The sequence below is a fragment of the Oncorhynchus gorbuscha genome, linkage group LG18 (assembly GCF_021184085.1).
Source record: "Oncorhynchus gorbuscha isolate QuinsamMale2020 ecotype Even-year linkage group LG18, OgorEven_v1.0, whole genome shotgun sequence".
NCBI classification, from domain to species: domain Eukaryota; kingdom Metazoa; phylum Chordata; class Actinopteri; order Salmoniformes; family Salmonidae; genus Oncorhynchus; species Oncorhynchus gorbuscha.
In genome coordinates, this window is record NC_060190.1 from 33,997,659 (window position 1) to 34,058,606 (window position 60,948).

The window sequence follows — 60,948 nt, forward strand, 5'->3', positions numbered from 1 at the left end:
GATATTGTTTTTGAACGTCTTTGAGCAATGTTATATTGATTCCCGGGGTCATTTAATGTTTTCATATGTATCTGAGCTACTCGCCGTTCAAGCAGGCAGAAATACCGTTGGTATGACGAGTTTTGCATCATATGTAATTTCTTTATTAATGATATGATGAATAGAAATGGTGAAAATATGTCACACATGCAGCTATCAAAATTATATGGGCATGTTTGCTCTATCCAAAGTTTGCAGAATTACCACAGAAATGGAAGAGGCAAGTGGAAAGAGGAGAAGGTATCAAGTTTCAGGAGAAGACCCAGATGCAGACAGTGTTGAAGTAACAAAAGTTTATTACTAGAACAGGGCAAAACGACAGGTCAAGGACAGGCAGAGGTCAGTTATCCAGATCAGAGTCCATGAACAGGAGACAAAGGGCTGTGAGACAAGGGTTTGATCCTAGACATATGAAAAGTGGGATGTATACGGAGGGTACGGGGAAACAGAAGACGAACAGCAGAGGGGCAAATGACCTTAGAGATGGGGAAGGGCCTATAAACCGGGGGGAAGGTTTGCGGGACTCCACCTGGAGGGGTAGATTTCGGTTGGACAGCCATACCCTCTGCCCGAGATGATACCAGGGAGCAGGGGTCCGGTGGCAGTCCGCTTGCCGTCGATACCTGGAGGTGGTCTTGAGAAGAGCCGACCGGGCTCTCTTCCAGGTACGGCGACAGTGGTGGACAAACATCTGGGCCGAGGGTACAGTGGTTCCTCCTTTAACAGTTGTGAGCTTACGCCGCGGAACTTAAGAGGTACCCAGCGTCACGGCTTCATTGCTCCAGACCACCACAAGGGGGAGTTAGAGCACTCATTGTGCATTTGGGTCCCAAGGTGTTTATATGACCAATCATATCGAGTGGTTCCAATGACAAAGTTGACGCGAGACCCCCGTCCTGGTGACTTTCTTCAGCAAAGATGGCTGACAAAACATTACGGGGAAGCAAATGTAAGTAGTTATAATGTCATAACATGTCAAGCAAAAAAAATACAATTGAGAGGAATATGACAAATGATTGTGCAAATTTTTTTGTCATAAAGTTCATTTACGAAAATCGTTACTAAGCAAGTTGTTTTCTGTCATATCCAATACTAGGTGTATGAAACTTCATTCTGTGAATGATGCGGTGTCTGCATGTATGTATTACAATTATACACTTCAACAGTGTTTACCACTCCTGCTCCAATGATTATACATTGTAACTATGCAATAGACTAGAAACATGATTGAAGTAAAGGCTGCTTTGTAATTCATATATACAGAATAAAAAAATAGTACATCCTGCCAGCAGGTCCACAAACTGATGCGTGGAAGACAGCGAGGAACCAGATGGGAGTAACAATCCAGGCTATTTGCTCTGAGACAGGCATAATAACGTAATGAAACAAGCAGGTAGCAGGTTTCGAACCCTCTACATTCTAGCCCAACGTCCAGCACGCTATCAACTGTGCCCAAATGTATTAATTGGGGTTGGGGCCGATTGTGGCTAAAAACACATCAATTGGAATCTTTAACGTGTGGAATGGGGGAAAGTATTATTATTAGTTCTTCACAAGCATAGCAGGATGGGCTATTAGCTGAACAATAGATTATTCAACCTTGACAAAATAATAGTTTAATAGAGCTAGGTGTGAACCTCCCTCCCCAACTTGCAACAAATCATTTGTATCTATCTTTCCACGTCTACCTACACACGTATCTACCTACACACGGTTAATGTTCTGAGAAAACAAATATATACAGTATATATCTAAGAAAGGATACCTTTTAATGTTTCACTATTTTTATGAAATTCACTCTGAGGAGCCTCCACTAAATGTCAGACATTTTGAGTGTACTCATGCTTAGGTTTAAGATGGGAAGGTTAAGACAATGGAGTCACAATAATGCAGAGGGTCTAACACTCTGAATCCATGGGACCAGCTCAAGCAAGTGTAGCTATGTTGTTTAGGCAGAACGCAAGCAGTCTGATGCGGATCATAAGGTTGGTGAAATAAAATGGCAATTTACGGGCACCCCAGACCGGACCGTTATGCTGTTCTGCTATTCCAAGGATATGTAACTGAAGAGAGATTACATAGCCATCCCGCAGTGGACCGCACTGCTCTGAAACAAGCATGGAGAAACTAAAATGTTCAAATATTCCATGATATTCTTAAGATCTGTGTTGACTGAATATCAGCAAGTGATGTCTGCTAAATAAACAAGTTAGGTTTCTCCAGAAATAAATAATTCTGAACAACAAACCTGCTCTATTTACACATGAGTGAGAATGTCTCACCCCATGTTCAGGAATTGCAGTTTTCTCGCTAATTCTAGCTTAAATGAAAACGAAAAAAGATTGTTACTTTTAAACAAAGCTATTATAATTAATTAATTGAGAATTATATAAAAGCCCCTTAGATATTCTCAGATATTCTCACAGATCCCAACGGAAAATGGCCCACTTAGATATTAATTTAGAGTCCTCCAATCCTCTAAATGTAATTATTGGTGGAGTCACGTCATTGAAATGTTTTTTTCTTAGATATTCTTCGGCCTACCATAGCCAAAATAAGTCTCACTATTGTTGAGTACGGAATTAGGCACTTTCCCATGTTTACTACAGTATGTATTGTAGACTGCACAGTAGCCTAATAAACAAACACATTTCGTTAATAAAATAATGATAAAAAAATACTCTTTCAAAATGCAGATGTTGATTTAGTTATGGATCCATAATGAATTACTTATGGGAGTAAATATCACTGACTTACTGAAATATTGAAACAAAGTTGTCGTATGAAGGCTGGGAACGCTGTGCCTCCTGAACCTGCTTCCCTATTCCCCAGTTGAGTGCCGTCGCCAGGCACAATGTGGGAAGGATGGTCCCTGGTTCCGGGGGTGTAGCCACGGGGCTATAGCAGCATGACAACGCATCCGGCTTGACATTCTTGGATCCCGGTTGGTATGAGAGGGAGAAGTTGAACCGGGTGAAAAGCAGGGCCGACCTAGCTTGCCTGGAATTGAGATGCTTGGCGGTGTGGAGATATTCCAGGTTCTTGTAGTCTGTCCACACAATGAACGGATTCCCCCTCCAGCAAGTGCCTCTAATCCGCCAACGCCATTTTCACCGCGAGAAGCTCACAAATTCCCACATCGTAGTTCCTCTCTGTGGGGTTGAGGTGACGGGAGAAGAAGGCATATGTATGCACTTGGCTCAGTCATAACCTCACATGGTCTCTCCTATCATTGCTATGCAGACGACACACAATTAATCTTCTCCTTTCCCCCTTCTGATGACCAGGTGGCGAATCGCATCTCTGCATGTCTGGCAGACATATCAGTGTGGATGACGGATCACCACCTCAAGCTGAACTTCGGCAAGACGGAGCTGCTCTTCCTCCCGGGGAAGGACTGCCCGTTCCATGATCTCGCCATCACGGTTGACAACTCCATTGTGTCCTCCTCCCAGAGCGCTAAGAACCTTGGCGTGATCCTGGACAACACCCTGTCGTTCTCAACTAACATCAAGGCGGTGGCCCGTTCCTGTAGGTTCATGCTCTACAACATCCGCAGAGTACGACCCTGCCTCACACAGGAAGTGGTGCAGGTCCTAATCCAGGCACTTGTCATCTCCCGTCTGGATTACTGCAACTCGCTGTTGGCTGGGCTCCCTGCCTGTGCCATTAAACCCCTACAACTCATCCAGAACGCCGCAGCCCGTCTAGTGTTCAACCTTCCCAAGTTCTCTCACGTCACCCCGCTCCTCCGCTCTCTCCACTGGCTTCCAGTTGAAGCTCGCATCCGCTACAAGACCATGGTGTTTGCCTACGGAGCTGTGAGGGGAACGGCACCTCAGTACCTCCAGGCTCTGATCAGGCCCTACACCCAAATAAGGGCACTGCGTTCATCCACCTCTGGCCTGCTCGCCTCCCTACCACTGAGGAAGTACAGTTCCCGCTCAGCCCAGTCAAAACTGTTCGCTGCTCTGGCTCCCCAATGGTGGAACAAACTCCCTCACGACGCCAGGACAGCGGAGTCAATCACCACCTTCCGGAGACACCTGAAACCCCACCTCTTTAAGGAATACTTAGGATAGGATAAAGTAATCCTTCTCACCCCCCTTAAAATATTTAGATGCACTATTGTAAAGTGGCTGTTCCACTGGATGTCATAAGGTGAATGCACCAATTAGTAAGTCGCTCTGGCTAAGAGCGTCTGCTAAATGACTTAAATGTAAATGTAATGTAAATGTGATGTAACTTGATGTCCGAGGCAGAACGCTGGGACAGGACAGCCCCCACTCCGACATCCGAAGCATCGGCCTCCACCACGAACTGGCAGGACGGGTCAGGATGAACCAAAATGGGAGCTGGGGTGAAACTGTGTTTGAGATCCCGGAACGCCCGGTCAGCAGCTGGAGACCACGTGAACAGAACCTTGGGAGAGGTGAGTGCAGACAGGAGGGAAGCCAGGGTGCTGTAACCCCGGATAAAGCAGCGATAAAAGTTGGCAAATCTCAGGAAACATTGCAGTTGCAATCTGGACGTAGGCTGGGGCCAATCCATCACCGCTCTCAACTTCCTGGGATCCATCTGTACACTCCCTGCAGTGATGATGTAACCCAGGAAGGGGATAGTGGAGCGATGGAATTCACACTTTTAAGCTTTCACAAAAAGCTGGTTCTCCAGGAGCCGTTAGAGAACCTGTCGGACGTGGAGCACGTGTTCTTGGGCGGAGCGGGAGAAAACGAGGATGAGGTTGAGGTAGACAAATACGAACCGGTTCAACATGTCACCGAAAACATTATTCACCAGAGCATGGAACACAGCAGGGGCGTTGGTAAGGTGAAATGGCTTCCACTTGTCCCCTTCCCGTATCCGCACCATGTGGTAGGCAAACCATAGATACAGCTTGGAGAACACAGTGGCCCCCTGGAGCATCCCGAAGGCCGATTAGAAGAGTGGTAGCGGGTAGCGGTTCTTCACCGTGATGTCGTTGAGGCCCCGGTAGTCGATGCACAGGTGCAGGGTTTTGTCCTTTTCTCCACAAATAAGTACCCTATACCGGCGGTGGATGCAGAAGGACGGATGAACCCTGTAGCTACGGAGTCCTCAATATAGGTCTCCATTTCCTTGGTCTCCTTACTTAACACCTCCCGGAGGTCCTGGTACTCCGCGGGAATGGCAGAGAGGTCCGGGGCAATTTCTGAGCCCCCAGGAAGATATCCTGGGGCAGGCAGTGCTGACTTCCGGCAATGACCATGGCAGAACAGGGGATAGAAAAAGTTATCCATATGGCCAACCAAAGTACTCGCTCCTACTGGTGAGCCTGGTCTTTTATTGGACAGCTTGGCACAAAATGACAAGTAGTCCCACAATTACAGGCAACCTTTTGTGTGAAGCCTATATAGCCATTTGGCTGGGGACAGCCTAGCTCTGCCTAGTTGTATCTGCTCGGGAGGAGGTGAATTGGCAAACTTCTGAGACACTCGGGGGAACTCGGGTAGACTCGGGTTCTCTCGGCAATGGAGCCGTCTGGGACTTCCGGGACGTCTCGGAGGCGAGGTGAAAGCCTTGGGTGGGCGAGTGATATCGGATCTCCTCTCCTTCCTTCGCTCCCGTAGTTGCCCATGAATCCGAATAAAAAAATATGCAAAGCTTACTTGAATAATGAGTAATGATACGCCAGGTCAGCTAGTTAACTTTTTTATTTTACCTTTATTTAACCAGGCAAGTCAGTTAAGAACATATTCTTATTTTCAATGATGGCCTGGGAACAGTGGGTTAACTGCCTGTTCAGGGGCAGAACGACAGATTTGTCCATGCCACCTTCCGGTTACTAGTCCAACGCTCTAAACACTAGTCTACCATGCCGCCCACATTAGCATACTACATCTAGCTGCGTGTTGAACTTCCATCCTCTCAGGCCAGGGGCACTTTGTATGAATTTATTGTTGAATCAGAATCACCATTATAATCATTGGCCAGTGCAGAGAATTAAGTAAAAGTCCAAATCCCTATATCCACCGATGGTTAATTTAGGAAAGGGACTATTTAAGCTAGCTAGCTAGCCCCCAGAGGACAGCAACACAACAAGATACACCAATTCAAGTGTTTTCTGTCAATAATGACATTTGGCTTCTGTTGCGATTGGCTATTATTTTTAATTTTTTAAATTAAGGAAACCAAATGCTCTCTGGCTTCTCCTGCAACCAATGCATATTGGTGGCAACAATGTCATACTCTTTCTGACCAGACAGCATCAGATAGATATGCTACACATACAGTACTGAGGCAGAGGGGTGCTGTTTCGTTCACTTGGATGCTTTCTCCGGTGAGATACATTCAGTCTCTTGCAAATTCAATACATTTTATGAAACATAGAAAGAAAAGATATAAATATTTTTTGACTGTCATTTTTTGGGGACAATTTTGTTGGAATCCTGGCTTCCCTTGGCACTCATGAATACACGCCACTTCACAGTCGTGGCGCTGAGAAGTAGATTTTCCATGGCACATGGTTTATGAACTAAGACACAAAACAATACTTGATTCAACACTTTTTACATTTAAATTATTTATACAAAATTCTTGCCACCAACATAATTGTGTATATATGGGGCATACAACCATCTTAGCTCTGCAGATTTTGCTGCGGAGAGACAGAATCATTATATAATTTATTCAGGTTTTGCCCCCATGTTGCTGGTCACAGGTTCAGGAGTGGATGGAAAATCACAACATTCACTTAAAATAAACTTACAAATAGCACTGTTGGGCGATTTAGAAACCCATAGTCAATAAATTAACAATAAAATAATACTTTTAGCAAAAATATGTATCTTTAGTTTTCAATCTATGAGATTAGAACGTTTCAGAATTTATGTAAGACATCACACACAGCACAGTGGAAAAGAAACATGGCACATGGAAATCAATAGAGATAGCTGGGATGGGCTGAGAGTAGGTGAGAGGTACATATCATGTATACCGGATATGTCTGAGTACCATTTAATGTGTAATATGTATACGAAACTGTATTTCTGACATGTAATACTGTGTATAAAAGAAAATAATGTATGAGTAACAAAATAGCTGTAAAAAAACAGAAATGTAAAACAAAGTTACTTTTGTCCTCCAAAGAGGGTGGATGGGAAAATCATTTTTTCGAACATATATTTTATGGAAATGCTGAATGTTTCTGAACTATGCATCATTCTGCCTTGTTGACAACACGACCAAGCGGCACAGAGGGAAGGGAATGTGACCATAATCTCTGTCATTCCTGTTGTGGCCAGACCATAGAGATAGTTAGAGGACTCAACTTGGATATAACCTGTTTTTATATGGACATTGCCATTGAGGGCCTCCACCATTTTAAATTAGCCAACTGGGTGGAGATTCCTATATATTGGGAGTGATCAGCCAATGCATTGTCTTCTTCTTTCTCAAATTGGGTGCTATGGTTTGTATGCTTTACGCTATATCACCGCCTTCTACTGGCCAAAATAATTGAATGACACAGATGATTTGGTTTAGGACTCCAGCACTGCAGGTGATAGTAAATCACCAATATTAAGTTTTTACAAAAAAAGAAGAAGAAAATGGACGACTATCAAGTTTGACCATTCTCTGTCCTTTGATGTCCATGTCAAAATATCTGCAAAACATCATTTTTCCATCCAAGAAACTTTGCTTGGCTCAAACCATCGCTCTCCCATCCAGATGCAGAGAAACTCTTCCATGCCTTCATCTTCTCCCGGATCGACTACGGCAACGCTCTGTTTGGGGTCCTTCCAGCCAAACCACTTCAGAGGCTACAATTTCTCCAGAATAGTGCTGCCAGAGGCCTCCAGTGATGATCTATGGCAAGAGGCCTCCAGTGATGTCCAACATGTCCAAATCATCTTAAAATATCTTAATTGAGCTACACAATGCATTTAACACTTTAGGATTGGTTTAGTGAGACACTTCGCAGGCCCTAGGTGTGCACTGAGAGACAAGTGAACTGGAACTGGACCATTATATTAAAATTTGATATTTAATATATAAACCAGTCACAATGGCATGCAGCAAGACATAAATAGTAAATTGGGAACTAGACAGTCAGACAGAGAGGAGGACAATCCTCAACAGTCACCATAGAAATAGAATTCATAGAAAGGGCCTCCCCATTCAAGTCCATGGATTCTATTGCTGTGTGCCTCATTTAGGCCTTGAGTAGCCAAAGATACCACAACAAGGTTATGTTTGGCCAGCCTCCAATGGGATTAAACTGAGCCTGTGACGCTTCTATTACAGTAATAACAAAAACTGCACAATAAATCTGTTTTCATTTATTTACATAGGTGATCCACAAGGAACAGCTGTTAATTTTAGCCGTCTTTCTGTCAGAGCACTTTGCGCTTATGTGAAAACCTCTCTTGCCACGCACTCTATCTCCCTCCCTTCCTCCCCTCCCTCCCTCGCTCTCTCTCTCCTTCTTTCTCTGCAGCTCTTTTTTAAACCTCTTTCTTTAGGGTCCTGTTTCAATTTAATCCCATCCACGTGTGTGTGTGTGTGTGTGTGTGTGTGTGTGTGTGTGTGTGTGTGTGTGTGTGTGTGTGTGTGTGTGTGTGTGTGTGTGTGTGTGTGTGTGTGTGTGTGTGTGTGTGTGTGTGTGTGTGTGTGTGTGTGTGTGTGTGTGTGTGTGTGTGTGTGTGTGTGTGTGCGTGTTTAATTGTACTCTACATTGGTTTATGTGTATACTGTAGATTGATTACACTGTATACCTTTCTATGCTTGTTTGTGTATCTATTATGGCATGGTAATATTCTGTGTGTATGCAATTAGCATAAAGTGACTATATGTATTCATATATGAGGGGTTTGTGTTTTGTACATGGATATTACAGCCCGGTTGCTGTATTACTTGTTATTACAGTATGTCTATGTGCACTGAAGTGATGATCAGTGTTTTGCATGTTTGTGAGTCCATGCATGAATGTGTTGTTTGTGTGTGTGTGTGTGTGTGTGTGTGTGTGTGTGTGTGTGTGTGTGTGTGTGTGTGTGTGTGTGTGTGTGTGTGTGTGTGTGTGTGTGTGTGTGTGTGTGTGTGTGTGTGTGTGTGTGTGTGTGTGTGTGTGTGTGTTGGCAGAGGGAGGGAGCTGCTTGAAGGAGAGCAGTAGTGATGGAGCCTGAAAGCCCTGCAGCGCAGCTGTTCTCCCAGTGCATCGTCAACTACACCACTGAACCTGCAACACTCCGCTCTCCTCTGCCAGCTCTTACCCCCACTCCTCTCCTCGCTCTCTCGCTGTTTCTATCTTTCTCTCTTCATTGTTATCTCACTCGTTCTCCTCTCTGCTCGCCCTCCCTATCAGGTTTGGGATCAATTCCATTTCAATTCGTCAATTCAGAAAGTAAACCAAATTCCAATTCCCAATACACATTTTACTCAGCATTGAAGAGAATTGGAATTGGAGTTTCAGTGTGCCTCCTGAATTGACTAGAATTGAAATGGAATTGACCGTAACCCTGATGGCTATGTCATCTTTTTTTCTAGATGCTAGTGTGGGTCTATCCTTTCTCGCTCTACAAAATAGTTTAATTGTCCCCCTCTTTCTTGTTTGTTATATTGTATCATTACCATTCCCTGCCTCTCTTGTAGTGCTTATTTTTCTCTATTTTCTCCCTTCATCTAACCCCTCGCTATTTTTTCCTCTCTTCTCCGACTCTGATAGAGTTAACCTGTCATCATTAAGGGGGTTTACTGGTTTATTCAGATCCCCATTAGCTTTTGCCAAAGCAGCAGCTATTCTTCCTGGGTTGGGGGATGATGAGAGAATAAGAGAGGGGGGGCAAAGAGGAGGGACATTGCGATGGAAAAAGAGAAGTCTCGAAATCCCAGCAAAAATCATCTTTTCATATATCTGACTTTCGTTTATCTAGATCCAGCCCTTATATTAAGCTTCACAATTAAGCGTTTTACAATTTTATTTTAAGGACAACCAGGGCTACAAGTAGAACTCAAAACAATTTGACATAAACAGCTTCACTCATGAGATTTATTGACAAATGTCAATGAAAACATGTCATTCAAAGCAAAAACCTGTTATATTCTGTGAGTACAGAAATGGTTTGCTTACTGGGAAATCTAACCGGTCAGTGCCAACTGTGGATTCTGCGATATAAACTTTGTGAGCTTATTACAGTACTATAGACACTATGTCCTGGGATTTCCTATGATCTTCTATGTAGAACACCCCCTTTATCTTCCAACAACTCTTGTGTAGAAGGTAAGGGCAAAGCTTGTGCATGTTCGGGAGATCTGCAGCTTTTCATAGATAGCTTTTAGTAGTATGTCACTCAAACCATTCGGACTACAAATGTTTTTGTATAAAACACCACTCTAGCTCAGCCCCCATTCAATCAAATCCAATCCAATCAAACTTTATTTTCCACATGCGCCGAATACATCAAGTGTAGACTTTACCGTGAAATGCTTACTTACAAGCCCTTAACCAACAGTGCAGTTCAAGAAGAAGAATATATTTACCAAGTAGGCTAAAATAAAAATTCATAATAAAAAGTAACACAATAAAAATGAGGCTAAATACAGGGGGCACCGGTACCGTCAGTGTGCAGGGGTACAGGCTAGTTGAGGTCATCTGTAAAATGTAGGTGGGGGCGAAGTGACTATGTGTGTGTAACTAACAAACAAACAGCGAGTAGCAGCAGTATACAAGAGGGGGGGTCAATGTAAATTGCCCGGTGGCGATTTTTACGAATTATTCAGCAGTCTTGCCGTGCGGTAGCAGAGAAAAGTCTATAACTTGGGTGACTGGAGTCTCTGAAATTTTATGGGCTTTCCTCTGACACTGCCTATTATATAGGTCCTGGATGGCAGGAAGCTTGGCCCCAGTGATGTACTGGGCCGTTCACACTACCCTCTGGAGCGCCTTATGGTCAGATGCCGAGCAGTTACCATACCAGGCGGTGATGCAACTGGTCAGGATGCTCTCGATGGTGCAGCTGTAGAACCTTTTGAGGATCTGGGGGCGCATGCAAAATCTTTTCAGTCTCCTGAGGGCGAAAAGGTTTTGTCATGCCCTCTTCACGACCGTCTTGGTATGTTTGGACCACGATAGTTTGTTGGTGTTGTGGACATCAAGGAACTTCTTGACCCGTTCCTCTACAACCCCGTCGATGTTGATGGGGGCCTGTTCGGCCCTCCTTTAATCTGTAGTCCACGATCAGCTCCTTTGTCTTGCTCACATTAAGAGAGAGGTAGTTGTCCTGGCACCACACTGCCTTTTCTCTGACCATTAAGCACACTGACTAATGGTTGGTACCTACGGCTGCAGAAAAAAATATACAAATCCGATAGTACAACCATTAAAGGACTTTGTAGCTCAAACACAAGGTTTAAAAGGGAAGTCCAAAACGCGCCAGAATTACAGTTGGACTCATTGGGTTAATATAGTTGTGTCTGTCTGTCTGTCTGTCTGTCTGTCGATTACTTAATCAGCATTCGACACACATACACACACACACACACTCACACACACAGAAACACACACACACAGAAACACATAGATATAGAGAAGTATACGTGTGTTGGCCGTCAGAAACAGGTCAGGTGTACTTCTACAGTTTGTCCATAAGGAAAAGGTATAATCCACCACATAAATCACCTGTCACCATTTCAATCTCACCTCTTTGTCTGTGCTAAATTCACACTTGTGTCGGCAGCCGCCCTTACCAACAACAAAACTGCAATATTACTGCACGTATGGGAAACTGGGATTCAAAACTCAGTCAATAGCTTCATGTAATTGTAATCAAATGCTCATATGCAACTAGAGATTTTAAATGACATAAAATGTAGAAATAGTGGAGATGTTACACTTAGAAAAGCAGTAGTCGGGATAACTTTTTGTTAGATTTGTTTTTCTTCTTGTCCATTTACAGTAAACTAAATTGCACACCAGTTGTATATACTTGTTTTAAATACGTTTGGAAAGCTATTGACACACAGTGTTTGAAAGGGGTTCGAAGTCCAAAAACGCTCCAGCGTCATGGTGGGACTCATTGGGCTAATAGAGTTGTGAGCCCTGTGAGTGAGTGACTGCCTGTCTGCCAGACTGAGTGACTGCTCTGTTGATTACTCAATCAACAGTCCTCTGGTCTTGTCATATTCTGTCAGGGGGCGGGGCCAGTGAATGACGGACAGCCGTCGGAGAGGCGTTGTAAGTAATGTGTCGCTGTGGTGACCGCACAACGATTTAGGGAAATTGAGTGATAACATCAGAGTGGAAGAGGCTTAGGCCTGGAGGAGGAGCTGGCACTAAAGCAATGTGTCTAAGAGAAGGTTTGTGAATATGTCTGTGTATATAGGAATAAGAGAATAAAAATACAGATGTAGGATCTTAATTTGATCCAGTTTGCAACAGCAGGAAAATATTCCTTCAGCAACAGGAAATTTGAATTATTATGTGTATTATAATGAATGGACATTTTGTAGGGGTCTGAAATTTCAAAGTTGAAATTACAAAATTTAGAAGCCATTTAAAAACTCAAATACACTAAAAGTTAGCCTCTCCTGCTTTGCATTAGAATTCTCAGCAGTAAAAGAGTTAGGATCAAATTAGGATCCTACATCTGTAGGTTAACTAATGTATCTGAGAAAGTGTGTTTCTGTGTGTGTTTTTGTGTTGTCTACATAGTGTGTGTTTTCCACATAGTGTGTGTGTGCCTGCGTGTGAATATTATTCATACTTCTTTCGTGCTGATCTACAGCCCATTAATCAGAAGGGCCCAGCCGTGCACTTGTTCAGTGCAATTCTTTCTCCACTGTGTTATATTATGGTATTGCTTTCAAAGTGGTTCTCCAGCTCCTTTTTTTCTGTCAGAGTGAGTAAAAATAGAAACATTCATGCTCTCTCAATGTACATTCCCACCAGAATGTGTGCATCTGTGGGCGTCTTTGAATGGCTGCTCAATATCATCTGGTTCCCACATTCTCAGGCTCCCTTTGGCTGGCACCTGTGGGTCTCTTTGAAGGAAAGCGTTTCTGACAGGACTCAGGAGCCAAGAGGAGTTGCTATGGAATTGGGAGAGGAGGACAGTGTCAGTGTATGTGAGGTAGCCTAGTGGTGAAGAGCGTTGGGCCAGTAACCGAAAGGTTGCTGGTTCCTAATCCGTGAGCTGACTAGCTGAAAAATCTGTTGATGTGCCATTGAGCAAGGCACTTAACCGTAATTGCTCCTTTAAGTCGCCCTGGATAAGAGCGTCTGCTAAATGTAGTTTTTGGAAGGACGGATCTGATGTCATTTCCGATCACAACTTGTAGACTTGTTTACATGCTGCTGCAGGCAGGTTTGTTGTTAACCTTACTTTGCTACCTGCCAACTTTACGGTTTTTACTTTTTAATTATATTTCATATTTATATGCTTATTTTTTCCTTCGCTCAACTTTTTTCATTATACCTTATACAGGAGAACGATTACCTTATGGCGAGGATAGCTGTGCTGCAAGCCCAGCTACAGACGCAATCATTAGGCAAGGGTAATTTAAGTGTAGGAAAGGATGAAACAGTGTCTGTGCCACCAATAAGTACAGATAGTAGTATAAATCCCCTCGCACAGTCTCCACAGCCGGACAATTTTCTCATGGCATCTGGAGGAAATGCTGTAAGAATGCTCAACCGGTGTCGCTCATTCAGCCGACAGAAACTTTCAACCAGTTCTCTCCATTACGCAAAGGGTCAGAGTCAGAGGCCAAGCCTTCTCTGGTCTCTCCTCCTCCCGTTACGGGTTCTGAGACGCCAAAGCCTCCAACCATTAGCTCTGACAAATTGAAAACCCTTACCTGCAGTATTAGACTTAAAACGAATCATCCAGCGATCATACACTGTTTACCAGGGAGCAGGGCTGAGGCTAGAACTGGCGAGTGTAGAGAGTATAGTGATATTGTTATCCATGTCAGTACCAACGATGTTAGGATGAAACAGTCAGAGGTCACCAAGCGCAACATAGCTTCAGCGTGTAAATTTACATTTACATTTAAGTCATTTAGCAGACGCTCTTATCCAGAGCGACTTACAAATTGGTGCATTCACCTTATGACATCCAGTGGAACAGTCACTTTACAATAGTGCATCTAAATCTTAAAGGGGGGGTGAGAAGGATTACTTAACCTATCCTAGGTATTCCTTAAAAAGGTGGGGTTTCAGGTGTCTCCGGAAGGTGGTGATTGACTCCGCTGTTCTGGCGTCGTGAGGGAGATTGTTCCACCATTGGGGGGCCAGAGCAGTGAACAGTTTTGACTGGGCTGAGCGGGAACTGTACTTCCTCAGTGGTAGGGAGGCGAGCAGGCCAGAGGTGGATGAACGCAGTGCCCTTGTTTGGGTGTAGGGCCTGATCAGAGCCTGGAGGTACTGAGGTGCCGTTCCCCTCACAGCTCCGTAGGCAAGCACCATGGTCTTGTAGCGGATGCGAGCTTCAACTGGAAGCCAGTGGAGAGAGCGGAGGAGCGGGGTGACGTGAGAGAACTTGGGAAGGTTGAACACCAGACGGGCTGCGGCGTTCTGGATGAGTTGTAGGGGTTTAATGGCACAGGCAGGGAGCCCAGCCAACAGCGAGTTGCAGTAATCCAGACGGGAGATGACAAGTGCCTGGATTAGGACCTGCGCCGCTTCCTGTGTGAGGCAGGGTCGTACTCTGCGGATGTTGTAGAGCATGAACCTACAGGAACGGGCCACCACCTTGATGTTAGTTGAGAACGACAGGGTGTTGTCCAGGATCACGCCAAGGTTCTTAGCGCTCTGGGAGGAGGACACAATGGAGTTGTCAACCGTGATGGCGAGATCATGGAACGGGCAGTCCTTCCCCGGGAGGAAGAGCAGCTCCGTCTTGCCGAGGTTCAGCTTGAGGTGGTGATCCGTCATCCACACTGATATGTCTGCCAGACATGCAGAGATGTGATTCGCCACCTGGTCATCAGAAGTGGGAAAGGAGAAGATTAATTGTGTGTCGTCTGCATAGCAATGATAGGAGAGACCATGTGAGGTTATGACAGAGCCAAGTGACTTGGTGTATAGCGAGAATAGGAGAGGGCCTAGAACAGAGCCCTGGGGGACACCAGTGGTGAGAGCGCGTGGTGAGGAGACAGATTCTCGCCACGCCACCTGGTAGGAGCGACCTGTCAGGTAGGACGCAATCCAAGCGTGGGCCGCGCCGGAGATGCCCAACTAGGAGAGGGTGGAGAGGAGGATCTGATGGTTCACAGTATCGAAGGCAGCCGATAGGTCTAGAAGGATGAGAGCAGAGGAGAGAGAGTTAGCTTTATCGGTGCGGAGCGCCTCCGTGATACATAGAAGCGCAGTCTCAGTTGAATGACTAGTCTTGAAACCTGACTGATTTGGATCAAGAAGGTCATTCTGAGTGAGATTAGCGGGAGAGCTGGCCAAGGACGGCACGTTCAAGAGTTAGAAAGATGCTAGAAAGATGTGTCGGCATCGAGTAATTGTCTCTGGCCCCTCCCAGTTAGCGGGGAGTGATGAGCTCGACAGCAGAGTCTCACAACTCAATCGCTGGTTGAAAACTGTTTTCTGCCCCTCCTAAAAAATGTGTAGATAATTGGCCCTATGGAATAATTGATAACATTCACGACAGCATATTTAAATGTATTTTAATAAAAGGACTGCGTTTTCGTCTTTTGAGCTTCTAGTCATGAAATCTATGCAACCTACTGATGGGGTCAAATTGTAGTCATGATAGGGGCTGCACCAAATGTTTGATGTATTATAATAATTGATTATGCTTATGTTGTATTAATAGAAGGGGCGGGGCTATGGGACCCCTCCTCCTTTACATTTATAGGGTCCTAGACTGCAGATTAACAATATATATTCATTATAAGGTTTTTAAATTGTTCCACACTCTTATCTAAGTCTCTGCCTCTTATAAATTTGTAAGTCGCTCTGGATAAGAGCGTCTGCTAAACGACTTAAATGTAATGTAAATGTAAATAAAGAAATGGTCTGAGAAATGTGTGAATTATTGCATGGGGTCTGTGAGAAAGCACTTCAAAGATAAACATAGAGCCCTGCAGGGTAGTAGAAGAGAAGAGGATAGTCAGGCATACCTCTATAAATCAACTTGGGGGAGTGGACATTTACTGCTGAGGCCTTAGAAAATACTGGAATTATTGTATCTCTTGCAAGTTTGTATAGCTGTGTATGCATGGGCTTGGTCTGAGGAGTAGCAGGTAATGACATATGCAGTGACATCACAGGGGGTTGACGACAAGCATGATAAAAGCAACTTGGACTTTTCCTATTTTGCAGAACTTATGAGAGACATCAGTTGTATATGTGATGTTTGATCTTTGACTTCTGTCTACAGCTGTATTTTGATTAAAATTGTTATGAGTTATAAGTGCACATTTTGTGTGTTACTTATTCATTAAGTAAATAAAACGGAGCACAGAAAAACGGAACCACCACTACTCAATCAATTTTTATAGCTACTGTTTACAGGCCTCCTGGGCCATATACAGCGTTCCTCACTGAGTTCCCTGAATTCCTAGCGGACCTTGTAGTCATTGCAGATAATATTCCAATTTTCGGTGACTTTAATATTCACATGGAAAAGTCCACAGACCCACTCCAAAAGGCTTTCGGAGCCATTATCGACTCAGTGGGTTTTGTTCAACATGTCTCTGGACCTACTCACTGCCACAGTGATACTCTGGACCTAGTTTTGTCCTGTGGAATAAATGTTGTGGATCTTAATAGCTTTCCTCATAATCCTGGACTATCGGACCATCTTTTTATTACGTTTGCAATCGCAACAATTAATCTGCTCAGACCCCAACCAAGGATCATCAAAAGCCTACTGAAAGAGCTGTTTCCTGTGCTTGGCCCTCCTATGTTGAACATAATAAACGTCTCTCTATCCACCGGATGTACCAAACTCACTAAAAGTGGCAGTAATAAAGCCTCTCTTGAAAAAGCCAAACCTTGACCCAGAAAATATTTAAAACTATCGGCCTATATCGAATCTCCCAGTCCTCTTTTTAAAAAATGAAAGAAATGTTGCGCAGAACGTCACTGCCTTCCTGAGGACAGACAATGTATACGAAATGCTTCAGTCTGGTTTTAGACCCCACCATAGCACTGAGACGGCACTTGTGAGGTTGATAAATGACCTTTTAATGGCGTCAGACCAAGGCTCTGCATCTGTCCGCGTGCTCTTAGACCTTAGTGCTGCTTTTGATAACATCGATCTCCACATTCTTTTGGAGAGATTGTAAACCCAAATTGGTCTAAACAGACAAGTTCTGTCCTGGTTTAGATCTTATCTGTCGAAAAGATATCAGTTTGTCTCTGAAGATGTTATGTCCTCTGACAAATCAACTGTAAATGTTGGTGTTCCTCAAGGCTCCATTTTAGGACCACTATTGTATTCACTATATATTTTCCCTCCTGGTGATATCATTCGGAAACATAACGCTAACATTCACTGCTATGCGGACGACACACAGCTGTACATTTCGATGAAACATGGTGAAGCCCCAAAATTGCCCTCCCTGGAAGCCTGTGTTTCAGACGTAAGGAAGTGGATGGCGGCAAATGTTCTACTTTTAAACAGAGGTGCTAGTTCCAGGTACCAAGAAACAAAGAGATTTTCTGTTGAATCTGACAATTAATCTTGATGGTGGTACAGTCGTCTTAAATAAAACTGTGAAGGACCTCAGCATTACTCTGGACCCTGATCTCTCTTTTGACGAACACAGCTTTACTGTTACAAGGACAGCTTTTTTCCATCTACGTAACATTGCAAAAAATCTGAAACTTTCTGTCCAAAAATGATGCATAAAATGTATCCATGTTTTTGTCACTTCTAGGATAGACTACTGCAATGCTCTATTTTTCGGCTACCCGGATCAAGCACTAAATAAACTTTAGTTAGTGCTAAACACGGCTGCTAGAATCTTGACTAGAACCCCAAAATTTGATCATATTACTCCAGTGCTAGTCTCTCTACATTGGCTTCCTCTTAAGGCTAGGGCTGATTTCAAGGTTTTACTGCTAATCTACAAAGCATTACATGAGCTTGCTCCTACCTATCTTTACGATTTGGTCCTGCTGTACATACCTACACGTACGCTACGGTCACAAGACGCAGGCCTCCTTACTGTCACTAGAAATTCTAAGCAAACAGCTGGAGGCGGGGCTTTCTCCTATAGAGCTCCATTTTAATGGAATGGTCTGCCTACCCATGTGAGAGACGCAGACTAGGTCTCGACCTTTATGTCTTTATTGAAGATTCGTCTCTTCAGTAGGTCCTATGATTGAGTGTGGTCTGGCCCAGGAGTGTGAAGATGAATGGAAAGGCACTGGAGCAACGAACCGCCCTTGCTGTCTCTGCCTGGCCCGTTCCCCTCTCTCCACTGGGATTCTTTGCCTCAAACCTTATTACAGGGGCTGAGTCACTGGCTTACTGGTGCTCTTCCATACCATCCCTAAGAGGGGTGCACCACTTGAGTGGGTTGAGTCACTGACGTGATCTTCCTGTCCAGGTTGGCGCCCCCCCTTGGGTTCGTACCATGGGGGAGATCTTCGTGGGCTAAACTCGGCCTTGTCTCAGGATAGTAATTGGTGGTTGAAAATATCCCTCTAGTGGTGTAGGGGCTGTGCTTTGGCAAAGTGGGGGGGGGGTTATATCCTGCCTGTTTGGCCCTGTCCGGGGGTATCGTCGGCTACAGTGTCTCCCGACCCCTTCTGTCTCAGCCTCCAGTATTTATGCTGCAATAGTCTGTGTTGGGGGGCTAGGGTCAGTCTGTTATATCTAGAGTATTTCTCCTGTCTTATCCGGTGTCCTGTGTGAATTTAAGTATGCTCTCTCTAATTCTCTCTCTTTTTTCTCCCTCTTTCTCTCTCTCTCTCTTTCTCTCTTTTTCTCTTTTTCTCTCTTGGAGGACCTGAGCCCTAGAACCATGCCTCAGGACTACCTGGCCTGATGACTCCTTGCTGTCCTCAGTCCACCTGGTCATGCTGCTGCTACAGTTTCAACTGTTCTGCCTGCGGCTGTGGAACCCTGACCTGTTCACCGGACGTGCTACTTGTCCCAGACAACTCTCTAGAGACAGCAGGAGCGGTAGAGATACTCTGAATGATCGGCTATGAAAAGCCAACTGACATTTTCTCCTGAGGTGCTGACCTGTTGCACCCTCTACAACCACTGTGATTATTATTATTTGACCCTGCCGGTCATCTATGAACAGTTGAACATCTTGGCCATGTTCTGTTATAATCTCCAACCGGCACAGCCAGAAGCGGACTGGCCACCCCTCATAGTCTAGTTCCTCTCTAGGTTTCTTCCTAGGTTCTGGTCTTTCTAGGGAGTTTTTCCTAGCCACCGTGCTTCTACACCTGCATTGCTTGCTGTTTGGGGTTTTAGGCTGGGTTTCTGTACAGCACTTTGTGACATCAGCTGATGTAAGAAGGGTGTTATAAATACATTTGATTGATAGAGGTGGAGGTAGGGGGGCTGGAGCAGGGTGATGTGATGGTATGAGTGGAGGGAGAGAGAATCACTGTGGCTTTGAGCGGGCAGAGGTGTAGGGTGATGACGTTGCTGCCGTGTGCAGTAGATGCGATGAAGGGTGATGACACTGAACAGAGAGAGACAGGCACCAGCGACCCTACTGACAATAGAGGAAGCACAGGTACATGACGGGAGGAAAGCCGCTATATTCTGCTCAGTACTCACTCTCAGTCCATTTCCTTTCCCGATAGAAGATTAGCCTTAAGTCTTGTGCTAACGCAAAACAATTGTATTCAGTGCTCAAATTACACACTGACTCGTGGGTTGTGTATGGGGGTTGGAAGTGCCCAGCACCTCTCAGAAACCTTTGTGATTCGAGCCTTGTGAAATGTAAACTCAGCATATTGACACACAGAGTACATCAACCTATTACTATCTATGGGCAACCACGCACCAACTTTCATGTGGAGTTAGTTTTCACAGCAAAGCACATGTTTTGTTTTATGCATACAATATTACACTACACATTTGAGCTATCTTTTAGTCCATGGTAGGTTCACATTCAGGGGTTGGGTCCCCAGGAAGATTAAGCCTTGTCCTGGGCTAAAAGGCTAAATCGATGGAAATTCTCATTGAGAATTATTTTTAGTCCAGGACTAGGCCCCTAGTTGTTTCTGTATCATATAATCAGTCCTGGTCATCTCTACTCTGGAATGGAGTGTGTTGCAATGTAGAGGAATATTTTATGGGGAGACAGTGACCTCTAATGTGTCACATTACATACTGCTGCACACAGGCAAGGCACTCAGGCAACTAACATGTTGTTACAGCTTTTTTCTGAACGCTTATCCGCTAACAGTGATTCTTGAAGCAATATCTCCGAAACCATGAACACTGCAATGCATTTTCCAAGTGTGCCAAACTGAATGCACATTTTCTGCTTTACACTTTACACTTGTAATTTTATAACACACTTCTTGCAAAACTGTAAACATTGGTCTCTACATTGCTACACTATTTCGCTAATTGCCTTTCCACGTTGACACATGTGAAAACACTTTTAGATAATGAGTTCACTTACAAATCAGCGCTTGAGCAATATAAATAGGCCACAGGTAAACATTTGATTTGGACAACAATGGAGGCCAATATTGGACAGAGAGTCAGAGGGGTGAGAACTAGAGGAGGAAAAGGAGGAGGAGGACAAGGACGAGGAGGTGAAAAAGTAAAAGAAGGAGGAGGAGGAGAAGGAATAGGTGAAGTAGGACGGGGAGAAGGAGAGGAAGGGGAAGAGGAAGAGGAGTCAGGATCACAATAACTGATTAAATCAGACCGACTGTGGTTTACCATGTTGTCAACCATGGGATGAGCATGAGGGAGGCTGGGCAACGGGTTCAACCAAATCTGAGCCGTTATACTGTTGCAGGTATCATCCAGATATTTCGAAATGAGAACCGGTAAGTAACTGTAAGTGCTGTAGTCTTACTGGTACAGTAATATGTACTGTACTTTCATAATGAGAAGGATCTATCACTAAAACCATGTTTATAGAACTGCCAGAGCAGGAGACCCACATTGTAAATATGGTCATTGCAAATAACTGCATCAGACTCAGAGAACTGCAGGACCAGATAATGGCAGATAACACCATATTCCAAAACGTCAACAGAGTGAGTCTCTCAGCACTGTCTCATCTACTGAAACACAATAGAGTTAGGATGAGGCAGCTGTACAGAGTCCCTTTCGAAAGAATCTCAGACCGTGTAAAACAACTGAGATATGAATATGTGCAGGTAAGCTATACTATCCTATCATTGGTACTGGATCTGGAAGTGTATGGTGCTCCATCATATTGACGGATCCCTGTCTTTTCATACTGTGCTACATTGTTTTGTCTTGTCTCTTTCAGAGAGTCATGGAGCTAGAAGCAGATGCAGTGCATCATGAGCTAATATATATGGACGAGGCAGGTTTCAACCTTGCAAAAACAAGGGGCCGCGGCAGAAATATCATCAGACACTGTGCCATCATCAACATCCCGGGTCAAAGTGTTGGCAACAGAACAATGTGTGAGGCTATTAGTCAAAACGGCATCCTTCACCATCATGCAATCCTAGGCCCATGCAACACTGCACACATTATCACATTTCTGAACACCCTCCACAACAGACTAATCCCTCATGATCAGGGGCCAGAGCAGCCCAGGTACGTTATCATCTGGGAAAATGTTTGTTTCCACCTGGCTGTTGTGGTCCGCAATTGGTTCACAGGTCACCCATTTTTCATCGCACTCAACCCCCCCCCCCATGCTCTCCGTTCTTGAATCCTATTGAATAAATCTTCTCTGCTTGGCGTTGGAAGGTGTATGATCGCCAGCCTCACCATGGAGACATGGATCAGGGGTGATGCCAGGCCTGGATACGGCCCTCCAGGCCATACTTTCCACGCTGCCTAACTCAAGACAACATCGCATGTGATGTGGATAAAGTCTTACTCTTCTGCTGCACTTTTGTTGTTTGAAGAGTGTTAGAACATTTTGAGAGAGGAAAAAAAATCTCTTTTTTCCCTTATTTGTATTGATAGTGTGTTATGTTCGGGATACACATCCATACTTTACACATTTGGATACGTGTGTATGTGTGTTCAATAAATGTATGACAACTTTATTGCAAAATGCTGTGCCCTGCACACAGAAAAAGAAAAAGCCACAAGTGTTTTTTTATTTATACTATCAGTGTGTATTTGGTGCTTCGTGTGCTTATTCAAATGATGGTTTGTTTGTGCTGTACTGACGCAAAAACATTATTTTTTTAAAGAGTTTGAAGAGTTTTGCAAGAATTGTTTTGCTTTTGCAAGAGATGCATAATGTTTTGCTAGTTCGGTGTAAGGTGTTGTGGTTAGTGTGTAGAGTTTAGCAAAAAATAGCCTGAAGTTTCAAAGATAGTGCCTAAGCAATCAGAAAAAAACGTTATTACTAAATGTAGTGTGTGTGTTTATTTATGTAAACGGACTGTTTATACATTTATACAATTATGCTTGTGTGTAAACTGATGCTTTATGTTATCTCTGGATTGATATAATATTCTCTGAAAAAATTAATATTCTACATTTTTTATACCCCTCTTCCCTCTAGCTTCCTCAAGCTCAGTGGTCTATTCTGGGCTGTAGCATGAAGCTGTGACGTCTGCTTCCAACTCACACTCTCAAACATGTAGATCCCCTGAACGCAGCTCACTCTCCAGATCCCAATTACCTGAATTCTGATCACATGTTCACCCCCCTGTATGTCATTTACACACACTATTTTGTTAAAGTCTTTGCACCCCATCATTGTGAGGTATTGTTTGTTTTTATACATATTTTTATATTGATCTTTGTTTTTCCCATATTATTTCTCCCGTGTATTGTAGTTTTGGCTGTCTTCACTTACGACGCCTTTTTGCCTATTCCCTGCCTACCTTTACTTCCTGTCATCAACCTCTTGCCTGATCTCCCGGACGACATTATTAGCCTTTTCCCTGCCTGTACTGTTGCCTTTTTGGATCCCCTGTGTATGACTTTCTGCCTGCCCCTGGACCCAGCTACCTGCCTCCTCCTGTGGTCCTTCACAAATAAACACCTGCTGCACTTGAAACCAGCTCTCTGTCTCCCATCGTATTCATTACAGAATACCTCACCAAAAAAACGACAGCTACGTCTAATCCGACAGGAGGAAGGAATTGATGAACTCTGTGACCTCCTTCGCGGGTCCATTCCTGCTTCAATGATATCCGGTGCCACAGCCTCCTCTCGTTCATCTCCCTCCATATCCATGCCTAATAAATATGACGGCTCCCCAGGGAAATGTCAAGGATTTCACATGCAATGTAACCTGTATATAGACCATCAACCCACTGACTTCACCTCTGGCAAAGACAGGGTGGACTTCATCCTCTCTCTACTCACAGGCAAGGCTATGGATTGGGGCCGCTCAAAGTTCTGATCTGTCCTCTGAATCCCGTTTCCACTTACTCTTCAAGGAGGTGTTCAGGTCGTCACACTGGGGACCTGTTATGTTACAGGGCTGTCGCTCCACCACTGAGTATGCTCTTGAGTTCCGTACCATGGCTGCCAGCAATAGATGGGATGGATCCAGCTCTCCTTACAGTCTACCGGAGGGGTCTAAATCAGGAGTTACAGACCAAACTGGCCAGCAGAGATTTAACTGACCTAAACCAATACATCCGGATGTCCATATCCATTGGCAACCTACTGGTGGACCGCAGACCTATACAGTCTCCCATGGCCTGCGAGTATTCCACGCCCTTCTCTTATCCACCACGGTCTAATAGCCCTGAACCCATGTAACTCGGCTGCTCCCCTCTCACGCCTGCTGAGAGACATTGGAGGTTATGTGAAAACCTGTGCCTCTATTGTAAAGAGAGTAACCACCTACTCAATAGCTGTCCGATTCGCCCCACACGAAGGGATGACCACAACCCCTCCACTTCCACTTAGGCATCGCTACCTTTTTGAATATTAACAAAAAGCAGTTTTGTGTCCCGGCTTTCTGCTAATGGGATCACTCGGTTTGTGGAGGGACTAGTGGACTTGGGTGCCACAGGTCATTTTATTGACGGACAATTGGCACAACAGTTAAGACTCAAACTAATCCCTGTTAATCCTCCCTTTGGATTAATAGACGGACATCCTCTCGGGACTGGTCTTGTGACTCAAATGACCAACAGTATCACCCTTCAGATTGGCCTCCTTCACTCTGAGGTCATTCCGTTTATGGTGTTGTCTTTGCCTAAAGAACCCCTCATCCTTGGTCACCTCTGGTTAAGCCTTCATGACCCTGCCATCTCCTGGCGACAAGGGGAACTGCTGTGATGGTCTCCCACCTGTTTTGAGAACTGCTTATAATAATAATAATAATATATGCCATTTAGCAGACGCTTTTATCCAAAGCGACTTACAGTCATGTGTGCATACATTCTACGTATGGGTGGTCCCGGGGATCGCCATGCTCTACCAACTGAGCTACACAGGACCAATCCACCCTGTTGAGCCACCTCTATAGAAGAATCGGAGTCTGCCATTCCAACCCACATCCCATATGCCCAGTTCCAGAGTGTCTTCAGCAAGACAAAGGCATCCATTCTGCCCCCTCATCACCCAGAGGACTGCATGATCGACCTCCTTCCTGGGGCATCGCACCCTAATGGTCAGATCTATCCCTTGCCAATCCCAGATAACGAGGCTATGTACACCTATCGAGAAGAGGCCCTCGACATGGGATTCATCCGTCCATCCACGTATCCGGCTGCATCCAGTTTCTTCTTTGTGAAATGGTAGTCTCCGTCCCTGCATAGGTTATCGACCCCTCAATGACCTTACCATCAAGAATCGCTTCCCTCTGATTCCAGCCGCACTAGAACAAGTTGGACAGGCTACCATTTACTCTAAACTGGACCTACATAGAGCATACAACCTGGTCTGTATCAGATGTGGGGATGAGTGGAAGACTGCGTTCATCACGGCTAGAGGTCACTACGACTACCTGGTTATGCCCAACGGTCAAATCAATGCTCCTGCAGTCTTCCAGTCCTTCATGAAAGAAGTTTTCCAGGACATGATCAACCAGTTTCTCATCATGTACATTGACGATATCTACTCTCATTCCATTGCAGAGCACGTGCAACATGTGCGGCAGCTTCTCCAACGACTACAGAACCACCATCTTTATGTCAAGATTGAGAAGAGTGCCTTTCACGTTATTATGGTAACTTTCCCCGGTTTCGTGTTGACACCAGGAGGGGTCAACATGGACAAAGGCAAAGTCATGGCCATGTTTAACTGGCCCAACACGACCACCTTAAAGGAACTATAGTGTTTCCTAGGACTTTCCAACTACTACCGCCGGTTCATACGAAACGTCAGCAGCACAAACTCTCCTCTCTCAGCTTTCACCAGTCAAAAAACCAGTACCATCCAATGGACCGACACATCCCTTACTGCTTTCGAGACCTTGAAACAACTCTTTACCTCTGCACCCATCCTTAGGCTGCCAGATCCTACCCTTCCTTTTGTTCTGGAGGTTGATGCATCCGAGGTTGACGTTGGAGTGGTTCTCTCTCAGCGGGTAGGGACACCTCCCAAATTACACCCATGTGGCTGCTTTTCAAAGAAACTGTCACCCGCTGAGGGGAACTATAATGTCAGGAACCGGGAGCGCCTCGCCATTAAGCTGGCTTTTGAAGAGTGGTGCCACTGGTTAGAGGGAGAACATCACCCATTCCTTGTCCTTACCGACCACCGCAATTTGGAGTACATAAGAAGTGCTAAGAGGCTAAACCCCAGACAGGCTCGCTGGGCACACTTCTTCACATGCTTCGACTTCACCGTCACCTATCTGCCTGGCAAGAAAAATGTGATGGCTGATTCCTTATCCCATCTATTTGACTCCCCTTCCTCTAACCCAGCTCCCGAGCCCATCCTGCCTCTGTCTTGTGTCGTGGGACCAGTACAGTCGGAAATCCAATCAGCCGTCCAAGAGGCCCTACGCATGACCCTGCACCTCTGACACCCATGCAGGCAAGACCTATGTTCCGGCATCCGTCAGACCCCAACTAATGCAGTGGTGCCATATCTCACTGAGTTCTGGCCATCCAGGGATCACCCGGACCACAGAGCTACTGACATGCAAGTTCTAGTTTTCATCCCTAACAGCAGACTTACGAGATTACGTTATTTCCTGTCCCGTCTGTGCATGGGCTAAGAGACCTTGCAAACTACTTACAGGTGAACTCGAGCATTTACCTACACCACACAGACCATGTTCCCACATCGCCATGGTTTTCCTCACTGATCTGCCAGACTCTTCGGGCTTCACTACTATTTTAGATGTAGTGTGCCGGTTCTCCAAGATGTGCCGACTCATCCCCCATTTACCTAATGCCATGGAAATGGCTGAGTGCATGTTCCAACAGGTGTTCCGTCTGTATGGATCCCGGGAAGATATATCCAGGGTGTAGTGAGCCTTCTGCGACTGACGGAGGGTCTCCATCAACCTACCCTCCGCATACCATCCCAAAACCAACAGGCAGACTGAACGCCTGAATCAGGAAATAGGGATGTACCTTTGCCAACACTGCACCCACCAACCACACGAGTGGAGTTGCTATCTTGCCTGGGCTGAATACGCACAGAACTCCCTGGTGCATTCTTCATTCCATCTCATTCCTTTTCAGTGTGTCCTCGGATACCAACCCCCCGTGTTTCCATGGGAGACAGAGCCTGGAACTGTGCATGCCGTCTGAGTGGTTTCGACATAGTGAGCAGGTTTGGGAGACTGCACATCGGCACCTCCATCAAGCTTCCCTCTCCCAGAAACGGTTTGCTGACTGGCGTCGCCAACCTACTCCACTCTTCCACCCTGGGCAACGTGTGTGGCTCTCTACCCGGGACATCCGGCTTCGTGACCCCTGCAAAACGTTCAGTCCCCGGTTCATTGGTCCCTTCAAAATAACACCAGATCTCCTCATCCTTCCATGTGTCCCTTTTCAAGCCTGAGGTACAGCCCTCTCCATCCTTCAGTGGCGCACCTCAGCGCACCCCCTCCGTTTGACATCGGCGGTGACACCTGCTCAGCTTCCTAGGCCGTCAAGAGCCGGGGGGGGGGGGGGGGGTACTGTAGCTTCTGCTTCCAACTCTCACTTTCAAACATTTAGATCCCCTGAAAGCAGCTCACTTTGCAGCCCACTTTCACACTCTAAAAAACACAGATCCCCTGAACGCAGCTCACTCTCCAGATCCCAATCACCTAAATTCTGATCACCTGTTCACACACCTGTATGTCATTTACACACACTGTTTAGTTAAGTTTTTTGCACACCATCATTGTGAGGTATTGTTTGTTATGATACATATTTCTATTCAGAGCTCTGTTATTTTCCATATTAGTCCTCCCGTGTATCGTCGTTTTGGCTATTCTCACTAACGCCTTTTTGCCCATTCCCTGCCTGTACCTTTGCCTATCGGGTTTCCTGTCATTAACCTCTTGCCTCATTCCTGTGAGGATGGTTATTAATTACATTTTGTATTGTGTATCAATACACCCAGTCACTAAAAAGATACAGGCATCTTTCCTATCTCAGTTGCCAAAGAGGAAGGAAAGCGCTCCGGGATTTCACCATGAAGCCAATGGTGACTTTAAAACAGTTACAGAGTTTAATAGCTGTGATATGAGAGAACTGAGGCTTGATCAACAACATTGTAGTTACTCCACAATACTAATCTAAATGACAGAGTGAAAAGAAGAAGCCCGTACAGAAAATATGCATCCTGTTTGCAATAAGGCTCTAAAGTAAAACTGCAGAAAATGTGGCAAATAAATGTACTTAATGTCCTGAATACAAAGCATTATGGGGAAAATCCAACACAACACGTAACTAAGTACCGCTCTTCATATTTTCAAGCATGGTAGCTGCATGGGTATGCTTGTCATTGCCAAGATTGCCAAGGACAAGTGAGTTTTTTCAGGATAAAAAGAAACTTAGCACAGGAAAAATCCTAGAGAAAAACCTGTTTCAGTCTGCTTTTCTACAGACACTGAGAGACAAATGAGACAAATGTATCTTTCAGCAGGTAAATAATCGAAAACATAAAGCCATACATTGGAGTTGCTTACCAAATCAACATTGAATGTTCTTGAGTGGCCTATTTACAGATTTGACTTAAATTGGCTTGAAAATCTATGGCAAGACATGGAAATGGCTGTCTAGCAATGATAAACAAACAACTTGACAGAGCTTGAAGAATATTTTTGTTAAATGATGTGCAAATATTGTGCAATCCAGGTGTGCAAAGCTCTTAGAGACTCAGAGCCAGAAAGACTCACAGCCGTAATTGTGGCCAAAGGGGATTCTAACATGTATTGATTAAGGGGGTGAAAACGTATGTAAATTGTATATTTTTGTATTTTATTTTCAATAAACTTGCAAAGATTTATAAAAAAAAATGTTTTAACTGTCATTATGGGGTATTGTGTGTAGATGTGTGATAAAAAAATATATATATCAGTAAACTTTTAATTCAGGTATAGGGTATTATGTGTAGATTGATGAGGGGAAAAAACAATTTAATACATTTTAGAATAAGGCTGTAATTTAACAAAATATCGAAAAAGTCAAAGGGTATGAACACTTTCTGAAGGCAGACAAAATGTGCATGGATAGAAACATTACCCAAGGTGAACTGTTAGAGGTCATTAATAATCTATAAAAGGTGAAATCTGCTGGTAATGTATTCCCAGTGTAATTTTAATGACACTTTCATCGTAAATGACTAAAGCCTATGTTACTTATGCTCACAGTAGCTCTAGAGAAAAAATAATTTCCTTCATCACTATGTTTGACTAAAATCACCATACTTTAAAAAAATATATATATAAGGTTCCATTGTCATGCGGATCCTACTGCTCAGTTTCACTCTTGAATGTGGATTATAAAATCATTGCTAAGGTATAGGTGTAACAGTATAACTTTAGACCGTCCCCTAACCCATACCCGGGCGCGAACCAGGGACCCTCTGCACACATCAACAACAGTCACCCACAAAGCATCGTTACCCATCACTCCACACGGCCCTTGCAGAGCAAGGGGAACCACTACTTCAAGGTCACAGAGCAAGTGACATCCCGATTGAAACGCTATTTAGCGCGCACCGCTAACTAAGCTAGCCGTTTCACATCCGTTACATAGGCTTTTCGCATAGAAACATTAAAACAAAAGGTAATTCACTCAGATCAAACAGGATCTCCAGACAATCTCTGCTGGGGTTTTTTCAGCATAATCCATCATACCAAAAACTTCAATGCTCCAAAAGTGGCAGTATCAATAGACGCTGAAAAAACATGTGATAGGGTGGAAAAACAGAAAAACAGCAACAGGGTTAAACCATCCTCAACAATGAAGAGTTTAATTGACATTCTCCACAGTGGAAACCTCTGACAACTGCATCACTACTGCATTGACTACAAACACACTGGATAATCTGATAGAGAGGGTTACTGGCTGGGGTAGCACCGTCCAGATGATTTGGTCATTAGTTCCATGAGATTTTGCTACATGGATGTGTTGAGGAGTAGCTCTTGGTTAAACATCTTCAATAATCCCCTCGTCTGATCTCCAACACCCCTCCCTCCCAAAACAACACTTTCTCTCTCTCACTTACTCTCTCTTACTCTCTTTCTCTCCCTTTCTTTGTCACTGTCGCGCATACTCACTCTTTCTCTCTCTTCCCCTCCCTCCCAAAAAATCAAGAAAAGCACTTCTCTCTCACACTGTCTCTAACTCACTGAGCCTCTCTCTCTTTCTCTAACTCACTTACTCTCTCTCTCTTTCTCTAACTCACTGAGTCTCTCTTTCTCTAACTCACTGAGTCTCTCTCTCTTTCTCTCACTTACTCTCTCTCTCTTTCTCTAACTCACTTACTCTCTCTCTCTTTCTCTAACTCACTGAGTCTCTCTTTCTCTAACTCACTGAGTCTCTCTAACTCACTTACTCTCTCACTATGTCTCTAACTCACCTACTCTCTCTCACCCTGTCTCTAACTCACGTACTCTCTCTCTCTGTCTCTAACTCACGTACTCTCTCACACTGTCTCTAACTCACTCAGTCTCTCTTCCTTTGTCTCAAACTCACTTACTTTCATTCCCCCTCTCTCTCTCTGCCAATGAAGGGGTAAAAATGATCTCTCTCTCTCTTTCTTGTGTGCATGCTCTTTCTCTATCTCTTTCTCGCTAAAAGCCTTTGTAGGTTTAGGATTAAACAAATTAAACCTTGGCAAGCCACTTAAATGATCTCACTTCCTCTCTATACAATACCCCTCTCTCTCACACACAAAACAAAGCCATGATCACGAAGTCACGCACGAGTTAAACAGGAATAAAGGACAAGACTCACAAATCCCAAATCTGGTAATGAGTTTAGACACTAAAGCCAAAGACAATTGTGGGCAGACGCTTTAACTGTGGGCAGACGCTTCCCGGGTCCCCCTTTCTGTGGGCAGACCCCCCCCCCCTTTTCTCTCTCTCTCTCTCTCTCTCTCTCTCTCTCTCTCTCTCTCTCTCTCTCTCTCTCTCTCTCTCTCTCTCTCTCTCTCTCTCTCTCTCTCTCTCTCTCTCTCTCTCTCTCTCTCTTTCTTTCTTTCTTTCTTTCTCAGACACACACACCCCTAACACACTCCTTGCACACTCGCATGCAGTCCTAGCCAGCATAGAGTGCGATTTGACCTCTGTACTTAGACCCATCCCACACCGCTAGTCCCATCCTCCTCCTCCTGTGTACACGTGCCAGGGATAAATCCTGCCTCTCCCCCTTTCTCCACCTCTTCTCTCTGCCACGCATATACACAAGCAGGGCTCCCTCTGCCAACCCTCACTCACACACAGCCTCTGTGCAGTCTAGTTAACTTTCCTGGTGCTTTTGGTGCTTAGACATTTTGCCTTCATGGAGGACTACCACAAACCCGACCAACAGACGGTGCAGGCACTCAGGAACATCGCCAACCGCCTCCGAATAAACTGCATCAAGGCTACCACTGCTGCTGGCAGCGGGTAAGACCCTTTAACTCAAACTGACACACACACACACACACACACACACACACAGTCGTAAATCTAGGGAAGAGTGTATAAAGACTCCTTCATACACACAGGTGCACATGCACACCCATGTAGAATACAAAATGAAACAGCATGTTTTCTTTTTGTTCTCATGTGAGCTATGGAAAAATGTAACTGAGTTGAAGATGAAATGTAGGATAACTGGGGTAACTAGCCCCCTAGGGTAGACTGTAGCCGCTTATATCCCTTCATAGTTTGTTTGTCTAAGCAGGACCATCATCCACATACCACATTTTTAACAAAATGTTGCTTTTTTTGTGACAGCAATGGGACATGGTTCTTAAGGGGGGCTGGTTACCCCATGTTACCGTCTGATGCTGTGAGTCACTACACATATGTGATGCAGATCAAAACGATAAAGACTTTCCATAACAATAACATAAAACGTTTATATTTTCCTCAACATCTGTATGTATTGATTTTTATATAGACATATAGTAGCTTGTAGTTAGGTCATCTGTTTATATAGTTTAATTGTAGAACGCTGTATTCTTGAACAATTTACGGATTATTTTGTTTATTCTATTGAGCAAGATTGATGTATGGCCATTGTGGCTCAACATGAGATTATTTCGTTTTTTTCGATATTAGAAAATGTTCCATTGTGAACAACATGAAAGGATACATTTTGCTGTAGTGTCTGAAATTAACTCCTGTGTCTGGGGAAAAGAATAGCGAGTCTTCATTTGTCTGACCGCAGGCAGGTAAGCGATGGAGGAGCCCTCTGAGCTTGCGCGTCAGTTGTTGGCACGAAACAAAGCGCATGGAGATAACCCTGGCTGGGATGTGCGCTCCGCCATCTTCGTTGATTTAGATGGGGGGGGGGGATATTGGTCATTAAATATTATTAATAATTACTCCGCAATTAATCTTAGCGTGAACACCCAATTGAAGTTTATTACTAGGCTAGAGTGTAATTATTGTATTAAATAGAGATCCCATGCACAAACAAGTGCGCACGTTGGGTAATTCTGTAAAGAACATATTTCATTGTGATTTTTGTGAAGAAATCACACGTTTATTTGAGAAAGGCTATCAATCATCATTTATTGCTCAAACACAAACTCCAGCACCCATGAATTCCATCATTCGACCGTAGCCTATACACAAACCATCCACAAATAGACTAAGTGTGCAAGCCTAGACAATAAGCAACTGCCATGCGATTGGTGATTGGAGAAAAACACCTCTACCAATTTAGGGTAGGGTCCTTGCCAGAATTTCTAAGTTTTATTACGTTTTTAGAGCATCTTACTTAAATCGCCAACTGGAAATGGGAGCTAAATGTTACAAAGGTTTCCACTAGATACAAAGTCAAAATTTGCTGTAGCGTAAAAATGTAAATAAAATAAATGCTTTTTGGTCTTATTTTTAGGTTAGGGTTAGGCATTAGGGTTAAGGTTAGGGTTAGGCATTAGGGTTAGGGTTTGGCATTAGGGTTAAGGTTAGGGTTCAAATCCCATTTTAAGAAGATAAATTGTAGAAATCACCTTGTGGCTTAGGTAACTAGTGACGACCATAAGGTTATAAGCCCGGTGATGAATGTGATTCCAAATGGCGCCCTCTGACTGATTGACTAACTGGCTGTCTGACTCGTGCTATTTCCAAAATGGTCCACATTTCTCCCCAGTCACCCATCAACGTACTCCTTGGATGTTGACATCACTGTAATTGGGAAAAAAAGGGAGCCAATCGGGCATCTCAGTTTGAGCATGGCCCCCTCATCAGTATTTTGGATGAACTATTCCACTCTAATTATTATTACCCATGTTTCCCCATGGTGCCATAGAATTCTTTGGCGAGCTCAGATTTTAGACTGTGCCACTTAAAATCCAGTTAGACTCTGATTGAATTCGGAGTGATTTTGAGATTGTAAAGTGATATTTCTGTTGTGTATTACGTGTGTGTGTGTGCGTGTGTGTGTGTGTGTGTGTGTGCGTGCGTGTCTATGAGTCTGTCTACTATGTGAACACCTGTCAGTAACATCCCTCACTGCTCATACACTCTTAGAAAAGACATGCTATCTATAACCTAAAACAGTCCAATAGAAAAACCCTTTGAATAACCCTTTTTGGATCCAGGTAGAACCCTTTTGATTCCAGTAGAACTCTTGGTTCCATATAGAACTTTTTCCACAGATGGTTCTACATGGAACCCAAAGAGTTCTACCTGGAACCAAACAGGTTTTTCCTATGGCGACAACCAAAGAACCCTTTTTGAACCCTTGTTCCTAAGCGTGTACTCCTTGTCTCCCAGATATCCCACATCATGCTGCAGCGTTGCAGAGATCATGTCTGTTCTGTTCTTCAACACAATGAAGTACCGCGCAGAGGACCCCAAGAACATCAACAATGACCGCTTCATCCTTTCGAAGGTGAGACTATTGGAATTAAACAGAACACTATTGTTGCGTTCTATTACTGTTGTTGTCAGATCCATGTTGTGAGATCCTCCAGCTCACCTCCACTGTTTTGGTTGGGTAAAGGTCACATAACGGTCAGGATCTGCTTCCGTGATACACTTGTGTTACAGCTGGTTTGCGATTGTCATGTGATATGGCAACAGTCATAAGAAGCAGTGTATTTTACACTCCCTGGTTGTGAAATAGTTACGTGGTTATGTCTTGGGTTGTATTAGAGTAACATGGGTTTTCCTCTCCTTAGGGTCATTCTGCACCGGCCCTGTACTCCATGTGGACAGAGACTGGTTTCCTGAAGGAGAGTGAGCTGCTCTCTCTGTGCCAGGTGGAGTCCAACCTGGAGGGACACCCCACACCTGTGAGTGATAAATACTACTACTACTACACTACTACACTAACCTAAAGGTTAGCGTACACCTCACCTGTAATAGCCTAGCAGTTAGCACCATAGAAAAACTGAAAATGGAAATGTGTGTTCTTCTTGGACAAGTTCAGGTAGTACCTCACTAAACGTTGATAACTTGTAACCTATAATAATAGCTTAACATTTTACAACCTACTCAACACATCCTTGCTCTCTGTGGTGATAGTAACAGTCCTGTTCCTGTGTATGTGTTGGAGTTTCAGAAGCAACAGTTTGTGGATGTGGTCACTGGCTCTCTGGGCCAGGGTCTGGGTGTAGCCTGTGGGATGGCCTACACCGGGAAGTACTTTGACAAGTCCAGGTAGGAGTTCACACACATTCACACACAGATTTGTGGTCTTTGCAGGCCTCTGAATTCTAAAGTGTTAAGTATGGACTCAAATTCATAATGAGGTATTTTAGAACTCTTAGCGCATAGTGATGTATTTTAGAGCTCTTTAGAGCACAGTGTGTTATTTTAGAGCTCTTTAGAGCACAGTGTGGTATTTTAGAGCTCTTTAGAGAATAGTGATGTATTTTAATGCTCTTTAGAGCATAGTGAGGTATTTTAGAGCTCTTTGGAGCATAGTGAGATATTTTAGAGCTTCTTAGAGCATAGTGAGATATTTTAGAGCTCTTTAGAGCATAGTGAGCTATTTTAGAGTTCTTTAGGGCACTGTGAGGTTTTCTAAGGTCCTCTGGGTGTGCAGTATCTGCATGCTCTGCTCTTTCGATTGTTCTGCTCTAATAACCACAGCCCCTGCGGCCACAACTCCAGTTATTTTTACCATCCAGACAGATTCTGTCTCAGAATCCAATTCAGACTTTACATTAGTATTCATCACTCAGTCTATTGTTCAAAATCAGACTCACATTCCCCAGTCTAATTCAGGTTTTGTCTCAGAATGAGGAATGTGGATCTCTGATATGTGGAATGTGGATATTGCCAGTCCTGAAAATATGCCCTGCCCTGGATAGATTTGTGCTAGAGGAGGATTTTGTGTGGGTGGTGGTTGAAAATGATGACATAAGCAGATTATCAGGCCATTTAATTAAAATATGAGCATTTTCTTTGTTCAAAGGAGTCTGTGTGGCTAGAAGCCTCAGTCAGCGTAGATGTGAGGGAATGCAGTAAGTGGGATAAAGGGAGAGGTAAAGGTTACCAATTTGCTGTAGCTCAGTTGGTAGAGCATGGCGCTTGTAACGCCAAGGTAGTGGGTTTGATTCCCGGGACTACCCATACGTAGAATGTATGCACACATGACTGTAAGTCGCTTTGGATAAAAGCGTCCGCTAAATGGCATATATTATTCCCGTTGTGGGAGAGGGCTTTCAGAATTCCCAGGGGGTGTTCAATCCATTCTGTCACTTCAGGGGAAATGGATGAATTTGACTTGAAAGGTTTCATAGAGCACTATTTGGTGTTGAGTAGAATGATAATTTGATCTTACCACTTCTTTAATCTACACTGTTTAAAAAAGGTACGATCTAGAACCTAAAAGGGTCCTTCGGCTGTCCCCACAGGAAAACCCTTTGAGGAACCCTTTTTGGTTCCAGGTAGAACAATTTTCGGTTCCATGTATAACCTTTTCCACAGAGGGTTCTCAATGGAACCCAAAAGGGTTCTACACGAAACCCATAAAAGGGTTCTCCTATGGGGACAGCTGAAGAACCCTTTTGTAAAAAAACATTCTAAGAGTGTATACACGCGCATATGTGCGCACACGGCACACGGCACACACACACACACACACACACACACACACACACACACACACACACACACACACACACACACACACACACACACACACACACACACACACACACACACACACACACACACACACACACACCCCTGTCTCTTTCCCCCCCATCCCTCTCTCTTGCCAAGCTACCATGTGTTCTGCCTTCTGGGGGATGGGGAGCTGTCTGAGGGGGCAGTGTGGGAAGCCATGTCCTTTGCCTCTTACTACCAGCTGGACAACCTGGTGGCCATCTTGGATATCAACCGCCTGGGCCAGACCGACCCAGCACCCCTGCAGCACCACGTGGAGAAGTACCAGAAACGCTGCGAGGCCTTTGGGTGTGTGTGTGTGTGTGTGTGTGTGTGTGTGTGTGTGTGTGTGTGTGTGTGTGTGTGTGTGTGTGTGTGTGTGTGTGTGTGTGTGTGTGTGTGTGTGTGTGTGTGTGTGTGTGTGTGTGTGTGTGTGTGTGTGTGTGTGTGTGTGTGTGTGAAAGTGGGTTCACGAGTGAGAAGGACAGAGTGAATAAGAGAGGTAGAGATCCTCTTTGTCAATGTAATGACAGCGAGAGAAAGTCTATGAATGTGTGATGTGTGATGTCAACATTAGTGGGCATATGTGGAATTGTTTGTTCATGAGTGTATGAGAAAGAGAAAGTGTGTGAATGCCTTTTCCATATGTGAAATGGGTTTTCTGATGTGAGTGTTGCTGTCTACAGTTGGCATGCCATCATCGTGGATGGGCACAGTGTGGAGGAGCTGTGTAAGGCTCTGAGCCAGGCTCGTCACCAGCCTACTGCCATTATCGCCAAGACCACCAAGGGCAAGGGAATCCCAGGTACTCTCACCCTCGTATGGCTATTGGCTACATCCTATCACTCATACCTGTTAATGGGCTAACCTCTCAGTATGGTGTGTAAAGTATATAAGGTGTTGGGCCATTGATTTTTCCTGACCATGTGACCTGACTCCAGGTCTGGGGGTTTTCCCCGTCAGGAGATCACATCGTCAGGCTAAAACCCCTGGGCCTAAATATCCATTCAAATGTTACTGTGTATCAGTGGTGGAAAAAGTACCCAGCTGTCATACTGTACTTGAGTAAAAGTAAAAATACCTTAATAGAAAATTACTCAAGTAAAAGTAAAAGTCACCCAGTAAAATTCTACTTGAGGAAAAGTCTAAAAGAGTTTGGTTTAAAAAATACTTAGATATCAAAGATTAAAGTATAATACATTTTAAATTCCTTATATTTAGCATCCAGATGGCACCATTTTCTTGTATTGTTAATTTACGGAAAGCCACAGGCACACTCCAACATTCAGACATAATTTAAAATGAAGCATGGGTGTTTAGTGAGTCTGCCAGATCAGAGGCAGTAGGGATGACCAGGGATGTTCGGTTGACAAGTGCTTAAATTAGACTATGAGTACTTTGGCTGACAACGAAAATGTATGGAGTAATTTGTACAATATTTGCTTAAAGAATGTAGTGAAGTAAAAGTAAAAGTAGTCAAAAATATAAATGGTAAAGTAAACTACAGATACCGCCCCAAAAACAACTTAAGTACTACTTTAAATTATTGTTACTAAAAGTACTTTACACCACCGCTGTGTATACAGCATGTGTGTATTCTAATATTATGTCTGTCTGCATTTACCAGCTGTGGAAGATAAGATGGGCTGGCATGCCAAGCCCCTGTCCAAGGACATGGCTGAGGGAGTCGTGAAGGATCTGCAGGCGCGCATCACGAACAGCAGCAAGCGCCTGTACCCCACCACGCCCGTAGAGGATGCCCCGCCAGTCAGCCTGCGCAACGTCCGCATGCCCAGCGCACCCGCCTACAAGCAGGGAGAGAAGGTAACATACAGTACATGCATCTCACCATATACTGTACATATGTGGTTGTACAAATTATCCCCAAATTATTCATGACTGACTGGTTGATTGATTCGTTGATTTGTTGATTGACTGGTTGTATTTCTCAACAGATTTCCACCAGGAAGGCCTATGGCATGGCCCTGGCTAAGTTGGGCCGTTATAATGAGCGCGTGGTGGTTCTGGATGGAGACACCAACAACTTCACTTACTCAGAGATATTCAAGAACGAACACCCCAACCGCTTTGTTGAGTGCTACATTGCGCAGCAGAACATGGTATGAAATTAACCCTAACCCTAACCCTTACTCAGACCTTAACCCTATTGAGTTTTAATTGATTTTCTCTTTATCACATTAAAAGTTTGGACACATCTAATCATTCAAGGGTTTTTCTTAATTTTTACTATTTTCTACATTGTATAATAATACTGAAGACATCAAAACTATTAAATAACACATATGGAATCATGTAGTAACCAAAAAAGTGTTAAACAACTCAAATCTATTTTATATTTGAGATTCTTCAAAGTAGCCACCCTTTGCCTTGATGACAGCTTTGCACATTCTTGGCATTCTCTAAACCAGCTTCACCTGGAATGCTTTTCCAATAATCTTGAAGGAGTTCTCACATGCTGAGCACTTGTTGGCTGCTTTTCCTTCACTCTGCGGTCGAAACTAATCCCAAACCATCTCAATTGGGTTGAGGTCGGGTGATTGTGGAGGCCAGGTCATCTGATGCAGGCCTCCATAACTCTCCTTCTTGTTCAAATAGCCCTCACACAGCCTGGATGTGTGTTGGGTCATTGTCATGTTGAAAAACAAATGATAGTCCCACTAAGCGCCAATCAGATGGGATGGCTTATCGCTGCAGAATGCTGTTGTAGCCATGCTGGTTGAGTGTGCCTTGAATTCGAAACAAGTCACTGACAGTGTCCCCAGCAAAGCACCCCCACACCATCATACCTCCTCCTCCATGCTTCATGGTGGGAACCACACTTGCGGAGATCAACCGTTCACCTACTCTGCGTCTCACAAAGACACAGCGGTTGGAACCAAAAATCTGAAATTTGGACTCATCAAACCAAAGGACTACCAGTCGAATGTCCATTGCTCGTGTTTCTTGGCCCAAGTCTCTTATTATTATTTGTGCAGAAATTTGACCATAAAGGCCTGATTCACGCTGATGTTGAGATGTGTCTGTTACTTGAACTATGTGAAGCATTTATTTGGGCTGCAATTTCTGAGGCTGGTATCTCTAATGAACTAATCCACTGCAGCAGAGGTAACTCTGGGTCTTCCTTTCCTGTTGTGGACCTCATGAGAGACAGTTACTTGAAGTAACTTTCAAAGCTCTTTACAGTTAACGGATTGACTGACCTTCATGTCTTAAAGTAATGATAGACTGCTGTTTCTATTTGCTTATTTTAGCTGTTTTTGCCATAATATGGTCTTGGTCATTAGAAGGAAAGGAAAGAAATTCGACAAATTAACTTTTAACAAAGCACCCCTGTTAATTGAAATGCATTCCAGGTGACTCTCAAGCTGGTTGAGAGAATGCCAAGAGTGTACAAAGCTGTCATCAAGGCAAAGTGTGGTTACTTTGAAGAATCTCAAATATAATATATATTTTGATTTGTTTAACACTTTTTTGGTTACTACATGATTCCATGTGTTATTTCATAGTTTGGATGTCTTCACTATAACTCTACAATGTAGAAAATAGTAAAAACCCCGGAATGAGTAGGTGTGTCCAAACTTTTGACTGGTACTGTATACGGAGCCAATTATGACCATTCTATAAACCCAGACAACACTCTTTCTAACTAAACCAAGCTTTTAAAAGCCAACCTTTTTTTAAATTACTTCTAAATGATACTTTTGGTTAAAAAAAAATCTATTCAGCATTGTTAAAACATTGCAGCAACATTTCGTGGCTCAGCTTAGCTGTCCTCTCTCCTCTGCCTCTGTCTCTCTCGCTGATGCTCAACCAAATGCCCTGTCCCGAGACCGGGGTTCAAATACTATTTGAAATCTTTAAGATACTTTGAGCATTTTTTCTCTAGCCTGTTTGAAGTGCCAAATGGTGGTGCTTTACAGTTTCTGGACGAATCTATTGGCCCATTAAGCCAGACAAGCTCAATCAAGCACAGATAAAGTATTTGAAATGATCTGAAATAGTATTTGAACTCTTGCTCTGCCTGTCACAAATTTTGCTGATGCTGATTTGCTATAACAAAATGCCTCTTTACTTCTGTTCAGACCACTGACTCGTTGAGTGAATTCCGCCTCTCTCAGGTCTGATTAGCTGAATAAAAACTTCTCTCTCTCAGTGTTACAGAGGTTGGCCTGATGAATAATGGATGTTGGTCCATCCATAATGTAACGCTGGAGAGAGAGACGTGACCCACTTACAATACATCATGCCAAGCATCCTCTCTCCTACATTCTCCCTCCGCTGTGCTTCCTCCTCCAATGCCTCACCACGCTTCCTCTATCCACCATGCTTCCTCCCTCCACACAGCTGGCTGGTTTGTGTCTTGAGGATTTGAACCAGTGACCTTTCAGTTACAGGCCCAGCACTCTAACTGCTAGGTTACCTACCCTCTATTCCTATCCTCTCATTGCAATCGGACTTTAGATTAACATTTTGGGAGAGTTGTCATTCAGGCCTGGCTGTATTACTGTGCTGCTGCTGTTTGGCTGGTTCCTCCTGCAGCAGCAGCCTGGCAGCCTGGCAGCCTGGGCTGTGTTTGATGAACAGCCGTTATGACAGTTATGCTGAGCTGTGAAGTGAAATATGAATCAGTGTGAGGAGGGTGGGTGTGGCCGTCTGGCTGATCTGACTGTCTTACTGACTGGTTGGATGACTGACTGACTGACCGGATGGATGGTTGGCTGGCTGACTGACTAATTGGCTGCCTGGTTGACTGGCTAACTCAATGACTGACTTTTTTATTTTATTTTATTTAACTAGGCAAGTCAGTTAAAAACAAATTCTTATTTACAATGACGGCCTAGGAACAGTGGGTTAACTGCCTTTTTCAGGGGCAGAACGACAGATTTTTACCTTGTCAGCTCGGGGATTTAATCTAGCAACCTTTCGGTTACTGGCCCAACGCTCTAACCACTAGGCTACCTGCTGCCCCTGACTGACTGACTGACTGAATGGATGGCTGACTCACTGCCTGGCTGACTCGCTGGCTTGCTGGCTGATAATACCATTGTTATAAAGATGATTGTGCAGAATAAAGTTAGATTGGCAGGTTCAAATGAGACAGACAGATTGTCTAATGGGGAATCTTTAATATTGATAAGAGAATAATGAGAGAATCATAGGTACTGCTGTTCATGTTATGACTTATTTATGACTGCATTATGTATGGCATGGTTGAATACTCGTTTCGGATTTGCTTGAAGTGCATTCTAGAGCGTGCATTATTTCCCTTTATAAACTGGATGGTTCGAGCTCTGAGTGTTGATTGGCTGACAGTCGTGGGATATATCAGACCATATACCACGGGTATGACAAAACATCTATTTTTACTGCTCTAATTATGTTGGTAACCAGTTTATAATAGCGATAAGGCACCTAGGGGGTTTGTGGCATATGGCCAATATACCACGGCTAAGGGCTGTATGCAGGCACTCTGTGTTGCGCCTTGCTTAAGAACAGCCCTTAGCCGTGGTATGTTGGCCATATACCACATCCCCCTCAGGCCTTATTGCTTAAATAATGCGCGGTATATCAGCAAGGTAGAATTCAATGTCTATAGTTATTTCTTACATGTTCTACATTTGAGCTGCTTTTGAAAGAAAATGTAACGTCGTTTGTCTGTTGTATGAAGAGAGTCAGACCGAAATGCAGCGTGTAGGTTATTCATGACTTTAATGAAGGAATTGCGGTACATGAAATAACTGAAATACGAAAACAACAAACGGAACGTGAACTAATTACAGCCTATCTGGTGACTACAACACAGAGACAGGGACAAACACCCACAAAATACAACGCGAACTCAGGCTGCCTAAATACGGTTCCCAATCAGAGACAACGATAAGCAGCTGACTCCAATTGAGAATCGCCTCAGGCAGCCAAGCCTAACTAGACACACCCCTAATCATACACAATCCCAATTACCACAAACCCCAATACGAAAACACAACATATAAACCCATGTCACACCCTGGCTACCCAAACATATACCAAAAACACAAAATATAATGGCCAGGGTGTGACAGAACCCCCCTAAGGTGCGGACTCCGGGACGCACCTCAAGAGCATAGGGAGGGTCCGGGTGGGCGTCTGTCCATGGTGGCGGTTCTGGCTCGGGACGTGGACCCCACTCCATTAATGTCCTATTTCCTCTCCTTCGCGTCCTGAGATAATCCACTTTCCCCGCCGACCATGGCCTAATAGTCCTCACCCTGATCCCCACATAACTGAGGGGCAGCTCGGGACCGAGGGGCAGCTCGGGACAGAGGGGCAGCTCGGGACAGAGGGGCAGCTCGGGACAGAGGGGCATCTCAGGACAGAGGGGCATCTCAGGACAGAGAGGCAGCTCAGGACAGAGGGGCATCTCAGGACAGAGGGGCAGCCCGGGACTGAGGGGCAGCTCGGGACAGAAGCAGCCTGATACTGAGAGGAAGCCTAGTACTGAGAGGAAGCTCAGTACTGAGAGGAAGCTCAGTACTGAGAGGAAGCTCAGGCAGGTAGTAGGCTCCAGTAAATCCTGGCTGGCTGGTGGAACTGGAAGATTCAGGTTGTCTGGCCGATCTAGAAGATCTTGGCAGACTGGCGACGCTGGGCCGACTGGAGGCGCTAGGCAGACTGGGAGCACTGGGCAGACTGGGAGCACTGGGCAGACCGGGAGCACTGGGAAGACTAGGCAGACTGGAGACTCCGGCAGCGCAGGAGAGGAGAAAGGCTCTGGCTGTGCTAAACAGGCGGGAGTCTCCAACAGCGCAGGAGAGGAGAAAAGCTCTGGCTGCGCTAAACAGGCGAGGCGCACTGGACGCGCTGGGCCGACTGGGAGCACTGGCGGCGCTGGACAGACAGGAGACTCCGGCAGCGCAGGAGAGGAGAAAGGCTCTGGCTGCGCTAAACAGGCGGGAGACTCCGATAGCGCAGGAGAGGAGAACAGCTCTGGCTGCGCTAAACAGGCGAGGCGCACTGGAGGCCTGGTGCGTGGTGCTGGAACTGGTGGTACTGGATCTAGGACACGCACAGGAAGCCTGGTGCGGGGAGCTGCTACCGGAGGACTGGTGTGTAGAGGTGGCTCTGGATAGACCGGACCGTGCAGGCGCACTGGAGCTCTTGAGCACCGAGCCTGCCCAAGCTTACCTGGCTCGATGCCCACTCTAGCCCGGCCAATAGGAAGCGCTGGTATGTGTCGCAGCTGGCTCTGCACCCGCACTGGAAACACCGTGCGCTCCATAGCATAACACGGTGCCTGCCCGGTCTCTCTAGCCCAACGGTGAGCACAGGGAGTATGCGCAGGTCTCCTACCTGGCATAACTATTCTCCCCTCTAGCCCCCCCAATACATTTTTTGGGGTGACTTTCCGGTTTCCAACCGCGTCGCCGTGCTGCTTCCTCATACCTGCGCCTCTCCGCTTTAGCTGTTTCTATTTCCTCCTTGGGACGGCGATATTCTCCCGGCTGCGCCCAGGGTCCTTTACCGTCTAATTCCTCCTCCCATGTTCAAATCTCCAAATGGTGCAGTCTCTCCCACTGCAACTGTTCTTCACAATTAACAGGGAGAGTAGGCTCAGGTCTGACTCCTGACTCAGCCACTCTCTCTCTGCGCTTTCCCCGTTACTTTCCGTTTTCGCTCTGTATAGCCGTGCTTTCCTTTTCGAATCCATACGTCTATAGCCCTCCTCGCATTGCTGTAGGGAATCCCAGGCGGGCTCCTGCACTTGCGCTGGGTCGGCCGCCCACCTGTCGATTTCTTCCCACGTAGTATACTCCATGCTTCTGCTGTCCATAACGTCCTCCTTCAGATTCGTTTGTCTGTTGTATGAAGAGAGTCAGACCGAAATGCAGCGTGTAGGTTATTCATGACTTTAATGAAGGAATTGCGGTACATGAAATAACTGAAATACGAAAACAACAAACGGAACGTGAACTAATTACAGCCTATCTGGTGACTACAACACAGAGACAGGGACAAACACCCACAAAATACAACGCGAACTCAGGCTGCCTAAATACGGTTCCCAATCAGAGACAACGATAAGCAGCTGACTCCAATTGAGAATCGCCTCAGGCAGCCAAGCCTAACTAGACACACCCCTAATCATACACAATCCCAATTACCACAAACCCCAATACGAAAACACAACATATAAACCCATGTCACACCCTGGCTACCCAAACATATACCAAAAACACAAAATATAATGACCAGGGCGTGACAGAAAAAGTCGAATTGAAAACATTATTGGCATTGTTGAATTCGATTCTCATAATAGCAAGCTAGGACTGATGGTTTGGTTAGTTAAACTAGCAAGTCTGTTTGTTTGGTTACCAAGGCAACTGCTGTAGCTATCTAGTAAACTTGCTAGCTGCTTCAGTGGATGTTGAACACATTTCTACCTGCAAATGAACACATTTCCAGCAGCAAATGTTTTAAATTATAGCCATGGCATAGTATAAAAGGGATAATCAACTCGGGCTCTATGCGTTTCATGGAAGACAATGCAACTCTGTGAAGGTCATTTCGACTCTGCTAGCACGTTGTGGAACACACCTTCCACGTTGTTCATTGTTTTCCATAGAAGGCATTGTCCCTCGTTGATTATCAGCTACTCATGTCATCATTGGAGTCATGCGTATTTGAATACGGCATTAAAGGGGCAATCTGCTGTTCAAACAATCACATAGAGAGAAAGAGACCGAGACACACAAGGAAAGAGAGAGAGAGACAGAGACACACAAAGAAAGAGAATAATGACCATGTCAATGGCAAGAGCGCTATCCTCTTTGTCCAGGTTAGATGTGGGGCAGAAGGAAATTGGATAATAGTACTTCTATCTGGTACTGATATGGAATAGGAACGAGTCCAATGGCAACTCAGAGGTTTAGACAGCCACGGTGAAGAGAAGAGCAGGGGGATCGGGGAGGGCTTTTGAGAAATGAAACAGGAAATGACAACTTGTGAGAGAGAAGCACGCCGCTGATTCCTCCCATATGGTACCATAAACTTGTGTGCTTTTGGACTGACTGACTTCTCACTGACTTTTACATAGTGTAGGTCTGGGTTTCTGGGAGGCGTGACCCCTCATTTTGATTTTGATTCGCTCAGCAGTCATTGTCCCCGTGGAGACCTCACTTAACCCCTTTGTATTTTTCCAGTCTAGGGTGACCACATGTCTGCCTTTTGGCCCTTTATCCCACATCTCGCAACCAAACCATCACGTGCCGCACTTTATTAACAAATGAAAACACTACTCATTTACCAAACAGATTGTCCTGTATTTCAATCAAACGTCCCATTTGTTTGACGACAATTGACATTTCAACCTGTCTTTTTTGCAGTCACATGGCACTTTTCACAAGGTATACAGTGCCTTTAGAAAGCATACGTACCCATTGTCCACTTTGTGTTGTGTTAAAGCCTGATTTTAAAATGGATTAAACATAGATCTTTTTGTCACTTGCCTACACACACAGCCCATAATGTAAATGTTGAATTGTGTTTTTCAAAATGTTTACTAATGAAACATGAAAAGCTGAAATGTCTTGAGTTCATAAGTATTCAAGCACTTTGTTATGGAAAGTCGAAATCGTTCAGGAGTAAAAATGTGCTTACCAAGTCACATGTTAAGTTGCATGGACTCACTCTGTGTGCAATAATAGTGTTAACATGATTTTTGAATACCTACCTCATCCCTGTACCTCACACATACAATTATCTGTAAGGTCCCTCAGTCGAACAGTGAATTTCAAACACAGATTCAACTACACATACCAAGGAGGTTTTCAAATGCCTCACGAAGGAGAGAACCTATTGGTAGAAAAAAACTAAAAACACACGTTGAAAATCACTTTGAGCATTGTGAAGCTGTTAGTTATCTCTACCATGTAACCACGCCAGCCCAGGACCTCCACATCCGGCTTCTTCACCTGCGGGGTCGTCTGAAACCAGCCACCCAGACAGCTGGTGAAACTGAGGAGTATTTCTGTCTGTAGTAAAGCCCTTTTGTGGCGAAAAACCTTACCTGATTGGCTGAGCCTGGCTCCCCAGTGGGTGGGCCTTTGCCCTCCCAAGCCCACCAATGACTGTGCTCCTGCCCATTCATGTGAAATCCATGGATTAGGGCCTAATGAGATCATTTAAATTAACTGATTTTCGTATATGAACTTAAATAACTCTTGAAAATCTTGAAATTGTTGCATTTTGCCATATTTTTGTTCAGTGTATATACAGTACCAGTCAAAAGTTTGACCACACCTACTCATTCAATGGTTTTTCTTTATTTTTACTATGTTCTACATTGTAGAATAATAGTGAAGACATCAAAACTATGAAATAACACATATGGAATCATAAAGTAACTACAAATGTGTTAAACAAAAACAAAATATGTTTTATTTTTGAGTAGCCACCCTTTGCCTTTGACAGCTTTGCACACTCTTGGCATTCTCTCAACCAGCTTCATGAGGTAGTCACATGGAATGCATTTCAATTAACAAATGTGCTTGTTAAAAGTTCATTTGTGGAATTTATTTCCTTCTTAATGCGTTTGAGCCAATCAGTTGTCTTGTGACAAGGTAGAGGTGGTATACAGAAGATAGCCTTATTTGGTAAAAGACCAAGTCCACATTGATATCCGAGGACACACTGAAAAAGAGTGAGATGGAGTGAGGAATGCACCAGGGAGTTCTATGCTTATTCGGCCCCGGCTAGATAGTGACTGCACTCGTGTGGTTGGTGGGTGCAATGTTGGCTAAGGTACTTCCCTATTTCCTGATTCAGGCATTCTCTATGCCCATTGGTTTGGGGATGTTATCCGGAGGATAGGCTGATGGAGACCCCCAGTAGGTCGCAGAACGCTCGCCACACCCTGGAGATGAACTGGCATCCCCGATCTGAAACGATGTCTTCCGGGATCCCACACAGACGAAACACATGTTGGAACATGCACTCAGCCATTTCCATGGCATTAGGTAGATGCGGAAGGGGGATGAGTCAGCACATCTTGGAGAACCGGTCCACTACAACAAAAATAGTCATGAAGCCCGAAGAGTCTGGCAGACCATTGAGGAAATCCATGGCGATGTGGGACCATGGTCTGTGTGGTGTAGGTAAATACTTGAGCACAGACGGGACAGGAAATAATGTAATCTCAACCCCTCCTGGTGTCAACACGAAACCTAGGAAGGTTACCGTAGTAACGTGAATGGTGCTCTTTTCAGCCTTGACATAAAGATGGTGGTCCTGTACCCGATGGAGGACCTGTTGCACATGTTGTACGTGTTCTGCAATGGAATGAGAGTAGATCAAGATATCGTCAACGTACATGATGGGGAACTGGTTGATCATGTCCTGGAAAACTTCATTCATGAAGGACTGGAAGACTGCAGGAGCATTGGTGAGACTGTAGGGCATAATCAGGTATTCATAGTGACCCTTAGCGGTGATGAATGCCGTCTTCCACTCATCCCCACTTTGGATACGGACCAGGTTGTAAGCACTACGTAGGTCCAGTTTAGAGTAGATGGTAGCCTGTCCAACTTGTTCTAGTGCGGCTGGAATCAGAGGGAAGCGATTCTTGATGGTAAGGTCATTGAGGGGTCGGTAATCTATGCAGGGACGGAGACTATTCATTTTCACAAAGAAGAAACTGGATGCAGCCGGAGACGTGAATGGACCAATGAATCCCATGTTGAGGGCCTCTTCTATATAGGTGTCCATAGCTAGGTTCTCTGGGATGGACAGGGGATAGATCTGACCCTTAAGAGGCTATGCCCCAGGAAGGAGGTCGATCATGCAGTCCTCTGGGTGATGAGGGGGGCAGAATGGATGCCTTTGTCTTGCTGAAGACACTCTGGAACTGGGCATATACAGGTGGGATGTGGGCTGGAATGGCAGACTCCGATTCTTCTATAGAGGTGGCTCAACAGGATAGATTGAAGCAGTACTCAAAACAGGCGGGAGACCATGAGAGCAGTTCCCCCCGCCAGGAGATGGCAGGGTCATGAAGGCTTAGCCAGCGGTGACCGAGGATGAGGGATTATTTAGGCAAAGATAATACCATTAACTGAATGACCTCAGAGTGAAGGAGGCCAATCTGAAGGGTGATACTGTCGGTCATTTGAGTCACAAGACCTGTTCCGAGAGGTTGTCCGACCAGAGCATTAATCCTAAAGGGAGGATTAACAGGGATTTGTTTGAGTCTTAACTGTCGTGCCAATTGTTCTTCAATGAAATTACCTGCGGCCCCCGAGTCCACTAGTCCCTCCGTAAACTGAGTGATCCCATTACCAGAAAGATGTGCCAGGATACCAAACTGCCTTTTGGCAATTTTCAAAAACGCAGATGTGCTTACCCGGGGGGGAAGTGGAGAAGTTGTGGTCACCCCTTCGTGGGGGGGGGTTGGGGGGGGGTACTCTCTTTACAATAGAGGCACAGGTTTTCACATAACCTCCAATGTCTCTCGGCAGGCTGGAGAGGGTTGCGGCTGAGTTGCATGGATTCGGGGCTATTAGACCGTGGTGGACGAGAGAAGGGTGTGGAAAACTCATAGGCCATGGGCGACTGTATAGGTCTGCGGTCCACCAGTAGGTTGCCAATGGATATGGACATCCGGATGTATTGGTTTAGGTCAGTTAAATCTCCTCTGCTGGCCAGTTTGGTCAGTAACTCCCGATTTATTCCCCTCCGGTAGACTGTAAGGAGCGCTGGTTTACTCCATCCTCTGCTGGCAGCCATGGTGCGAAACTCAAGGGCATACTCAGTGGTGGAGCAACAGCCCTGTCGCAGCTCACATAACAAGTCCCCAGTGTGACAACCTGAAACGGAATGGTCTAACACCTCCTTGAAGAGGGCGTGGAAACGTAATTCAGAGGACAGATCAGAACTTTGAGCGGCCCACAGAGCTGTGACTCAATCCAGAGCTTTGCCTGTGAGTAGGGAGATGATGAAGTCCATCCGGTCTTTGTCAGAGGTGAAGTCAGCGGAGTGATGGTCTATGTACAGGTTACATTGCATGAGAAATCTTTGTACAGTACCAGCCGTCGTAATTATTAGGCATGGATATGGGGGGGGGGTTGAGGGGTGGTTGTGGTTCCTCATATCAGTGAAGCAAGAATGGACTGGCGAAGGAGGTCACAGAGTTCATTGATTCGTTCCTCCTGTCGGGCTAGACGTAGCTGCAGCTCTGCTGAATCCATCTGTCGTTTTTGGTGAGGTATTCTGTAATGAACACAGTGGGAGATGGAGAGCTGGTTTCAAGCGCAGAGCGCAGCAGGTGTTTATTGTTGACCTCTTGCGACGAGCAAACCCGTTTCCGGGAGCGTAATCAATAGCCTCAAATGCATTAGCATAACGCAGCGGACATAAATACCCCTAGAGACTTTTCCTATTCATGAAAATCGCAAATGAAATGAAATAAATATATTCAAACACAAGCTTAGCCTTTTGTAAACAACACTGTCATCTCAGATTTTCAAAATATGGTTTACAGCCAATGCTAGACAAACTTTTGTGTACGTTTATCATGGCATAATGCTATGCTAGGCTCTGCTGGCAGCAGGCAACATTTTCACGAAAATAAGAAAAGCAACCAAATTAAATCATTTACCTTTGAAGTACTTCAGATGCTTTCACTCAGGAGACTCTCAGTTAGATAGCAAATGTTCCTTTTTTTCAAAAATATTATTTTTGTAGGCAAAATAGCTCCCGTTTCTTCATCATGCTTGGCTGAGAAATCGACCGGAAAATGCTGCAACTATAACGCCAAACTTTTTTCAAAATTTGCTCCATAATATCGACAGAAACACCTGTAACAAACGTTGTTTAGGATCCATCATCAAGGTCTTTTTAACATATATATTCGATCATATATCCGTCGAGGCAATTTGTTTCTCATAAGAAGCGATTGGAAAAATGGCTACCTCAGTATTTTACGCAAGATTTTCTGCGGGAGACACCATGTGGCCACATGCTATATATGGTCCCTTACAGCCATTCTCCAATGGAAATGCCTAAAAAGACGTCACAATGCTGTAGACACCTTAGGGAATAAGTGAAAATGTAAACTCATTCGTAGCTCATTCACATCCATATAAGGAGTCATTGGCATGAAGCGGTTTCAAAAAATGCGGCACTTCCTGGTTGGATTTTTATCTGGGTTTCACCTGTAACATCAGTTCTGTGGCACTCACAGACAATATCTTTGCAGTTTTGGAAACGTCAGAGTGTTTTCTGTCCAAAGCTGTCAATTATATGCATAGTCAAGCATCTTTTCGTGACAAAATATCTTGTTTAAAACGGGAACGTTTTTCATCCAAAAATTTGAATAGCGCCCCCTAATGCATAACTGGTTTTAAAGGACCACAAGAGGAAGCAGGTAGCTGGGTCCAGGGGAAGGCAGAAATTCATACACAGAGGGTTCAAAAAGACAACAGTACAGGCAGGGAAAAGGCAAGTAACTTTGTCCAGGACATCAGGCAATAGGTTGATAACAGGAAATCTGATAGGCTAAAGTACAGGCAGGAATAGGCAAAAGGTGTCATTAGTGAGGCAGGCAAAAACTATCATACACGGGAGGATAAAGTACGGGAAACACAGAGCTCAGACTAGATGTGTGTCACAAAACAAATTATTGCTCACAATTATGGTGTGGAAAGAACTGAACTAAATAGTGTGTGATAATGACATACAGGTGTGTGATCAGAATTCAGGTGATTGGGATCTGGAGAGTGATCTGCGTTCAGGGGATCTATGTGTTTGAGAGTGTGAGCTGGAAACTGAGCTGCGTTCAGGGGTTCTACGTGTTTGAGAGTGTGAGTTGGAAGCAGACGTTACATTTACATTACATTACATTACATTTAAGTCATTTAGCAGACGCTCTTATCCAGAGCGACTTACAAATTGGCGCATTCACCTTATGACATCCAGTGGGACAGTCACTTAACAATAGTGCATCTAAAACTTAGGGGGGGTGGGGTGAGAGGGATTACTTATCCTATCCTAGGTATTCCTTAAAGAGGTGGGGTTTCAGGTGTCTCCGGAAGGTGGTGATTGACTCCGCTGTCCTGGCGTCGTGAGGGAGTTTGTTCCACCATTGGGGGCCAGGGCAGCGAACAGTTTTGACTGGGCTGAGCGGGAGCTGTACTTCCTCAGTGGTAGGGAGGCGAGCAGGCCAGAGGTGGATGAACGCAGTGCCCTTGTTTGGGTGTAGGGCCTGATCAGAGCCTGGAGGTACTGAGGTGCCGTTCCCCTCACAGCTCCGTAGGCAAGCACCATGGTCTTGTAGCGGATGCGAGCTTCAACTGGAAGCCAGTGGAGAGAACGGAGGAGCGGGGTGACGTGAGAGAACTTGGGAAGGTTGAACACCAGACGGGCTGCGGCGTTCTGGATGAGTTGAAGGGGTTTAATGGCACAGGCAGGGAGCCCAGCCAACAGCGAGTTGCAGTAATCCAGACGGGAGATGACAAGTGCCTGGATTAGGACCTGCGCCGCTTCCTGTGTGAGGCAGGGTCGTACTCTGCGGATGTTGTAGAGCATGAACCTACAGGAACGGGCCACCGCCTTGATGTTGGTTGAGAACGACAGGGTGTTGTCCAGGATCACGCCAAGGTTCTTGGCGCTCTGGGAGGAGGACACAATGGAGTTGTCAACCGTGATGGCGAGATCATGGAACGGGCAGTCCTTCCCCGGGAGGAAGAGCAGCTCCGTCTTGCCGAGGTTCAGCTTGAGGTGGTGATCCGTCATCCACACTGATATGTCTGCCAGACATGCAGAGATGCGATTCGCCACCTGGTCATCAGAAGGGGGAAATGAGAAGATTAATTGTGTGTCGTCTGCATAGCAATGATAAGAGAGACCATGTGAGGTTATGACAGAGCCAAGTGACTTGGTGTATAGCGAGAATAGGAGAGGGCCAAGAACAGAGCCCTGGGGGACACCAGTGGTGAGAGCGCGTGGTGAGGAGACAGATTCTCGCCACGCCACCTGGTAGGAGCGACCTGTCAGGTAGGACGCAATCCAAGCGTGGGCCGCGCCGGAGATGCCCAACTCGGAGAGGGTGGAGAGGAGGATCTGATGGTTCACACTATCGAAGGCAGCCGATAGATCTAGAAGGATGAGAGCAGAGGAGAGAGAGTTAGCTTTAGCAGTGCGGAGCGCCTCCGTGATACAGAGGAGAGCAGTCTCAGTTGAATGACTAGTCTTGAAACCTGACTGATTTGGATCAAGAAGGTCATTCAGAGAGAGATAGCGGGAGAGCTGGCCAAGGACGGCACGTTCAAGAGTTTTGGAGAGAAAAGAAAGAAGGGATACTGGTCTGTAATTGTTGACATCGGAGGGATCGAGTGTAGGTTTTTTCAGAAGGGGTGCAACTCTCGCTCTCTTGAAGACGGAAGGGACGTAGCCAGCGGTCAGGGATGAGTTGATGAGCGAGGTGAGGTAAGGGAGAAGGTCTCCGGAAATGGTCTGGAGAAGAGAGGAGGGGATAGGGTCAAGCGGGCAGGTTGTTGGGCGGCCGGCCGTCACAAGACGCGAGATTTCATCTGGAGAGAGAGGGGAGAAAGAGGTCAGAGCACAGGGTAGGGCAGTGTGAGCAGAACCAGCGGTGTCGTTTGACTTAGCAAACGAGGATCGGATGTCGTCGACCTTCTTTTCAAAATGGTTGACGAAGTCATCTGCAGAGAGGGAGGAGGGGGGGCGGAGGATTCAGGAGGGAGGAGAAGGTGGCAAAGAGCTTCCTAGGGTTAGAGGCAGATGCTTGGAATTTAGCGTGGTAGAAAGTGGCTTTAGCAGCAGAGACAGAGGAGGAAAATGTAGAGAGGAGGGAGTGAAAGGATGCCAGGTCCGCAGGGAGGCGAGTTTTCCTCCATTTCCGCTCGGCTGCCCGGAGCCCTGTTCTGTGAGCTCGCAATGAGTCATCGAGCCACGGAGCGGGAGGGGAGGACTGAGCCGGCCTGGAGGATAGGGGACATAGAGAGTCAAGGGATGCAGAGAGGGAGGAGAGGAGGGTTGAGGAGGCAGAATCAGGAGATAGGTGGGAGAAGGTTTGAGCGGAGGGAAGAGATGATAGGATGGAAGAGGAGAGAGTAGCGGGGGAGAGAGAGCGAAGGTTGGGACGGCGCGATACCATCCGAGTAGGGGCAGTGTGGGAGGTGTTGGATGAGAGCGAGAGGGAAAAGGATACAAGGCAGTGGTCGGAGACTTGGAGGGGAGTTGCAATGAGGTTAGTGGAAGAACAGCATCTAGTAAAGATGAGGTCGAGCGTATTGCCTGCCTTGTGAGTAGGGGGGGAAGGTGAGAGGGTGAGGTCAAAAGAGGAGAGGAGTGGAAAGAAGGAGGCAGAGAGGAAAGAGTCAAAGGTAGACGTGGGGAGGTTAAAGTCGCCCAGAACTGTGAGAGGTGAGCCGTCCTCAGGAAAGGAGCTTATCAAGGCATCAAGCTCATTGATAAACTCTCCGAGGGAACCTGGAGGGCGATAAATGATAAGGATGTTAAGCTTGAAAGGGCTAGTTACAGTGCAAAGCTGTCATCAAGGCAAAGGGTGGCTACTTTGAAGAATATCTCATATAAGGAATAGGTTGCCATTTTTACCCCTTGTAAATGTATTGAGAGTTACTTGGAAGATGAAATATTGTTCTACCATCAGCTTCATTAAAATAATGTCCATCCATTATTCTCAGTAATTAATCTCCCTAAAGTTACCAGCCGCCACTGTTATAGTGTGATGTAACTCCTCTCTTCTCCTTTTCCCTCTAGGTGAGTGTTGCCACTGGCTGCGCTGCCCGTGAGAGAAACGTTGTGTACGCCAGCACCCTGGCCTCCTTCTTCACCCGGGCCTACGACCAGCTCCGCATGGCTGCCATCTCAGAGAGCAACATCAACTTGTGTGGCTCCCACTGTGGCCTGTCCATTGGTGAGTCTGTCTGACCCTCCCCCAAACAAACCCCGGGCACACTCCCAAATCCTCACTCCACTCCACGCCACTCCCACAACCACCCACCATCACCCCCATACACTGCAATCTGCAACCTGTCACCAAAGATGGTGGATAAATTAAGATAGTTCACTCAAGCCGTTTACCATTGAAAAAATCTATTATGTTCCTGTCTGCTTAACTGGGTGTGTCTCACATAAACAACAATAGCAGCTGGGTCTGGTTTACTTAGTTAATTGACTTTCATTGAACCTGTAAAAAAGCAGCAAGTGGGATGTCTCACTTCCTCTTCTATCTCTGTCATCTCAACGAATGTTCACTTTTAACTGCCTGTAGGCGTGGTCATGCACCTCCTCCAGGACTGCCAGAAATGCCAGGTTGCGCAGAGACGCAAGAGATTTAACTTCACTGAGTTCACCCCGTTAGTTTTCACTTTATAGATCAATGTTTTTTCTGTGATTGAATCAACATTATATCAGTCCCTTTTCAATGCAACAAACCAAAACAAATCCAACTTTGCAAGATTTGGTCTGTGATTTTGTTGTAGGGAGAGCAGGGGCGCAAAGGAGAATTATATTGTTAGTCAGGTAAAAATCTTATGTCTTAATAAAAAGGAGCAATGTTGTATTTTGAGACAGGCTTGAATATGCAAATAAGTCAATATGCAGAGGGATAGCCTACATTCATTGTCTAATTCTCTGTATAGTAATAATAATACATTTTATTTTGGAAAGTGGTTTCTTGTATCATACAACACAATAAAATGCCATTTACTACAGTCCCCTATTTGGCCCATGGTGTTACAGACCAAGTAAAAAATCATGAATGTCAAGCCCTTCATAATGTAAAAATGTTTTTAAACGTCTCATGCAATGTAGGCCTGCATTGAACACCACACATAGGCTATATCACAGAAATCAAAAGCTATTTCCATGTGAAAATGTAATAGGATTTGCCCCATTGGTTTTGTTGGTAGGCTTACATTATACTGAAATAGCCACAATAGCCTAATGTCTACTGTCTAAAACTGTAAATTTGCTCTGTGCCACCAAAAAATTGAGGGAACATTAGTCTCACAACCCCACTCTTTCTCCAGTGACTCTACCCCCCTTTCTCACTCTCTTCACTCTTTCTATTGGCTCCTCACGTCAAAGCACCCTCAAATGGTACTGAATTCCCAACGTGACTGTCCATCTCGTGCGGTTGATCCAAGTTCCTCTCTTTCTTTTTCCCCACTTCTGTGTTTTCCTCCTCACCTCCTTCACCCCCTGAGGTCCCCTAACCTCCCTCTCCCCCCCCTGACCCCTGACCCCGTCTGTCCTGGATGCTGTCACCTTCACCAGGGGACCTGATGCCCCTCTCCTCTGTTAGTCCCTCAGGTACACTGCATGCCACTCTCTCTACGTCCGTCTGTCCTACTGTCTGTCTGTCCTATTGTCCGCATTCTTGTCTGTCTGCCTGTCTTATACACCTGCATGTCAGTCCACCTAGCCTTTAGCTTTATATTGGGTTGAAATCATATTTGAAATCTTTTGCTTGAGCCTGCCTGGAGTCTTGGCTGGATGTGATTTGCACCAGGAAATCTCAATAAAGAGCAACACATAGTATTTTCTTTCTACGTTACAACATTTTGGAAGGAAATGAATCTAGTTGAGTGTTCCAGGAGAGGACGGTCCGTCTCAGATGGGTCTAGAGGACTTGGCCATGTTTAGAGCCATCCCCATGGCAACCATCTTCTACCCCAGCGATGGTGTGTCTATTGAGAAGGCAGTGGAGCTGGCCGCCAGCACAAAGGTACTCATAATCCCTCCCACCAAAATGCTATTAGTTCTTGTCCCCTCACACCAAATGTTATTGGCCCTCCAACATTGACGCATCTCCCTATGCCCCTGCCCCAACACCAGAGGGTATGCTTTGTGTTCAAACCCTCAAATGTATGACCATAGTATTCCATTCTCTTTTCTAAGGGTGTTTGCTACATCAGAACCAGCCACCCCGAGAACCCGATCATCTACAGCAGCAACGAGGACTTCCATGTTGGACAGGCTAAGGTGAACTCTTTTCTATATTATATTAACCACACAGGCTTGGATAAACCACATAAATTTCCACCTACTTCCAGACATGAGCTGATTAGTTTAATCAGTTCTACAACATCCATATTAGGAACTCCCTCACTGAGTAAGTATTTTTTTATATATTTTTTTACCTTTATTTAACCAGGCAAGTCAGTTTAGAACACATTCTTATTTTCAATGACGGCCTGGGAACAGTGGGTTAACTGCCTGTTCAGGGGCAGAACGACAGATTTGTACCTTGTCAGCTCAGGGGTTTGAACTCGCAACCTTCCGGTTACTAGTCCAACGCTCTAACCACTAGGCTACACTGCCGTCTGACAAACGAAAGAGTTCCTATTATGGATGCCGTACAAGTGGTTGAATGGCTTCAAATTAACATAGAGAGGGTTGTCTTTGAGTGGAATATAAACAATGAATATCTCATTCAATAGTCTAGCTTTATGAGGTGCTTTTTGTTAACTCATCCCTGTCCATCTCAGGTGGTGTACCAGAGCGCGGAGGACAAGGTGACCGTGATCGGAGCAGGGATCACCCTACATGAGGCCTTGGCTGCAGCTGAGATGCTCAAGAAAGGTACAGTACAACTACAGCCAGATTTGAAGAAATACTTGGAACCCAGAACTGAACTGTATAGGGATTTGATGATTCCTGGCTGTGGCCATTCGCTCTTTTCTGCATGCTCTAATATCGGCTACATGCGTTAATGAATTTGCTATTGAATCCAATCCATTCATTAGTTTTGGCGCACAACTTCTATATCCTATAAGTGTTGACCTTTCTCAATTATATGTTCAAGCTTATCCTGTTTATAAAGTTATATCCCTCTCTATATCTAAACCTCGTTGTTTGAAGGTTTTAATGCCATTCTCTGTATAGTTGCTTGAATCTTGTTCTCGTTTCTCCACTGAAACACACTACTTGGGGTTTCACAATTACGGCAACTTTCCCAAAATTCCCAGGTTTTCCATAAATCCTGGATGGAGTATTCTAGATTTTCCCTTCTGATTCCAGGAATATTCTAACCAGGATTTCTGGAAAACCTTTGGAGTTTCCAATCCTATACACTACTGTTGATAAACACTATGTTTCCCACCTTGTTGTTTTCCCAGAGAGGATCTTCATCAGGGTGATCGACCCATTCACCATCAAACCCCTGGACTCCAAGACCATCATTGAGCACACGCGCCAGACCAGGGGCCGGATCCTCACCGTGGAGGACCACTACTATGAAGGTATGCTTTTCGCGACCAGAGTTCCGACCGTACGTACTATTTTTTGCTAGAACACCAGGAAGTTAGAGAAGGAGATAGACACAGAGGGGTTAGACAGGAAAATTATAAAGATGGGGCTCAAACCCGTTGCCAGAGGTATGCTTGGTCAGGAGCCTTTCTGCTACACCAGAATCTGGCACTCAAGAATAATTGTATTTCATTTAGCCGTATATATTGCAACCTGGCAACCTGTCATTTTTCTGCATTGTTTATTTATATACAGACGGTATCCTCTCATTGGCTCAGAGGTGATGCGGTGGCATGTTCTCATTAGCTTGAGAGGCATAGCGGGTTTTGCGCTGTCATAGTGGGCGTGGGCAAGACATATTCTGTTCTGGTGCATGTTGTTTGCTGAGGAGGAAGACTGTCTGTGTGTGTGTGTGTGTGTGTGTGTGTGTGTGTGTGTGTGTGTGTGTGTGTGTGTGTGTGTGTGTGTGTGTGTGTGTGTGTGTGTGTGTGTGTGTGTGTGTGTGTGTGTGTGTGTGTGTGTGTGTGTGTGTGTGTGTGTGTGTGTGTGTGTGTGTGTGTGTGTGTGTGTGTGTGTCTGTGTGTGCATGCATGTGTGAGTGTGTGAAGGCCAGGGAGGCAGAGTGCTGTCAGATTTCCTTAGTGGAGCGTGTGCCGATGGGGATTCTGTGACCTAGATCAAAGATGTGTAGCAGTAGCAACCCCCTCTCTACCCCTTAAGGGGGGAGAGACTGCACTCTTAGGAAAAATGGTTCCAAAAGGGTTATTCAGCTGTCCCCCTACGAGAAGCCTTTTTTGTTCCATGTAGAACCATTTTGGTACCAGGTAGAACCCTTTTCAGTTCCATGTAGAACCCTTTCCCCACAGAGGGTTCTACATTGAACCAAAAATGATTATACCTCTAACTGAAACCAAAAATAGTTATGCAAAGTGTTCTCCTATGGGGGCCACCAAAGAACCCATTTAGGTTCAAGATAGCACCTTTTTTCTAAGTGTCGGGATAGCAGGAGAGAAAAGAGAGAGTGAAAGAATGAGAGGGTGAGAATATGGTGGGGAAAGATGGCGAGGGAGTGTACGGCGATCTCAAGACCAATGAGTGACCTCCGCTAGACATCTCCAGGCACAGATCTAGGATCAGTTTATCATCTGGAATCAAAAAGCTTTACTATTAGAGGGGGGGAAAAGCTGTTTGAGCTCAATGTCATTCTAAATTACTCCTGGGGAGTGTATCAGAGCTGGGGGAAGGATTGCTGTCATTTCAAATTGACTTAATGAAATTGGATTGACCCCAATCCTTTTGCAGAGATGCTTCTCACTCTCATGTATTTCATTTAATGTTGCTGTTCCTCAGGTGGCCTGGGGGAGGCAGTATGCTCAGCGGTGGTGAATGAGCAGGGCTTCACCCTGCAGCGTCTGGCGGTGGCCCATGTCCCGCGCAGTGGCAAGCCCAGCGAGCTGCTCAAGATCTACGGCATCGACCGCGAAGCCATTTGCCAGGCCGTCAGGAAGATGCTCAGTGGCTCCGCCAACGCCAAGTAGCTCTACCCCTTCCTGCATAAGCTACGCCCCACCCAGCCCAGCCCCCATTCTACCACCCCTGAGAAAAATAGAGACATTGTTCCATGTCACCACCCACACCTGGTAACCCCCCCCCCCCACTGTGAAAGCCCCATCCCCTATGTGTTTACTAAAGTAACGTGAGTTCGTGCTGTATGTACATTTTGAAGTAACAGTTACACCTTTCACTTTTTTTCTCTCACACACATGCATACAAAACCCTACTCCCACTTCCTGGTAATTATGGGTAATCCCAGGGTCAAGGAGTCAACTTCAGAAATTAAAGTCAGAGGTCGTCAAACTCGGCTGGCAGGTGTAGACATTCTGCAAACCATACAATGCAATAAAGACTATACATGTTGTGACTCAATGTAGGCACCTTTATTTGATGCTCATGTGTTTTTAAAACTCTTCCCAGTTGATATGTTCAACCAAAACACAACCAGCAGCTGTTTGAATACTTTTATATTGTTCTGATGATGTAACTCTAAAGACAGGGTGGGGCAGCTGGTAGTGAAATGTAAGTGTCGTCTCCATGACAACCATCTCGGGAAAATGTCATGTTTGTAAAACGTAGTCCAAGAAGGAAAAAAAAGAAACAAAAGATGATCAAATGAAAATGTATGTGGGCTACAAATATCAGGAAAGTGAAAAATCCATACAGTTTGATCCATATGTCTCTCTATACCACAACCCAAACACGTTACTGGACAGCTTGTGTTAGCACACATGTTGGTTTTAAACATCCTTTTATCTCTACAACTCAGGTGTAGACTAGATAAACACATATGGGGTCAGATAACTGCCAAAATGTTGTGCGTAAAAGCTTTTGACACATATTTAACTCCATATTAACACATTTTACCTGCATGAGCAAACCAACAGTATGTTAAAACGAGCCATTTGAACATACCAATAATTTTTCTATGAGCAAATTAATGTCCACTATAGCAAACAGTTGGACCTGGAGGTGAGGAAGAGGGACACAGGGCCAGCTAGGGCTTAGAGCAGGGTTGGGGTTAATTCCATTTCAATTCAATTCAGTCATATCAGGATGTCAATTGAAATGGAATTTACCCCAGCCCTGGCTTAGAAACGGTCTCTGTGCTTGTGGTCATGGTGATGTTGGGAGCATGCAGTTACATCTGAACTGTGAAGCTAAAACAAACACCTCATTTGTTACTTGAACTTTTGTATGTACCTTATACTTTCATCTATTAAAGCCCTCTGCATTTGAGTTTGAGAGTTCACTACTACTACTTTCCGGGTGTTTCTTTGACTGTGTGCATGCAAATGTATCGTAGCGTGTCTATTGAAAAAGGCACGTTGAGGTAAGTATTTGCTTATGCAAAACATTTTATTAGAATAATGATCAAATGAAGGAAGACTAAAATGAATAACATCATTATAATTGACCATAGAGATAATTAATTCTAAATCAATTCTAAATAGATAAAACAATAAGTTAAACTTTAATATATTTGTAGTGTTCATTTGAATATGATTAGAATTATACAGCAGGTTTCTCTTCATTTTTGATTCTGTACAATTTCGATTTGATCAGAACCAACACCCACAGTGAGTATCCAGATTTGATTGTGAAAGATTCCGACAGATGACCGAGCAGAGTTGGTCCATTGGTCGCCATGTTTAAGCTGAGATACTATCAGCAGACAGTATTAGTCTGAAAATATCAGACATCTGTTAGTCTAATGGCAGCTCTGCAATGTGACCTTGTAGGTAGCATGGTAAAAGCCATTGCCCATTCTACTGAGTCTTCTACAGTTGACAATCGCCGTGTCCCCAGCCAGCCCAACCACTCACTGGACCCATATTTATTTTCAATCTCTTTTCGATATTTAATTTGATTATACCTTTATACCTGTCACCCAAGTGTGATACGGAATCACTATTATTTTTTATTTTAGAATACATTCAAGAACCTCCAGAAGCTAACCAGCTAAGTAGCTACAAGATGTTTAGTCATTGTTAGCCACTACTAGCAGCTTTTACCTTCTGCACAGCCAGCCCTGTTTTTAGCCTGGATAATACTCGCCAGTCTACCAGTATCGAACTGTCTCTCCACAACGCCGGATTCCTGCCGTAATCCCTGGACCACTACTTCTGATCTTCACAGCTAGCTTGCAACCAGTACCTAAGCTATCCCTGAGGTCCACCTCCCGGCCTACTCAGCTGTTCACCCGAACCCCACTCATACATGACTAGAGCCCAATACTCCACCGGATCCATGCTGTAAACTCTGGACCTTGGCTAACGC

At 44.9% G+C, this 60,948-nt stretch overlaps 1 protein-coding gene across 5 annotated transcripts; it reads left to right on the forward strand.

The window, feature by feature from the left end:
* Positions 1-30,837: 30,837 nt before the first annotated feature.
* tkta (transketolase a) lies at positions 30,838-59,920 on the forward strand. 5 transcript variants are annotated; one of them, XM_046313158.1, is made up of 15 exons: positions 30,838-31,155; positions 33,481-33,598; positions 33,888-34,001; positions 34,265-34,368; positions 35,941-36,132; positions 36,510-36,628; positions 37,451-37,647; positions 37,779-37,943; positions 53,620-53,776; positions 55,141-55,176; positions 55,461-55,591; positions 55,765-55,848; positions 56,355-56,448; positions 56,985-57,107; positions 58,465-59,920. In XM_046313158.1, exons 1-15 carry the CDS (start codon positions 31,049-31,051, stop codon positions 58,650-58,652), a joined length of 1,929 nt encoding a protein of 642 aa, XP_046169114.1. In that variant the 5' UTR covers positions 30,838-31,048; the 3' UTR covers positions 58,653-59,920. The 5 variants fall into 5 exon arrangements, with proteins under 5 accessions (XP_046169114.1, XP_046169113.1, XP_046169115.1 ...); XM_046313157.1 differs by having other exon boundaries at positions 30,840-31,155; positions 34,256-34,368; XM_046313159.1 differs by having other exon boundaries at positions 30,840-31,155; positions 34,271-34,368.
* Positions 59,921-60,948: the final 1,028 nt, after the last annotated feature.

Coding starts and splice junctions, on each gene's coding strand:
- tkta (XM_046313157.1), top strand. CDS start 31,049: ATGGAGGACTACCACAAACCCGACCAACAGACGGTGCAGGCACTCAGG. Junction 37,648..37,778: donor CCTACAAGCAGGGAGAGAAG/GTAACATACAGT, acceptor ATTTCTCAACAG/ATTTCCACCAGGAAGGCCTA. Junction 55,592..55,764: donor AGCTGGCCGCCAGCACAAAG/GTACTCATAATC, acceptor CTCTTTTCTAAG/GGTGTTTGCTACATCAGAAC.